Genomic DNA, 70,931 nt, shown 5'->3' with positions numbered 1-70,931 from the left:
TCATGTTAGTACAATAAGAGGAAAACTAAGGAGTCATCGCATCCGTACTTACGCAGTCTCGCCAGAAGAAGAAAGAAGTATACAGGTGTGTGCTGTGGAGGAAGGCGACACGTGGATGACCCCTTACAGGCGATACCTAGCGGATGGAATCCTCCCAGCGGAACCAGAAGAGGGCAAGAAGATTAAGAGGAACGCCACCAGGTACACCCTAGTAGATGGAATATTGTTCAGACATGGGTTTACGCACCCTATCTTGACGTGTGTAAGCGGCGATGAGTGCACCAGGATAATGGCTGAGCTCCACGAAGGCATTTGAGGGAGCCACGTGGAAGGAAGATCCTTGGCATCCAAGGTGATACGTGCAGGGTTTTTCTGGCCAACAGTAAGAGAGGATTGAGTGCGATACGCCCAGCATTGCAAGCAGTGTCAGATGCACGCTTGTACCGTCTCGTACCCGGGCGTTGACAAGTCAAGGTCAAAGTCAACATAAGGCGTCGCCAAGTGCAAGCGTCGCCATGGCGGGGCGTCGCCTAGGTAAGGCGTCGCCCAGGTAAAATGTCACAAAAGCAAGGCAACCACAGCATTGCTCCCCGATACCCGTGGGTAGGAAAGACCATGGAGGGAGTGACGCCGTGGGAAGGCCTCAAACCCCGATAACCCGGGGTAGCAATAAAGAGAAGAGAAATGTGGCTTCAAGGCCATAGTAATAGCGCCAGTGGAGAGCAATCTGACTCGTGAACTGCCCATGCCGCCCCAGAGACGCCCTTGGGATAGTTACGACATATGAGAAGGGTCACGCCCGGGGGCAGCCAGGTGCAGGGTACGAGAGGAAGGTAGATACGCTCTCAAAGTGAGTGACTAGAGGTTTGGGGGCATGAGTTGGCATCCAAAAAGTCACCCCTTGCGCAGATGCACTCCCAGATATGAGGACTCACATGAGGAAATACCCCCAAATGGGGTCACGGTGCTGTGAAGCCCTCCACGTGTAATAGCAGCCAAGTCAAAATAGAAACGTCAATTTGTCGGGTACAAGGTAATTAAAGCTATTTAATAAAGTTTACTTTTCGAGCGTTTAAGGTACTATAAATGCTCTAAGTCGTTTAAACGTCTTAAAGGCGCTGAACGTTTTATAATTAAATGCGCCTTAAGACGCTTTAAATGCTAGAGTAGTTTAAATAGCGCCTTGAATGTTGGAAATGGGGTTTGATCTTTTGGCAGATTTTCCCATAATACACTCTAGTTGTTTGCTCGAGCCCACAAGCTACGCACAAGGGACTAGAGACGGATTGTTTGCCGGAACGAGAAAACATACACTATACACAATTTCTTTTAACCACCTTCAGAGTGCCAGCCACGGTACTCCGATACGGAGGTGTAGAGTTTTGGTGTTTCTTGCTAGCTGACTTGAGCGTCGGAGTGCAAACGGTCGCTAGGGCGCCCTTTTGTCCTTCTTTGCAGGAATCCACAGGTAACCAGTGGGAAGGAGTCCCTAGCTGACGGGTTAGGTTGCGCACGACCGGCCGGAACATTTGGCGCCCACCGTGGGGCCGATTTAAAACATCAGTCCCATCACAAGCAACGAAGATCTATCAGAGCCACCATAACGTTGGCTGAAGTTGGAGGAAACAGTGAAGAATGAGGGCAACCACTAGACAAGGTACCGCACGCGCGGCGAGTGAGGAAATGTCCATGCAGCAGGTCATGGAAATGATGCGGGGGCTGTAGGATGAGATGGCGGAGTCGAGGATGGAACAAGAGCGCATACAGGCGGATCTCGCAGACTCGCGCGCGAGAAACGAAGAGCTCCATCGGGTGAATGAAGAGTTGCGCCGGGGTTTGAACAATAACCAAGGGCAACGTGAACAAGATGAGACCGAGCGTCTCACCCCACCAAGGGAGTTTTCCACACCCTTCTCGCAGGAGATCCTGGATGCAGTGATCCCCAACACATTCGTGGGACCCAAGGTGATTTTCACCGGGATGGAGGACCCCGAGGCGCATCTCACTGCATTCCACACGCAGATGGTGTTGGTAGGCGGCTCCGATGCCGCGAGATGCAATTTCTTTATGAGCACGTAGACGGGGATGGCGATGGATTGGTTCATCAGCCTTTCAAATGGCCATATCACCTCCTTTCGGCAGTTGTCGCAGCTGTTTAGGGAGCAATACTTGGCGAACAAGGCCCCACCGCCAGTTTCCTACGACCTGTTTGACGTAAAACAGTATCAAGGGGAGATCTTAAAGGAATACATCAACCGCTTCGGGGCCCAAGTAGTGAAGGTTGGTACTTCAGAGGAGCCCATGATCGTGTACGCATTCAGAAAAGGCATATGCCCCGGCCCTTTTTGCGAATCCATTATTCGCAACCGCCCTAGGACCTTCACTGAAATACGGCGTCGGGCGGTGGAACATATCGCCTCTGAAGGAGAGGTGTGCGAGAAGCGCACCAGCATCGTACCCTCACGCCCGAGAGCGCAGACGCGGGCTCAACCCTTCAGGATCAACGAGACCACGACGGGGAGAAAGAAGCCAGAGGGGAGACGCCCCTATGAGGCCAGAAAACCCCAGCCCTGGGGTCCAGCAGGAGGGGATCGCCCGGCCAGAGAGAGGGCAAGGCCGGCGAGGTACAACTTTGTGGTGGAGTTGAAGGACCTGATCGTCGTGCCCAATATAGCTGAAAGGTTGAGGCGACCGGCGAAGACTGCCAAGGTGTTAGGGCTTCGGAAGGACTCTTGGTGCGAGTTCCACGAGGCTTTCGGCCATCACATCGATAACTACCTGTCACTGGGTTACCAGCTAGATGAGTTGGTGAGAAATGGATTTCTGAAGGATTATGTCGCAGAGCCCGCCACGACCGCGGCCCTGCCAGCGCCGGCAGAGGAGCAAGCGCACGAGATGCCTGTCCTCGGCAAAGTCCATACCATTGCTGGTGGCTTTTCCGGTGGAGGGCCCACCGCCTCCCAGCGAAAGAAGTACGCTAGGGGGGTCAACTCAATTGAAGAAAGAATCTCAGGTGATCCGTGGGAGTCGGACCTCGTGTTCATGAGGGCGGATCTGCAGGATGTTGTGTCGCACGACAACGACCCCGTGGTCATTTCAGTCGTCACGGCGGGCAGAAAGGTGCACAGGGTTCTTGTCGACCAAGGAAGCTCTGCAGATGTCATGTTCTGGTCGACATTCAACAAGTTGCGGTTGTCTCCCGACCTTTTGAGACCCTACACAGGGTGCTTATATGGGTTTGCAGATAACTAGGTGGAAGTCCGAGGCTACTTGGAGTTGAGGACAACGTTCACGGATGGAGAGGCCTCGCGTACCGAAGGCATCCGGTACTTGATCGTAAACGCCAATTGCGCCTACAACATCTTGTTGGGCAGACCAGTGTTGAATAGGATGAACGCAATAGCCTCCACGCGCCATATGAAGATGAAGCTGCCATATCTCAGCGGCAAGGTGATTGTCATTAAATCGGATCAGGAGGAAGCACGGAAATGTTATGAGAATAGCCTGAAAACGAAGAGAGGCGTGTTTATGGTGTTCGAGCGTCCGCGAAGAGCAGATGCAATGATGGAGATAGAACCCCTGATTAAAGCGACGCCCACAGAGTCAACGCCTAGTCAGGCCACACTCGTTGTGACGACGCCCGAGGCAGATACGCACATGGAGGAGGGGCCCGACGACACATCACCCGTAGAAGAGGTGACGCCCAATAAGGTTGATCCTGCCGGTTGACCTGAGTGTAAGAGTCTTGCCACGTCAAAGGTCTCTCCTCTTGATCAGCTTCGCAGAACGTTAGCCTTTGCTCCTCACGCCCTAATTCCTCACAAGAACCTGAAGAAAACAAAGTGGCGCCGCTGCGGCCGATCGCGCTCCGACGCTCAAGTCAGTGACGGAATCACCAAAAACTCAGAGAGAATATCTCAACTCAAGGAACCGTGCGCAGTGAATCTCAGTGTACTAGAAAGTATTCTGAAAGCGTACCTCAAAACTCTGTTAAGTGTTCCTTATATACCTGAGCATTTTTTTTTCTCCTGACGGTTACACCTCTGGACACGTGGCTCACATCCAGCTGTACACGTGTCGCTATCTGGAGCCTCCTCCACTTGAGCGTCACTTCTACTCTTCAAGCCATTCGACTAAATTACCCATACAAGGAGTAACTTGGTGCACAGATTTCCTTGGAGCGCGACCCCCTTAAGTGGCGAGTACGGGGTGTCACCATGCACACCTTCTCTGTGGTCTCGCCTGCCGCTATCACAATCTGCTTCACTTGCACACCATGCATGTTCTGGGAAACTGTTCCCTTGCCCCGACCTCTGACTAGGGAATGATCATCTGATAACCTCATCCTCCACTGCTGCGTGACAAGCATATCACTAGTCCCCCGTACTTGTACCCCTTGGAAACCTTAAGCAAGCTTTCCTGATCTTTCGGCGATGTGCCCCTTTCGGCGGTCTCTAACCACCTGATCTCCTAGTACTCACATATGGCGACTATGACGCAACTCTGGTGACCGTCGGTTACACACACTAGAGATCGGAGAACGCCAAGTCAACGATCGGCGACTACACAGACTTCCCAATGTACTTCCCTTCTGTCAGCCAGGTGTCCCGTTCAACACGCCTATATTATCGCTTGCTGCCACGTCATCACTCCCAATTACCTGATCGGTACACAAGCCCCCTAGTCTTAAGCTGAGACTTGACCAGCGAAAAGACTAAGAAGTCAAATCATCGTCGATCTACGTGGCGCTTGTACGGACTTTCGTACGTTCGTACCCTTTGCTTCTCTGACGCTCCACCAACCCCCTCTTTAATCAAACGACACGTGGCTTCATCAACGGTCATTTTTAATCGTTGTTTGCGCTTCCTACAACGTTCGAAACCCTTAAACCCTTTGCGCTATTCACTGTTTCATCATCTTTCTTCATCCTCAAGCATTCCAAACGCTTTCTCTGCGAACCACGAAACTTCTCGTCTCTCTCAATTTTCAACTTTCTTCAGCGTTCATCCGATCATAAAAAGGTAAGCCTTTTACTCCTCCTATTGACATTTACTGCATTTTAATCGATTTGCATTATCCATTAACTGTCTGAAGCATACGTTGTGGGATGTTTCTCTTTTTCTTGTAACCTAAGGTTTCGTCCTTGATAACATCTATCCCAGCGAACCCTTATTCGTTCGTTCTATCCTCTTCGTCCTCAATCGAGTCATTCTCTGCTATCCTCATTTCATCCCTTTTCTTTCCTTTGCAGTTCCTGCGATGGCTCACACGAAGTCCACCGCTAATCCTCCTTCTTCATCGCGAAACCCTCCACCCAAAACTCGTAGGGTTGTCCCTGGGACAAATCCTCCACCAACACGCAACCCCTCACGAGCCTCTAGTGCTCCCTCCACACAGGCCGAGAGGCCTACCTCTTCTCACGCCATCCCTACCCAGGCAACTCCAACACTCGCCGGGGGAGCCTCCCTTCCTCCGCAAGACTACAAGGAGCTCTATCCTTGGGCCACCCCAGCTCTGCTGAAAGAGACCTCGTCAATAAATACTGAGTTGGGTGTGCTTCGACTGAAGAAAGGAGATAAACCCGACCTTTCATTTCACAAGGAGCATGATAACAAAGTGATCGTGCTGCCTTGCCTCCCGAGAGAACCGATTTGTGCAGACGATAAGGGGAACAACGGCGAGTTGTTCTGCTTCATCTACGCCACACTGTTCAAGAAAGTGAAACTTAGGTTTCCTTTTACTCGTTTCGAGAGAGAGCTACTGACCGAGCTCAACATCGCCCCTGCCCAGCTTCATCCCAACAGCTGAGCGTTCGTAAGGGCGTTCCAAATTCTTTGTGCGCACTTGGGGCTGCCGGCTTCAGTCGATGTCTTCCTCTTCCTATTTGAGGCAAAGAATCCCGGAGATCGGCCCTGGGTCAGCTTGAATGGGATTGTTGGGAGGTCAATCCTCTCAATCTTCCAGCAATCTTATAAAGACTGGAAGGGGAAGTTCGTCAAGGTGTGCCAGAACGATCAAGACCCCTCACTGCTTGACGGCTTCCCCCTGTATTGGGTAAACAAAGGGAACAAAGATTCCAAGGACAACTTCAGGAGACCAAGAAGTCCTGACAACATGGGGGAGTTAGACAAAGATCTTTGTCTCTTCTGGAAGAGTGTGGCTGCTGCCAACATCACCTTCCCCACTGCCTCAATAATTCCCTAAGAGTTCTTCGAGAGCCAACTCGAAATGCACATAGGTTAGCCCTTACCCCAGCACCAAGACTCTCGCTTCGTGTTAAAACTGACTTAGCATTTTTACCATTCTATTTTTGGCATTCCATTATTCTGTATTGGCCTTGATCATTCATCCATGTACTACTTGTGTTATCTATGTATGAATATACTTGCATGTTCTGCTTCTGCCTTGGTTGCTCATCTATCCTTTACCTTGTGCAGATAACATGTTGGGAAAAGGAAAACTGGCGGAATTGAGGGCGATCGCCCGATCCCACAAGCTTGCGGCGGGCTCCCAAACTGTGCCCAACTCGATGGTGGAGATCGCCGCTGCCCAAGGCAAGACTCCTCCTCGAGGTCCAACTTTTTCTGGGGCACTACCCGCCCCAGAAAGGAAAAAACTAGTTTTGAGGAAACCCAAAAGGAAGACTCCTCAGGTGGTGCAAGAGGAAGAAAATGACGACGAAGACACTGAGGATTGTCTTATCACTGAGAGGACAAGGGTGGCCACCTCTACACCACCTGCACTCCCAACACCAACACCGCCCTCACCTCCAGCTCCGCTAGGACCAGTCCAAGCAACACCCCTGGTCGCCGTGCCCCCAGTGGTTCAAAGCAGCGGCCCTAACTACGTAGAGAACCCTCCAAGCGCCTCAACACCGTTTGTATTTGTCGGAGAGGGTCCTCCTTCGACCACATCCATCGCTGGGGCCGCATTAGGAGAAGATGAGGGCGCTCAGGTTTCACCAATACTTATAACAGAATCTCCGACCTCACCGTTACACCTAGAAGCCCCCCTTGCTTTACAAGCTCAAGAGGGTGGTGGTGTAAGTCAACATCAGACCCCACCAGTGCCTCCAGCATCAGCCTCAAGCCTCCCAGCTTCCTTCGAAGAAACCTTGGGACCCTTCACAGCCCAACTGAAAACCATGGCGGAAGATCTTCCTTTGCTCGTATCAAGAGCTGTGAAGGATTCACTCAAGAAGCTCCAAGAAGAGAACTTCGCGCTCAAGGAGTCAAACCTTATGATAAGGGCTGAGGCTGAAAAACTCTCTTGCAATCTAATGATGGTGGAGATCGAACATTCAAGGCTGGAGGACGCAATGGATGTCGAGCTAAGGAACACACGCAAGGAAGCCTCTGATCTGCGCCAAAAACTGCACACCCAGCTTCAAGAGAAAATTGACCTGGAGAGTAAGTTGGTTCCATACAGGGTCAAGGTGGCAGATATGGAGGCCGCACGAAAGGCTGAAGTTTCCATGGTGGAGAAACTTGAGAAGAGATCAGCAGATAGGGAGATCCTCCTAGGGAAGGTCGAGAAGGAAAGGGACAAGGCTCTTGTTGAGCTCGCCAAAGCTCGTGAGGAGACCAAAAAGATTGCTGCAGAGCTGACCTAGACTCGGGACGAGAGCAAAAAAGCTGCTGAAGAACTCGCTTGAACTCATGAGGAGAAGGAAGAACTGAAGAAGCAAATACATGAGCTCGAGTAGAGCGCTGCTCAAGTCCTCTCCGCCGAGTTTGACGCTACTCTGGAGCAAATAGCATGCCAATACCCTGAGCTCGACCTCTCCATGTTGTCAATCTTTAACGACGTGGTGGACGGGAAGATCGTGCCCCCTGAAGACTAACTACCTTCCCCCATCACCTCTTCTTTGTAAACCTTTTATCTGTAATGACACTGCTTATGTAAGTGTTTATATCTGTGTACAAACTTGAATTGACGCTGCTTATGTAACTTCCATTGCTGGGATGTTATTTTTCTACTTTGCCTTATATGCCTCTATTCGCTGTGTGGTTAACCAACATAACTAGTGAAACTTACTCAAACGAATTAACTCAGCAATACTTGAACTCAACCCTTTACATATTGCTTTTAACTCGAGCAAACTGTTGATCTTATAACAAACTTAGCAAACTATTAACTCAAAGTAAATTTGAGCAATTACCAACTCTTCGGCGATGGTATTCAATAAAACTCGTGAACTTAAGGCAATATACCTTACCGCGAAGTCACTTGCTAGGCAGCAGGTTTTTAACTCAATTTAATATTCTAAACACTGCTTACCCGATCTGCCAAGTGAAGTTCACGTTTCGTCTATTGTCGCCATTGGGTTCTGGCGATGTCACCCTTCTTTGTATAACCTGATCATGGTTCCCTCATCTGGGGGCGGAGGCGCCTTTCAGACCCTTCTCCACCTCCCTGAGTTTTAGAACAATGATCTGCGTACTGAGGTGTTCTTTACGAACCTACCTCCGTTCTCTTTCAACCGCTTCCCCCCTTCACGCCGTACCTGAACCCGTTCAAGATGGCAAGGATTTTGTCCATCTTCACAGTGCAGGCGTAGAAGTTTTATCCGATCTTACTGGGTCAATATTGATGTTTCACTTAAAGGGGAAAAGGCGTTTTCCATCAACCTTCCCTTCCCGCCGTTTTGAGGTCATGAACACCCTTGGCCTTCCAGTTTCATCTTGCCTGAACTCACTCTGAGGTGAGAAGGCCTTTCTCTGGTGCCTCAACTTGCCCGGGGTGTACATCTCCTCCCCCCTGGATGCACTGAGGACTTTTAACCTGTTCTCGCCTACACTCACTCAAAGGCGAGGAGGACTTCTTCTGTTCTTGCCTGCACTCGCTTAAAGGCGAGGAGGAATTCTCCTCTTCTCGCCTGCACTCGCTCATAGGCGAGGAGGACTTCTTCTGTTCTCGCCTGCACTCGCTTAAAGGCGAGGAGGACTTCTTCTGTTCTTGATGTGATTCCAATAGCCACATAGAACAAGATTCTTGACACTTTGAGGAATCACCTTGAGCTGGAAAATGTAGAGGCACTTTCTTAGAAGTTGGATCATGGTTCTAAGATCAAGAACTCACCAAAACAAGTACCAAATCCCAAACTCATTTGGATGAACCAAATATTGTCAAATTGAATCAACAAAGGAGAAGGAAAAGAATAAACCGAACAGAATTGAACTTAAAACAAAAGAACCGAACAGAATTTAAAAACTAAACAGAATAAAGGTGCTGGAAAATTATAGGAACCGAAACAAAAACAACTCAAAACTCAAGGCAACAAGAACAAATTGAAGAAGAAGAAAGGAAGGAGAAGAGAATGCTCATGAAGATGGAGGAATGGTTGGATGATCACGCCACTAGAAGAATGGATGCTCCTAGATGAGTGTGGAAGCCGCCACTTGAGGAAACCATGGTCCTTCAAGATAAGACTAGAGAAGAAGCTCAAAGCTCTCCAAATGCTCACTCCAATTTTGAGTATAGTTTCTTTAGATAAAATTCAAATCTGAATTTTACAAAGGAAGCACCTCTATTTATAGCCTAAGGTGCTGAAAAATAGGTGGGAAATTTCAAATAAACTCATTTGAAATTCCCACCAAAAACAAGTCACATGGGAGGTGTGACCTTTTTCTACTATGACACCTCCCAAAAACTACACATACACCACTCTCCTAAGTCACATGGACAATGTGACTTTATTTTACATTTTCACACACCTTTATTTAATAACCACACCTCCTAAAACTATACAAGAGTATTTCAAAGCTTGGCCTTGCCCCTCATGGGATGGACTTGGGCTCTTTGGGCTTTGGCCTTCTTGGGCTTGGGCTTGGGCTTTGGGCTTGGGCCTCATCTTTATTTTATGTCTTCTTTTAATTTTGAGAAGACTAGAAGGAAGAACTTCAAATGTGAGGGTGGATGTCCTCTTCCTCCATTAATAAAAACCTCCTTTATTTGATTCTCATCATACTCCTCGAGTTGGAGAGAATTCGTCCACGAATTCTGAATCCCTGCATATAACAAAGTCAGTTTAGTTTTACAATTAAAAGTGGAAGAAAAATGTAAACATGACTTAGCATTTGTAAATAATGGGATTTCAGAAAAGGAGGTTCTATAAATCGACCAAGTTGGAAAAATTTGTTTGGGAATGATGTGATGTTTTGGAAAAAGACCTCTTAAATGGTGACAACCATTAGGAGGTATGAACAAATCATCCCTAACATTTTTTAACCAAGATGGTGGTGAAATAGGAACCTTGGGTAATGAAAAAGATAAGGAAGGAAAACACCTTGGAGGTGAAAGGATAAGACCCATGTCAACTTGGCCTTCTTTGTCTTTTTCTTGTTTACTTGTGGTAGGTGGGTGAGTTAGGTCTTGTTTTACCTTGTTGATCTTTAAGATTTGCTTTTGTGGACAATGAAGAGCTATGTGCCCAAAACCTAAACATTTAAAACATTTGATATTTGAAGTTTTGGTAGGTGACTTAGGAGTAGAAAGATTTGTAGTAGAAACTTTGTTTGGAAACATGGTTTGTTTGGAAAAATTGGAAGGAGAATTTTGAGTAAAAATTTTGTGGGCATCCTTCCTAGAAGAGTTGTAGAAATCATCATCATGAGTATTTTTGAAAGTTGATTTCAAAAGATAGGATTCCACCTTGATGGCTTGGCGAAACACTTTCTTTAAAGAAGAGTACTCATTTAATTCTATAAGTTCTCTAATATCTCTTCTCAAACCACGTACAAACCATTTTATCTTTGACTCTTCATTAGCATGCATATTCATTTTAGTCAAAGTTGTTTCAAAATCTTGAAAGTAGTCTTCTATCATCCTATGTCCTTGAGGAAGCCTTTGGAACTTCAACAAGTGTTCCTTCCTAGAAGGAGGAACAAACCTCGCGCGCATACACTCTTTCAAAGCATTCCAAGAAACCACGGGAGGTTTCTTGCGATATATAATGTCCATTACAATTTTATGCCACCATTCTTTGGCATAGCCCACTAAGGATGAAGAAACTATCCTAAGTTTATCGTCATCTTGGACCCTATACACATGAAAATAATGGTCAACCTTAGTCTCCCAATCTAAATACACATTAGGATCACTATCACCATTAAAACTAGGGACTTTTTTACAAGCAATGTTGAACACTTGGTGATATCTTTGGTCACGGTTATAGCTCTCTTCATGAGAATGATGGTGATGCCTCCTTCTTCTATGTTCTTCTTCACCAAGGACTGAAGCTTTGGAAGGAGAATGCTGTTTGTAAGATGCACCACTTGAATAGCCAGCCATTTTGCAAATAAAAAACAGCAAACACACAAAAACAGCAAACAAGTTAAGAAACAAAATTAGCAAAAACAGTGAGCTTGGCAATGAAACTGCCGAAGTGAAATGAGGCTGAAAAAAGAGATCACTCTCAAAGAAATAATGTTCTTGCACCAATCTGATCTTGAGGCCTTGGAATCCTCAAATGAAATATGTCAAAGCAAGCACACCAATCTTAAGAGCAAACCACCACAAAACCAAAGAAACAATAAAGACAAACAAGAAAAGGTATAAGCAAGGAAAGGTAATTGCAAAAGGAAAACTATATGTAAGACAAACTCAAAGAGTAAGAATGAAAGACAATCAAGAAAATAAAGAACTCAATGAGAAAAGTAGGCACACAAAAGAATACTTAAGGAAAAGTTCTAGAGTAGATGAAGAAAACAAAAAATTTAGCTACTGGAAATTTTATTTTTTTTTATGCAAACTGTGTTTGATATTCACTGATTTAACTGGAACGTTGTAGAGCGAACTGGATTATGAAATTTATACCACAGAAACTTCAAGATGTTAACTCAAAAATGTCACTGGAATCAATTAAAAACAGTAAGCCAATTGAGAGAAATAAATTTTTTAAAATCACTGCCAGATTACCGTATTTTTTTCGGCAGGAATGTACACTTTTTTTATTTTATTTATCATTTTTTGTGTACTTCATATTTTTGAATGATTCTTTTTTCTATTCTTTTCTAACACTTTGAATATCTCAAATCCAGAATTTCAGAATTTTAAAGTACGTAAATCAGTTGCAATAAGGAAAAACAGTAAGCACTCTTTTCAGAAACAGAGGAATCCTAATAGGAATAAAAAAACAGAATGATGAACTAGCAAAGACATAATATAAAATGATGTAGTGGAACTTGTATAGGTCTAGAATACAAGTATGAACTCAATTCTAAAAAGAAAATGCACAAAGGATCAACATCAATTCAGAAAATTATATGACACCAAAGCAAGAAACAATCAAAACAATAAAAGTACTACTAGAAGTAATGACATATATGGAATAACATGACTAAGACAAAACTTGACATGATTCAAAAATTAAAAGACACAACACAAATTGTAACAAGTGAAAGGAAGCTTAAGGTATACTCTAGGAAGGATAATGCCATTCCAAAAGAGCAACCATACTCATAAGAATTATGAGTGCCATAAACCTTTCCACAAACACTTGGAGCAAAAGAAAAACAGCAAGAAAACTCAATTAAAATTCTAAAACAGAAACTTAATATTGCAAGAAATTAAAAGAGCTCTTGAAAATAAAGTGCACACAACTCAACAATTAAACAAGAAGAACCTAAGACTCATGATACCACATGATGTGATTCCAATAGCCACATAGAACAAGATTCTTGACACTTTGAGGAATCACCTTGAGCTGGAAAATGTAGAGGCACTTTCTTAGAAGTTGGATCATGGTTCTAAGATCAAGAACTCACCAAAACAAGTACCAAATCCCAAACTCATTTGGATGAACCAAATATTGTCAAATTGAATCAACAAAGGAGAAGGAAAAGAATAAACCGAACAGAATTGAACTTAAAACAAAAGAACCGAACAGAATTTAAAAACTAAACAGAATAAAGGTGCTGGAAAATTATAGGAACCGAAACAAAAACAACTCAAAACTCAAGGCAACAAGAACAAATTGAAGAAGAAGAAAGGAAGGAGAAGAGAATGCTCATGAAGATGGAGGAATGGTTGGATGATCACGCCACTAGAAGAATGGATGCTCCTAGATGAGTGTGGAAGCCGCCACTTGAGGAAACCATGGTCCTTCAAGATAAGACTAGAGAAGAAGCTCAAAGCTCTCCAAATGCTCACTCCAATTTTGAGTATAGTTTCTTTAGATAAAATTCAAATCTGAATTTTACAAAGGAAGCACCTCTATTTATAGCCTAAGGTGCTGAAAAATAGGTGGGAAATTTCAAATAAACTCATTTGAAATTCCCACCAAAAACAAGTCACATGGGAGGTGTGACCTTTTTCTACTATGACACCTCCCAAAAACTACACATACACCACTCTCCTAAGTCACATGGACAATGTGACTTTATTTTACATTTTCACACACCTTTATTTAATAACCACACCTCCTAAAACTATACAAGAGTATTTCAAAGCTTGGCCTTGCCCCTCATGGGATGGACTTGGGCTCTTTGGGCTTTGGCCTTCTTGGGCTTGGGCTTGGGCTTTGGGCTTGGGCCTCATCTTTATTTTATGTCTTCTTTTAATTTTGAGAAGACTAGAAGGAAGAACTTCAAATGTGAGGGTGGATGTCCTCTTCCTCCATTAATAAAAACCTCCTTTATTTGATTCTCATCAGTTCTCGCCTGCACTCGCTCAAAGGTGAGGAGGACTTCTTCTCTTGCCTCAAGATGCACGAGAGCGTTGAGGTCTTTAATCATCACTGGTGCCTCCGATAGCCGAAAACGATGAGGTCTTTTAAACTTTTTAACTATTGCCGCCGATCGCCGAAAGACGATGGGGACTTTAAAACTTTCGACTATTGCCGCCAATCGTCGAAAGACGAGGGGGACTTTAAAACTTTTAACTATAAAACATGCAATCTCAGAAACTTCAAACTTGAAAACTCTTCTTTATTGGGTGGCCTCATTAAAAACCCTCCTTAGGGAAAAAAGAGCGCCCCCTCGAAACTGTTTTAACAGAAAGCATGTAAATCTCTTCATGTTCGTCTTTACTTACAAGGCTTTAACTGTAATACAATTTGAGATGTGTGGCGTTCGAAGTGCGAGGAATCGCCCTTCCTTCTAACGTCTCTAAGCGGTAGGCGTCGTTCCCGAACACCTCGGTTATTCTGAACGGTCCCGTCCACTTAGGCGATAACTTGTTCTCCATCTCGTACTAATGGGCCTTCCTCATCACCAGGTCGCCTCCTCTAAACTGCCTTGGCATTACCTTAGAGTTATACCTTCGCTCAATCCTCCTCTTTACTGCTTCGGTCTTCACTGTCACCTCCTCCCTGACCTCATCTAGTAAATCCAGATTCTTTCTTCTTTCTTCGTTCGAGTCTTCCGCCACAAAGTTCTGGAATCTCGGCGAGCTTTCCTGGATTTCAACTGGAATCATCGCATCACATCCATAAACCAAGCTAAACGGGGTCTCGTGGGTTCCTGACTGTTCAGTGGTATGGTACGCCCAAACTATGCAGGCGTTTAGGCACACCAAACCGGCACACGATGTTCTTCCATACAAAGCTTTCGATCTGATGTGCAGTGATCTAGGCTACTGGCTCCGCTTCGATCCACTTGGTGAAGTATTCAATCGCCACTACCAAGTACTTCATCTGCCTGACCGCCAATGGGAAAGGTCCCAGAATGTCAATTCCCCAAGTATGAAACGACCAAGGGCTGTAAATTCACTTCAGCTCTTCTGGAGGTGCCTTGTGCCAATCGGCGTGCTGCTGACATTGCTTGCAACATTGAGCATACTTCTTGCAGTCCTCCCTCATCGTTGGCCAGTAATAACCTGCACGGAGAGCTCTTGCAGCCAGAGCTCGACCCCCGATGTGACTCCCACATATACCTTCATGGAGCTCGGTCATAATTCTTGTGCATTTCTCTCCGTGCACACATACTAGGAGTGGGTGTGTAAACCCAAACCTGAACAGCTAGTCGTCGATCAGGGTGAACTTGTTAGAGTTCTTATTTATCTTCCTATCCTCCGTCGGATCCAGCGGGAGAACGCCATCTGCTAGGCAGCGCTGGTATTGTGTTATCCACATGTCTGGCCTATGCGTAGTGCAGACTTGTGCTATGTTCCCCCTTTCCCCTGGGCACGCTCTTATCCTCAGCGTTCTCTAGGTCTCCTGGGTCAAGGACCTGTGACTCCTCGCCGCTTTCTCCGTCGACTTACTTATCTGAAGAACCTGGTGGTCTGCCACAAACGCTCTAGGCGTCTTCAGAGTTTTTTGGATAACTGTCCTCTGCCTACCCCCCTTGCCCGAACTGGCGAGCTTGGCCAGCAAGTCAGCTCGGGCATTTTGCTCTCTGGGTACATGCCCTACCTCAAACGAGACAAAGGAACCCTTCAACTCCTGCACATACTCCAAGTAAGCCGCCATTTGTGGGTCCTTGGCCTGGAACTCGCCTGTTACCTGCCCTGTGACCAACAATGAGTCACTCTTGGTGATCCTGCCGACAACTCGAGCGTGGAGGAATCGCTTCGTAGCTCTCTCTGCCCCGTCTACGCGACTGTGTTATCTGCAAAATCACCCTCAGAACCTTCTCTAGGATCTCCAAACGCGACCTGCAAAACACACAGACGGCGCCTCTAGCTGCTGTTTGCACTCCGACGATCAAGTTAGATCACAGAACCACCAATGAGAAAAACTAGTAGTGTGTGTGTGTGAACTCTTGCTCTCTTTTTTTCTATCTGCCCTCAATCTCTCCCTGATTCTCTTTTATGCCTCCCCTTGTATCTGGGCCTAACAGAATTCTGTTATGCCTCTCTGGCATGTGCCAGAACCCTGTTATGCTTTTCTGCGACAACGTACCTCCAGAATTAGTAGAGTGTGGGTGTCTGTGCGTGTCTGCGCGTCTCTGCGCTTGGCTGCGCTTGTCTGTACCCTTAGCGGTACGGAGTGCACCTTTATCTGGACCGCGCCCTTCTCAGATGATGACACGTGGAGGCATGCAACTCACATCTAACCATACACGTGTCACTACTTGAAGGGCTCTAGCGCTTCTCTTTGTGCGCCTAAGTTATTCCCTTGCGGAGTAACTTAGCACGTTTCTTCCATCTGGGTAAATCGCATACTCTCAGGGGAACGCCAGGTGTGGCTGGTCTAGGCACACTCACAAAGCGTTGCTCTCTGCGTAAACGACTTACCCTTCACGGTGTCACGCACGTAATGGGTTGAGGGAATAACCAATCACTGACCGGTTTACTAGCTCCCTCAGGCCACTCTCGTGCACGATTCCCTGAGATGTTCTCATGCGAGGTCCATGCGTAACGCTCTCGCTGGGAACCTCAGTCCCAATTTAACTGCGTGTAACACGAGACCCCGATGACCATGCACCCGATGACTGATCAGTGCTCTATTGCTTCTCGCGTTCTGACCCCAGGCGTTCATCTGGGAACTGGTCTGTTGGTGGCCACTTGGTTACTGGCCACCGATCACCGTTCTGGGTGATCTGTCCCCTGACTTCTCTGCCGCCTGATCTGTCGGTGGTCACTTGGTTACTGAGAACCGATCACGTTCACCCTGATCTATCTGTCACCTGGTCCACGTGTCACGCTGCGAGTGGTCCACGTGGTTATCTTCTACTGACGTCATCGACTACCGATGACCGACCGGATCACTTGGCCATCAACACTTTAGCTCCCATCTCCTTGGCCAGCAAGATACCTGCAATCAACGCCTCATATTCTGCTTGATTGTTGCTGGCTTTGAAGGCGAATCTCAGGGACTGTTCTATCAGCACGCCGTTGGGCCCTTCTAGAATGACTCCAGCACCGCTGCCCTGTTGGTTGGACGACCCATCTACCGAAACAACCCAACGAAAGTCGTTCCCCTCAACCTGAGTTGCTTCCGAAGAGAGTTCGACCATAAAATCAGCGAAAATCTGCCCCTTGATCGGTCCTCGGGGTTCGTATCTGATGTCGAACTCCGACAGTTCCACTGCCCACTTCACCATCCTCCCAGCTACATCAGGCTTCTTTAAGACTTTCTGGATAGGCAAGTCGGTCATCACCAACACCATAAAGCTTTGAAAATAGTGACGCAACCTCCTCGCCGAGAATACTACTGCCAAGGCGGCTTTCTCCAAAGCCTGATACCTTACTTCCGGGCCTTGTAACAACTTGCTGACGAAATAAATAGGTTTCTGGGTGTGATCTTGATCTTGGGCGAGTACCGCACTCACCGCCTTCTCAGTTACGGCAAAATACAACCTGAGAGGCGTTCCCACCAAAGGTTTGCACAGAACCGGCGGGCTCGCCAGATACTCCTTAAGCTTTACGAAAGCTTCTTCACATTCCTTCGTCCAGACAAACCTATTGTTTCGCTTCAAGCATTGGAAATACGGATGGCCTTTCTCTCCACTAGCTGATACGAAACGAGATAGGGCCGCCATCCGACCTGTAAGCTGCAGCACCTCCTTCACGGTAGCCGGGCTTCTCATCGCCAATATGGCAGCACACTTATCAGGATTTGCCTCAATTCCTCTCTCAGTCAAGAGGAAACCCAGGAACTTCCCCGCCTCCACGCCAAAAATGCACTTCTCGGGATTTAGCTTCAATTTATACTTGGCGATTGTGACCTTGCTTTTTTCTAGCAAGGTCACAACCATATCATCTACGTACGCCTGCACATTCCTTCCCAGCATCGGTGCGAGTACTTTATCCATCAACCTTTGGTACGTGACCCCCACATTCTTCAACCCGAAGGGCATCACTTTGTAGCAGTAGCACGATCTCTCAGTCATGAAGGCGGTCCTTTCTTCATCCATGGGATGCATCTTTATCTGGTTGTACCCTGAGAAGGCGTCCAGAAAGCTCAACAACTTCCATCCTGCTGCGCTGTCGACCAAGGCATCTATACTTGGCAATGGGTATGAATCCTTCGGACAAGCCTTGTTTAGATTCGTGAAGTCAACGCACATGCGCCACTTCCCGTTGCTCTTCTTTACCAGCATGACATTAGCTAACCACTCAGGGTACTGGACCTCCCTGATATGGCTTGCGGCGAGGAGCTTTTGTGTTTCATCCCTAATCGCCTATCTCCTCTTCTCATTGAACTTTCTTCTTCTCTACCGCACTGGTCTGACCTGAGGGTCCATCGTTAGGTGATGACACAAGAAATTGGGATCGATTTCCGGCATGTATGAGGCAGACCATGCAAAAGCGTTCAGATGCCTCTCTATCACCCTGGCGATCTGGTCTTGTGTCTCACCTTCCAAAGATCTTCCCAACTTGAAGACCTTGCCCCCGATCTCCCTCTCGAGCAACTCCTCGACGAGTTTGGGCCGGGTTTCACTAGCGATCACCGCCCTGGCGATTCCCGACTCCCTAGCCTCTTCTGGGCGGTTTCTTGCTTCTTCCTCCCGACCGACGTTCATTCCCTCCACCTCGGCGTCTATCATGACCTCGTCGCCTTCGGTGATCATCAACTCGCCGGTCGCCGTGTCAACAACTCGCCCCTTTGTTGGCCTGGGCTCCACACCGGGAGGCGGCGTTGTGGTGATGTAACTCACCGACCTCTTAGTCTTGAGGTTATTTTCGTATCATTTCTTTGCCTCCTTTTGGTCCAATTTTATGGTGATCACCACTCCTTCCATTGATGGCAACTTAACTTTCATGTGCCTTGTTGAGGGTACAGTTCCTATTCTGTTGAGGGTCGGCCTTCCCAACAGAATGTTATACGCCGAGGGGGCATTCACGACGAGGTACTTGATCTTCTCCGTCCTCGAGGCCGCCTCGTCCGTGAACGTAGTTCTCAATTCAATGTACCCCCTGACCTCCACCTGGTCGCCAGAAAACCCATACAAGCATCCTCCATAGGGCCTTAACTGGTCAAGGGGTAATTGCAGCTTGTTGAAAGTCGGCCAGAACATGACATCTGCCGAGCTTCCTTGATGCATCAGCACCCGGTGGACCTTCCTTCCCGCCGTGACCAACGAGATAACTATGGGATGATTGTCATGAGGCACAACGTCCCTGAGGTCCCCCTTGGTGAACGTGATGTCCACATCCGGCGAGTGATCTTCAAACGTTTCCAATGCCGTCACAGACCTTGCATATTTCTTCCTCTGTGATGCAGTGCATCCACCCCCTAAGAAACCTCCAGCTATGGTATGGATCTCGCCGTGAGTGGGCACCTCATGCTGTTGGCCCTCACTGCTCGCCGGCTGGGAGGTCGACGCTTGCCCCTTTCTCTTGTCCAGCAGGTAGTCCTTCAAGAAGCCTCTCTTGACCAAATCGTCGAGTTGGTAACCCAGGGCCAAGCACGAATCAAGGGAGTGACCAAAACTTTGGTGGAATTCACACCACGCGTCCGGTTTTGGTCCGAACACCTTGTCTGAGACTTTCTCAGGCACCTTAAGCCTGGCAGCTATGTTGGGAATGGCGATCAGGTCCGCCAACCCCATGACGAACTTGTACCTCGGGGGGCGATTGAACTCCCTAGGGCGCCCTGGACCCTTCCCCTTGTTTTTCTTTGGATCGTAAGGATGGTGAGTCCTTTACCAACATCTCCTCGTCCTTGGCAGGCGAGCGGACCATCTGTGCTCCCAAACGATTCAGATAGTCCCTGAGGGACTCTCCCTGATATTGCCTTACGTCGAACAAGTCGTAGGACACCCTAGGTGGCGCCTTGTTCACGATGTACTGGTCGATGAAAAGCTTTGAGAATTGCTGGAAACTGGTTATGTGACCTGTAGGTAGGCTAACGAACCATTCCAGCGTTGTTCCCTGGAGTATGCTCATAAACATCTTGCAATAAACTGCGTCTGAGCCTCCTGACAGCATCATCTGCATGTGGAACGCAGTGAGATGTGCTTCAGGATCCTCCACGCCGGTGAAAGAAGCTTTCCCAGCTACCACGCTCGCAGGGATCACCATGTCCGTGATCGCCTGAGCAAACGGCATCGGAAAGACGCGCGGCGGCGATGACAGTGTAACTTCTTCATCGGTTGCGCGTCCTCTCTACTCGTGAAGAGCTTGACGCAATTCCTTAGTGACCTTGCTGAGTTCCTCGTTTCTGGCCTGAGAGGCGACCAGGTCTTCGTGGATCTTCGCTTGCTCGACGCGCGACGCCTCCACATTCTCTTGCAACACGCGCATGATCTCCATCATTTGCGCCATGGTCATGGCGCTTTCTTCAGGAGTTGGCACAACGGGACTTGGACGCGTACTTCTCATCTTTCTCATGAAATACCAACAGATCAAACTCCAACGACCAGAACCTTCACCAGCGGAACGATCGATCCAGCAACCAATCGGTCAAAACTTCTTTAACTCCGAAGAACTTCCAAGAACGCAACCGCAACAGCACGGGATTGATTCGGATGTCCAAACCTCCACAGAAACTCGCAATCTCAACACGAACCTCCTGCTTCTCCACTAAAACTCACGATTCACCGATCGAAGACTCGAACGAATGGTAAAAGCGTCGATTTACCGATTGAAAACTCGCACAAACGGTGAAAAACTTCAATTTACCAATCGGAAACTCAAACAAACGGTGAAAAACTTCGAAAATGGTTGCACCAGCACACAACCACACAAGAACTGCAGAAACTTCAAGAAACTCACGCTGTGGATGGGAAACACGTTTTACACGGCCCCACGATGGGCGCCTGATGATCCTGCCGGTTGACCTGAGTGCAAGAGTCTTGCCACGTCAAAGGTCTCTCCTCTTGATCAGCTTCGCACCACGTTAGCCTTTGCACCTCATGCCCTAATTCCTCGCAAGAACCTGAAGAAAACAAAGTGGCGCCGCTGCGGCCGATCGCGCTCTGACGCTCAAGTCAATGGCGGAATCACCAAAAACTCAGAGAGAATATCTCAACTCAAGGAACCGTGCGCAGTGAATCTTAGTGCACTAGAAAGTATTCTGAAAGCGTACCTCAAAAGTCTATTAAGTGTTCCTTATATACCTGAGCATTTTCTCTCTCTTGACGGTTACACCTCTGGACACGTGGCTCACATCCAGCTGTACACGTGTCGCTATCTGGAGCCTCCTCCACTTGAGCGTCACTTCTACTCTTCAAGCAATTCGACTAAGTTACCCATACAAGGGGTAACTTGGTGCACAGCTTTCCTTAGAGCGCGACCCCCTTAAGTGGCGAGTACGGGGTGTCACCATGCACACCTTCTATGTGGTCTCGCCTGCCGCTATCACGATCTGCTTCACTTGCACACCATGCATGTTCTGGGAAACTGTTCCCTTGCCCCGACCTCTGGCTAGGGAATGATCTTCTGATAACCTCATCCTCCACTGTTGCGTGACAAGCATATCACTAGTCCCCCGTACTTGTACCCCTTGGAAACCTTAAGCAAGCTTTCCTGATCTTTCGGCGATGTGCCCCTTTCGGCGGTCTCTAACCACCTGATCTCCTAGTACTCACATATGGCGACTATGACGCAACTCTGGTGACCGTCGGTTACACACACTAGAGATCGGAGAACGCCAAGTCAACGATCGACGACTACACAGACTTTCCGATGTACTTCCCTTCTGTCAGCCAGGTGTCCCGTTCAACACGCCTATATTATCGTTTGCTGCCATGTCATCACTCCCGATTACCTGATCGGTACAAAGGTAAATAGCAGGGATTTGCAGGCGGATAACGTGATGGAGAGGGAAATTGGCGGCAAAACATTTAAGTTGGGGCATTTGCTGAGCCAAGAAGAGCAAGATGAGGTGGCGGGGGTGATTTCACGCCATCTAGATGCTTTCGCATTGTCTGCCTCGGATATGCCCGGCATCGACCCTGATTTCCTATGCCATCACCTTAGCATGGACGCCACGGTCCACCCCGTGCGTCAAAGAAGGAGAAAGTTTAATGAAGAGAGGCAGCTTGTGGTAAGGGAAGAGAGGCAGAAGCTGTTGAGTGCTGGTCACATCAGGGAGATTCAATACCCTGAATGGCTGGCCAACGTCGTCCTGGTGAAGAAGGCGAATGGGAAGTGGAGGATGTGCGTGGACTTCACCGACTTGAATAAAGCGTGCCCAAAGGACTCGTACCCACTACCCAGCATCGACGCGCTTGTGGACAGTGCCTTCGGTTGCAAGGTACTTAGCTTTTTGGATGCATTCTCGGGATACAACCAGATCAAAATGCACCCGAGAGATGAGAGTAAAACTGCGTTCATGATGGAGACTAGCTGTTATTGTTACAAGGTGATGCCTTTTGGGGTAAAAAACGCAGGCGTCACCTACCAAAGGATGATGGACAAGGTCCTAGCGCCCATGTTAGGGAGGAATGTATACGCCTACGTGGATGATATGGTAGTGGCGTCGAAGGATAGGATGCAGCACGTGGCGGACCTAGAGGAGTTGTTTGTCACCATATCCAAGTATCGCCTCAAGCTAAACCCCGAGAAGTGTGTCTTCGGGGTGGAGGCCGGAATGTTCCTAGGCTTCATGCTCACAGAGAGGGGAATAGAGGCGAACCCCGATAAATGCGCAGCAATCATCGCCATGCGAAGCCCGACATCAGTGAAGGAAATGCAGCAGCTGACGGGGCGAATGGCGGCACTATCAAGGTTTGTCTCTGCTGGAGGAAAGAAGGGGCACCCGTACTTCCAGTGCCTTAAAAGAAATAGTCGTTTTGCATGGACTGACGAATGCGAAGCGGCTTTCATCAAGTTGAAAGAATATTTGGCGACGCCACCGGTCCTTTGCAAACCAGTAGCGGGCGTGCCCCTCCGGCTATACTTCACGGTAACAGAACGAGCAATCAGTTCTGTGTTGGTCCAGGAACAGGACCAAGTTCAAAAGCTCATATATTTCGTCAGCAAGGCTTTACAAGACCCGGAGACAAGATACCGGGCGCTGGAGAAGGCAGCGTTGGCCGTGGTATTTTCGGCCAGGAGGCTCCGCCATTACTTCCACAGCTTTACAGTGGTGATGATGACGAACCTCCCTATACAAAAGGTGTTGCAGAAACCTGACGTAGCGGGAAGGATGGTGCGCTGGGCGGTGGAGTTGTCAGAGTTTGATATCCAGTATGAGCCCAGAGGATCCATCAAAGGGCAGGTATATGCAGATTTTGTGGCAGAACTCTCGGCCGGGGGCGAACAGGAGGTGGAGGCGGGCTCGCAGTGGTTGCTCTCGATCGACGGCTATTCCAACCAGCAAGGAAGTGGTACGGGGATAGTCTTGGAGGGACCCAATGGTGTATTGATTGAGTAAGCTCTGCGCTTCGCCTTTAAGGCAAGTAATAATCAGGCTGAGTACGAAGCTCTGATTGCAGGGATGCTCCTGGCTAAGGAGATGGGCGCGCAGAACCTCTTGTTGAAAAGCGATTCCCAGCTGATTACGGGACAAGTATCGGGTGAGTTCCAAGCAAAAGACCCACAGATGGCGGCGTATTTGAAATACGTCCAATTGCTGAAGGGAGCGTTTAGCGCTCTTGAGCTAATACATGTCCCACGAGAACAAAATGCCAGTGCTGACTTGCTGGCCAAGCTGGCCAGCTCAGACAAGGGGGGCAGGCAGAGGACAGTAATCCAAGAGACGCTCAAAGCCTCGAGGAAATTCGTGGAGGATAACAGGGTGAATGTCCTCCATGTTCTTTGACTCAAGATACGGTGAAGACGCTCCATATTAGCACATACGCGGACACGCCCGAACGAGGAAGGCACGCGCAGATATGTGCTTTAGCCGAAGGAGATACCTGGATGATGCCATACAGGCGGTATTTGGCAGATGGGGTTCTCCCAGCGGAACCTGAAGAGGGCAAGAAGGTTAAGAGGAATGCCGCAAGATACACCCTGGTGGATGGAGTATTGTTCAGGCACGGGTTCACCCACCCTATCCTAACGTGCGTAAGCGGCGACGAGTGCACCAGAATAATGGCGGAGCTCCATGAAGGCATTTGTGGGAGTCACGTAGGGGGAAGGTCCTTAGCCTCTAAGGTGGTACGCACAGGTTTCTACTGGCAAACAGTAAAAGAGGATTGCGTGCGGCACGCCCAGCGTTGCAAGCAATGTCAAAAACACGCTGACTGGCACAAGGCGCCGCCAGAAGAGCTGCGATCCATATACAGCCCGTGGCCTTTCCATACGTGGGGGATCGACATCCTAGGTCCATTCCCATTGGCGATAAGGCAGATGAAGTATTTGATTGTTGCCATTGAATACTTCACCAAGTGGATAGAGGCGAAGCCCGTGGCCTAGATTACTGCGCACAAGGTGCAACACTTTGTTTGGAAGAACATTGTGTGTAGCTTTGGCGTACCTAGGCGGCTAGTATCCGAAAACGGAACCCAGTTCGCCAGCCAGCAATTGAGAAACCTGTGCGCAGAGGTGGGCATCAAGCAAGTGTTCGCATCAGTCGAACACCCCCAGACTAACGGGCAGGTAGAGTCAGCGAATAGAGTTTTGCTGAGAGGGCTAAAGAGAAGGCTAGAAAAGGCTAAAGGAGCGTGGGCGGAGGAAGTGCCAAGGATCGTATAGGCATACCACACCACGCCCCAATCTTCCACCATGGAGACGCCTTTCAGCTTAGTATATGGGTCAGATGCGATGATCCCGGTTGAGATTCACGAAAGTTCGCCACGCTTCCAAAATTTCGTGGCTGAGGAATCCAACGAAGAAAGGCAAGTGAATCCGGACCTACTGGACGAGGCCAGGGACGAAGCAAGAATAAAGGCCGAAGCAGTAAAGAGAAGAGTAGAGCGACAATATAGCTCTTAGGTGAAGCCACGGCAGTTTCAGATTGGCGACTTAGTTATGAGGAAGGCTCACCCGTATGAGCTGGAAAATAAATTGTCTCCCAAGTGGACTGGACCCTTCAGAATCACCGAAGCTAAGGGGAACGGTTCATACAACTTAGAGACTCTGGAGGGGGGTCCCATTCCGCGCAGCTGGAATGCGGCCAATTTGAAGTTTTATTTTAGTTGAACTATGTAAGTAAACAGCCATGTAACAATTTTATTGTAGGGGACACTCTTTTTCCCTCTCGGGAGTTTTTTAACGAGGTCACCCAAATAAAAAGAAAGAGAAGTTTGAGAAAAGCTTTGCCTCAGTTTTTATCTTCTTTCCACTCAAAGAGCAAGGCCAAGGGGTAAAAAGATAAAAGACAAAGATTCGAAATAGGCGACAGGCGTCGCCAAGCATATGCTTCGCCAAGAGCAGGCGTCGCCAGGAAAGGGGCGTTGCCAGATGCAGGCGTCGCCGAGAAACATAACGAAGGAAACGTGCACAGTGTGTTAAAAGAAGCAAATATAGGCGAAGGTGTGCAAAAATGAGGCGGCGTTACAGAAAGCAAAAACATGACACCAGAGTTAATATTACAAATAGAGTTCGAGATAAAGGTCAATAAGACAAATGAGGCGAACAGGTACATGCCCTATGCTCAAACAAAAAGCACAAACAGACCACTTTTCAGTGGCCTCCGGAGTCGGGATGGGAGGAGGACGAAGCTCCACTCTCAGCCCTCAGTGCCCGGGTAAGCTGTGACCTCCGTTGCTGGTTTATCTTCGAACCTGCACCAAGGGAAACAGACATGGTAAAGACACTGCAAGACAGAACATGCAAAGATTTAGAAAGGATCAAGAACGGAAGTTTCCAAGGTAGTCACTCGTACATATATACTTCTCCAAGGTTTCGACGTTGAACTCCAAACTAACCAGAGTGGCGGAGTCAAAACCCCCCGCCTCAGCCAGGATCCGGCAAACCACCTGGTTGTTCGGGGTTAGTTTCTTGAAGGGTTTGAACTTCAGGACTCTCGTCTCCCTCACCCAGTACAGTGGAAAACCATCTAGGGCGCAAGGCACGAGATCGGAGCAACAGACTTTGAAAAACCTACCCTTCCACCCTGTGAAGGAGTTTTGGAAAGGAGTTAGGAGAACCCTGCCGGGAACGTTACTGAAGGTCACCCAGAGGTTGTTCCTTTGCCTCTTCACCTCAAAGAAGTGAAGAAAGATATCAACCGAGGGCGCACACCCCAGAAAGCCAAAGAGTATGTCAAAGGCCTTGACGAAAGCCCAGCTATTAGGATACAACTGGGCCGGTGCAGCGTTAATTTCCGTCAGTAGTTCCCTCTCAAACCTGGAGAAGGGCAGGCGCACGCCGATGCTCTTAAATACCACCTGGTAGAAGTAGAAGAAGGGGACCCCGTCGTTGGCCCGTTCGTCCCCGCACACCGGCTCCCCCAACGTGCAAGGGAATACGGCAATGTCGTCATCATGCCTCCTAGCGAAGGAACGATGATCATAGGAACACGAATCCCCTTTGTGTTCCCTTATTGCCCTTGTAGAAAGCAAGCATGAACACTCGTCAAGGAGCTCGCGCGAGGCCCATGCATACAGGTCCTTGGGGCTAACCCTAGGGGGAGGAACATGGGAAGACATGTCGCTACAAGAGGTGAGCAAAGAGCTGGGGAGTTCAAAGGAGAATGGCGCGTTAGGTATACGGGAGGTAAAGCGCCAACTAGGAGGAATGCAGAAGGAACTCTTTGTGTAACGGTGCAAAGAGGGTGCGAAATACAGGGATGATAAACGCAGGTACAAGATTTTGAAGATCTAAATATTGCAGTTAGAGTGCCAAGCGACGCAAATGGGAGCACCGTGCGATCGAGCCACGTGTCAGACGATGGGAGGATGATCCTGGCGCCACTGGTTAACATTCAGAAAACGTCGCGTCGACAGAATGGCCAAGGGTACGATGCGCCGCCGAGAATGGGAGCATCTTGTCAGAAGCTCAGAAAATGTCAGGATCAAGTCAAGTGAGGGAACGTCCCATCAACCATGCGGGAAATGCCACGTGGATGGCGCGGGCGAGACCCTGAGCTCTACGCTACCCCCAGGCGTTGACCAAAATCGAAGTCAAAGTCGACGCCAAGGTCAAAGTCAATAGGTTGATCGCACCAGGCATCCCCAAGAAACTGAAGGCGTCGCTGGTAGGAGACGCCGAGGGCGTCGCCCGTATAAGTTATTAGCGGCGTCGCCTCCCCGATACCCACTAGTAGGAAAGACTGTGGAGGGAGACGAAATCGAAGAAGTCAAAACCAGTCGCTAACGGTGTCGCCTCCCCGATACCCACAGGTAGGAAAGACTGTGGAGGGAGACGAGATCGCCAGAGGCCGAGTGAACAACCGGCAGGGTTGCTCCCCGATACCCATGGGAAGAAAAGACCATGGAGGGAACGACCCCAAGGGGGGCTTCGAGCGTTCCCTGTGCTTAGGTTTCTAGAGACCCTGAGGACGATATGGCGCTGCTGCAGCAGTCCTCTCCTCCGGCGTGGGCGCCAAGCACTAAGAATTAAGGGACAGATCGCCTTGATGCTTAAGACACTCCATGGACGATACGACACTGATTAGACAGGCCTCTCCATGGGCGTGGGCATTGAAGCGCGACCTTGTCCCAAGTGTTTAGGACACAGAGCAGGTCTCAACCTTTGCGCTCGCAGCGATGGCAAGCGGCCAGCGCCTTCACGAGGCAGAGGCCTCATAGATACGAAGGCTGAGCAGGTTTGAGGTGCACGTTAGAAGTGAGGTACCAGGTGCACAGGACCGCCCAACACAGCGAAAGAAATGGGTAAAAATACAGGCAAAGCAGTTGAAGTACACAAAAATGAAGAACGAAGGTAAGAATATCATGCAAACGGAACCCGATACCTCAGAAGTATAAAATTGTCATACAAAACCCATGGCTCCGACAAAGGTGCAAATAGTTCAAAGGGTTTACAAATTTATCGAAGATTGGCAAGAACAAGCATAAAGCGCAAAAAGTAAAGGTGGCAGTTCAGAGTCAGATTTTCAATCATCCAACTCAAGGTGGCAGGTCCTATGTCTTGGCCTGGGTAGCCATCTCCTCCTCCATCCACTCCCGTTTTTCAGCCTGCCCATAGCATTGATCCTCCAAGTCTTTCTGAAGCTCTTCGGAGGCTTCGGCCATGTCCTGGAGGTCCATTATTTGAACCTGGAGAGAGACTTCCCGAACGTAGAAGTCAGCCTGAAACTCCATTGCCTCACCCAGCTGCCTTTCAGCCTCCTCTTTGGCCTCTTGCGCCAACTTCAGAGAGGCTTGGTAGGCCTCATTTTGGCGTCCCAGAGCTTTCTTCTCCTCCTCCAGAGCGGCCACTCTTGCTTCGAGGGCCTGAAGGGCTTGTGTGTTTAAGTTTGCGTTTCTAGCTTGGGCGCGCCAATCAAGGGCCACGGCCAAGAAGGCTCCCAAATAGAAGGGCATTCCTTCTTTCCTGTCGAAGCCTTCTGGCATTAATCCCCCGTTGAAGCCTCTCATCAGATGCATGATTGGAGGAGGAATAGCAATAAGATTGGGGGCGGCAGAAATGGAGGCAGGATCAGCGGGAACCTTTGTTGGTGGGGGAGGCGGAGCTGACTCGGCCCCTTCACCTTTCTCCTCTTGGACTATTGTGGGATGGGGAGAGGTAGCACTAGGGGGGTTGTCCCTGAAGGAATCCCCTCCCTGGGGTGATGCTACTGGTAGGATGGGAACCCTCGCAGCCTTCCTCCTCTTGAAGGATACCACGCCATCAGAGTCCTCATCATCGGAGAGGATCTCCAACACCCTCTTCCCTTTGTCCCGGGGGGCTGGGGCAGGCGATGAGGCCACAACCAGTGGGACTGCGGCGATGGGTGGAGGTGAGCTGGGTTTTTGAAGTGTTTGGGGGCTACGTGGGGGTGGTGAAGATGGGCCTAGTGGAGTTTCGGTGGTGGTTGGTGTTGGTGAGGGCAAGGATAGTGAGAGGTTTGGGTCAGCAGCAGGGGCGGAGGAGGCGCCAGCCTTGGTGGCACGAACAGCCTTCAGTGCTTTCGCCAAGACCATCCTCTTGGAAGAATCCATCACTGATCCTACATTCAGACAAACCAAAGAACAGAAGTTAACGCCAATGCAGTTATATAAACCCACAAAGCACGCAGATGAACGAAACATAAGGACACTTAGCAACGAGGGAAACAGGTGGAGGAGGCCAACAGAACAAGCATGATGCAGTAAGAAAGGGCAACAAGAAACGAGCCTCCCTACCAAAATAGGTGAACAGGGTGTGTGCGTTGTATTCGCACGCTATGATCTTCAGCGTGTCGAAAACGATCCCTAGGCCAGCCAAGGCCTTGCATACCCCCCTATCAGCAGAGGACAGCTCATCCAGGGCCTTAGCCTTGACCAGCTTGGGATGCTCTGTGCAGTATAGTGGGAAGTCGTCCAAGGCTGTGGGGTCCTGTTTGGCGCAGCACACCCTGAAGAATTTTCCCTTCCAGCCTTTATATGAGTTCTGGAAGAGGGAAAGGAAGATCCTGCCAGCGATCCCGGAAAAGCTCACCCAGAGGCTTTTCCCTTGCTTCTTCACCTCGAAGAAGTGTAGAAAGACGTCCACAGAAGGGAGGACGCCTAGATATCCACAAAGAATCTGAAAGGCCCGAACAAAGGCCCAGCTATTGGGATGTAGCTGGGCAGGGGCCGTATTAATCTCTGTGAGGAGTTCCCTCTCGAAGGGTGTGAACGGAAGGCGTACACCAACGCGTTTGAATACAGTTTGATACATGAAAAAAATGGGGTCCCACTCCTGGGTCTGTCATCCACACAAACAGGTTCCCCTGGTGATGTGATTCCACTAGCCACATAGAGAAAGGTTCTTGACCTTCTTAGGAATCACCTTGAGTTGGACATTATAGAGGCACTTTTCTTAGAGTTGGATCATTTGTTCTAAGACAAGAACTCACCAAAAACTAGTACCAAATCCCAAACTCATTTGGATGAACCAATTTTAGTCAAATTGAACCAAAAAAGAAGAGAAACTAAAAGGAACCGAACAGAATTGAAATTAAAAGGCGAGAACAGAACATAGGTGCTGGAAAAACAGAAAAACTGAACCAAAAAAACTCAAGAACACAAGACAACATGAACAATTGAAAGAGAAGAAAGGAAGGAGAAGAGAGTGCTCATGAAGATGGAAGGATGTGGATGATCTCGCCACTAGAAGTGTGGAATGCTCCTAGATAAGAGTGATGCCGCCACTTGAGGACTCCATTGATCCATCAAGATAAGACTAGAGAAGAAGGCTCCAAAAGCTCTCCAAAGGTCACTCAAAATTTGAGTAGAGTTTTCTTAGATTAATTCCAATCTGAAAAATACAAAGAGAGCACCTCTATTTATAGCCTAAGGTGCTGAAATATAAGCTACACAAATTCAAAAAACTCCCTCCCAAAAAGCTTCTAGAATTTGCGCCTAAAACAAAGCATGAGGAAGGTGTGACCTCTTCCTTCACTTTGGCACCTCCTTTTCTACTCCTACACCTATCTACTAACACACCCCCCTAAGACTCCTAACTAAAGACTAAAAGATGCTTTAACAATAGAGGTTTCTAATGTTTCCCTCTAAACACCTTTCTAAACAATATTTATTTAATACTTGGCCTTGCCCTTCATGGGATGGACTTTGGGCTTTTGTGGGCTTTGGCCTTCTTGGGCTTGGGCTTGGGCTTTATCTTTTGCAAAGATTAACAAGTAAAACTTTAAATATGAAGGCGAATGATCTTGTTCTTCATTATAAAAAGCCACCTTTAGTTGATTCTCATCACCTAGCCTGCCGGGACGGACGGAAATGTGGGCATCGTGGGTGCGACAGAAGGCATTGAAGTTGTACAAATGGGGGTCACCACGATGGTTCTCGAAGTCAGGGTGGTGCATTTGTTTAGAAGATCGTCAGGGGCCCATTTATAGAGGGCCTTATAGTCGGTCTTGGGGGGAGAACTGGTCCTTGGTTTCAGGCGCACCATGATGCGGATAAATAGCTGGAGAAAGAAGAAAGGAAAAGGGTTTTAACAAGCGATGCCAAGGCAGAAAGGGGAACAAAACCCTAGAAAATGCCACCCACGCGAAAAAACCCAAAAAGGGGGAGAAGAGAGCGGAGAAGAACGGAGAAGCGAAAGAATATAGAAATGCAGAAACATAAACAGTCCCAGGCAGTTCAATACACAACGATGCAACGCGATGAAGAAGAAGAGTCATGGAGGTAGAAAAATCATACCTTTGAGTGTCGAAGTAGGGAAGGAATGGAAGCGCGAAGGAGAGAGCGGGGATTGCAGAGAAAGAGCTCGAAGGAGATGAACAGTGCGGAAATGCAGAGAAAGTGGATGAAACAGTGGTTTTGAGCGCGGGGTTTTGGGTAACTTAAACGTTACATTTGCAACCTGTACCGTCCCGTATCCGGGGGTTGACAAAGTCAAGGTCAAAGTCAACATCTGGACTCAAAGTCAACATAAGGCGTCGTCTAGGTGAAGAGACGCCGAGTGCCAGCGTCGCCAAGAGGAAGCGTCGCCAAGGCAAGGCGTCGCCTAGGTGAAGGCGTCGCCCAACCAGGACGTCGCCAAGATCAAATATCACTAAGGCAAGGCAATCACTGTGTGGTTCCCCGATACCTATGGGTAGGAAAGACCATGGAGGGAGCGACGCCGTGGGAAGGTCTCAGGTCCCGATAATCCGGGGTAGTGATAAAGAGAAGAGAAAGGTGGCTTCAAGGATAGCACCAGTGTAGGGCAGCCTAACTCGTGAAGTACCCCTGCCGCCCCAGAGACGCCTTTGGGACAGATACGAGAGGAAGGCAGATACGCTCTCAAAGTGAGTGACTAGATGATCGGGGGCATGAGTTGGCACCCAAAAAGTCACCCCTTGCGCAGTGGCACTCCCAAGCAAGAGGACTCACACGAAGAAACGCCCCCAGATGGGGTCATGGCGCTGTGAGACCCTCCACGTGTACAGCAGCCAGGTCAGAATAGGAACACCATTTAGCCAGGTACCAGGTAATTAAAGTCATTGAATAAAGTTTCCGTTTCGAGCGTTTAAGGTACTATAAAGGCTCCCAAGCGTTTTTAACGTCTTAAATGCGCTACGTTTTCTAATTAAATGCGCTACGTTTTATGATTAAAGGCGCTTTAAGGCGCTTTAAATGCTAGGGTAGTTTAAATAGCGCCTTGAATGTTGGGAACGGGGTTCGAACTTTTGGCAAATTTTCCAAAAACTCTCTAGTTGCTTGCTCGAGCCTTAAGGTTACGTACAAGGGACTGGGGAAAGATCTTTGCCAGAACGAGAAAATATACACTAGACACAGTTCCTTTTTTACCACCTTCAGAGTGCCATACACGGTGCTCCGATACGGAGGTGCATAGTTTTTGGTGTTTCTTGCTGGCTAACTTGAGTGTCGGAGTGCAAACGGCCGCTAAGGCGCTCTTTTGTCCTTCTTTGCAGGAATCCACAGGTAACCAGTGGGAAGGAGTCCCTAGCTGACGGTTGAGGTCGCGCACGAAGACGTCCCAGGTCAACCGGACGGAACATTTGGCGCCCACCGTGGGGCCCGATATAAAACATTGGTCCCATCGCAAGTTTGAAAAGATCTATCAGGTCACGACAACGATCGAGAAAACAGTGAAGAATGGCCACCACTAGACGAGCTACCGCACACACTGCGCCAGAAGAACTGTCCATGCAGCAGGTCCTGGAGATAATGCGGGGGTTGCAAGATGATATGGCGGAGTCGAAGTTGGAACAGAAACGTATGCAAGCGGATCTCGAAGCCTCGCATGTGAGGAACGAAGAGCTCCATCGTATAAATGAGGAGTTGCGCCGGGGTTTGCGGAATAATCGGGGGCAACGTGAACATGACGAGATGGAGAACCTCTCCCCGCCAAGGGAGTTTTCCACTCCCTTCTCGCAGGAGATTCTGGATGCAGTGATCCCCAACACATTCGCAGGGCCCAAGGTGATATTCACCGGGAGGGAGGATCCTGAGGCGCATCTCTCTGCATTTCACACACAGATGGTCCTGGTAGGCGGCTCCGACGCTGCCAAGTGCAAGCTCTTTATGAGCACCCTGACGGGGATGGCTATGGATTGGTTCATCAGTCTCCCGGACAGCCATATCAACTCCTTCCGACAATTGTCGCGGTTGTTCAGGGAACAATACCTAGCAAACAAGGCCCCGCCTTTGATGTGAAACAGTATCAAGGGGAGACCCTAAAGGAATACATCAACCGCTTCGGGGCCCAGGTAGTAAAGGTTGGTACATCAGAGGAGCCCATGATTGTGTACGCGTTCGTGAAAGGTGTATGCCCCGGCCCTTTTGGCGAATCCATAATTCGCAACCGCCCTAGGACTTTCGCTGAAATACGCCGTCGGGCGGTGGAACATATCGCTTATGAGGGAGAGGTGTGTGAGAAGCGCACCAGCGTCGTGCCCTCACGCCCGAGAGGACCGATGCGAACTCAGCCCGTCAGGGTCAATGAGACCACGACGGGAAGGAAGAAACCAGAGGGGAGATGCCCCTACGAGGCCAGAAAGCCCCAATCCCAGGGTCGAGCAGGAGGCGATCGCCCGGCCAGAGAGAGGACGAGGCCGGCGAGATACAATTTTGTGGTGGAATTGAAGGACCTGATCGCCGTGCCTAATATAGCTGAAAGGTTGAGGCGACCGGTGAAGTCTGATAAGGTGTTAGGGCCTTGGAAAGACTCTTGGTGTAAAGAGAAGGTTAGAGAAGGCAAAAGGGGCGTGGGCGGAGGAAGTACCAAGGATCGTATGGGCATACCACACCACGCCCCAATCTTCTACCATGAAGACGCCTTTCAGTTTGGTGTATAGGTCGGACGCGATGATCCCGGTAGAAATACACGAAAGCTCGCCACGCTTTCAAAACTTTGTGGTTGAAGAATCCAACGAAGAAAGGCGGGTAAACCTGGATTTACTCGACGAAGCCAGGGAGGAAGCCAGAATAAAAGCCCAAGCGGTAAAGAGAAGAGTAGAGCGGCAATATAGCTCTAAGGTAAAGCCGCGACAGTTTCAGATTGGCGACCTAGTTATGAGGTGATCCGATCGGACATCGGTAGTCGATGACGTCAGCATCAGAGAACCACGTGGACCACTCGCAGGGTGACACGTGGACCAGGTGGCAAAGAGGTCAGGGGGACGATCGCCAAGAAAGGTGATCGGTGGTCAGTAACCAAGTGACCACCAACAGATCAGGCGGCAGAGAGGTCGGGGGACAGATCATCCAGAATGGTGATCGGTGGTCAGTAGCCAAGTGGCCACCAACAGACCAGTTCTCAGACTAACGCCTGAAGGCAGAACGCGAGAAACAGATAAACACTGATCAGTCATCGGGGTAGTGTCATCGGGGTCTCGTGTTACACGCAGTTAAACTGGGAATGAGGTTCCCAGCGAGAGCGTTACGCATGGATCTCGCATGAGCACACCTCTGGGAATCATGCACGAGAGTGGCCTGAGGGAACTAGTAAACCAGTCAATGGTTGATGGTTCCCTCAACCCATTACGTGCATGGCATCGTGAAGGGTAGGCTGTATACGCAGGGAGCAACGTTTGGTGAGTGTGCCTAGACCAGCCACACCCGACGTTCTCCCAAGAGTATGCGATCTGCCCAGATAAGAGAAACATCCTAAGTTACTCTGCAAGGGCGTAACTTAGGCACACAAAGAGAAGCGCTAGAGCCCTTCCAGTAAGTGACACGTGTGTGGTTAGATGTGAGTTGCAGGCCTCCACGTGTCATCATCTGAGAGGGGTGCGGTCCAGACAAAAGAGCACTCCGTACCACTAAAGGTACAGACAGGCGCAGCCAAGCGCAGAGACGCGCAGACATGCACAGACTCTCACGCTCCCCACTGCTGATTCTGAGGGTACGCTTTCTCTGAAAAGCATAACAGGGTTCTGACACATGCCAGAAAAGCATAACAGAATCCTGCTATGCCCAGAAGCAGGGAAAGAGAGATAAAAGAGAGAATCAGGGTGAGAGTGAGGAGAGACGAAAAACAGAGTGCAAGAGTTCTCACACACACGCTACTAGTTTTCTAGTCTTTGGTGGTTCTGTGGACTAACTTGATCGTCGGAGTGCAAACGGCCGCTAGAGGCGCCGTCTGTGTGTTTTGCAGGTCACGTTTGGAGAAGCAAGAGAAGGTTTTGAGGGTGATTCTGCAGAAGACGCAGTCGCGTAGACAGGGCAGAGAGTGCTACGAAGCGATTCCTCCACGTTCGAGTTGCCGGCAGGATCATTTGGCGCCCACCGTGGGGCACGAGTGAATCGTTGTGCCATATGTACCACAGTTTTAAAGACTTACCAGAGTTTTTATCAGTTTCCTTGATAGAGAAGGATGCCTAGAAACAGACAACCATCGCCTGCGCCATCCGCTGACGAAGGAGTTGTGACAATGGCGCAGGTCCTGGAAATGGTGCGCACGCTGCAGGATAATGCCGCAGCGTCGAAGGTTGAACAAGAGAGGATGCAGACGGAGTTAGCTGCGTCGCAAAGCAGGAACGACGAGCTGAATCGCGTCAATGAGGAGTTGAGAAGGACGCTGCAAGCGCAGAGGGAACACGTGGTTGACGAAAGGGTGTCTAGGATGCCCTCACCTCCAAGAGCGTTCCCCATGCCATTCTCCCCTGAGATCATGGGAACCATGGTGCCACCCAACCTGGTGGGGGTCAAGGCATCGTTCAAGGGGGTAGAAGACCCGGAGGCGCATCTGACGGCGTTCCACACCCAGATGATGTTGTCTGGGGGTTCAGACGCTGTCTACTGCAAAATGTTTATGAGTACGCTTAGCGGAATCGCCATGGAGTGGTTCGTAAGCCTACCAGAAGGACATATCACGTCTTTCTCTCAGTTCTCGAAGCTCTTCACCGAGCAATACATCGTCAACAAGGCACCTGCAGTGGTGTCCTACGATCTGTTTGATGTGCGCCAATACCAGGGGGAGTCGCTGAAGGACTACCTCAACCGTTTTGGGGCACAAGTGGTGAGATTGCCCAGCAAAGATCAAGATATGCTGGTCCACGCGTTTAAGAAGGGAGTGCTGCCTGGCCCTTTCAGCGAATCTCTCATCAGGAGCCATCCCAGCACCTTTGCAGAGATCCGACGACGTGCGGTGGCACACATAGTGGCAGAAACAGAGGTTTCTGAGAAGAGAGGAAGTGTTGCACCACCAAGACCGCGTGGAGGGCAAGGAAAGCCACAGCAAGCAAGGGTGCATGAGGCCAAGGAGGGGAAGAAGGTGCGGGAAAAACCTCGTCCCTATGCACCAGGCAAAGACCAGAACAGGGGGCGTGCAAGGGAGAATAATGCACCCCCGAGGTACAACTTCATGGTAGGATTGGCGGATCTCATCGCCCTTCCTGCTGTAGCAGCAGGACTACGAGTACCAGAGAAGACAGATAAGGTGCTTGGAAGAAAGAAGAATGAGTGGTGTGAGTTTCATCAGGCCTTTGGCCATACACTTCATTCTTGTTTGGCCCTGGGACACCAATTGGCAGAGTTGGTGAAGTCTGGTTTCCTAGCAGATTACCTGCGTGAGCCGCAGGGTGACCGCGCGTCAGGATCCCAGACTGGAGAACAGCAGCATGAAGTCCCTGTGCATGGGGAAGTGCAGACGATCGCGGGAGGCTTCTCGGGTGGGGGATGCACAGCTTCACAGAGAAGGAGATACGCTCGATCTGGCAGAGGCAAAAAGAATAAAGAGGGGTTGAAGTAAGTTTACTCTTATAGATGGAAGCCTATTTAGATTTGGATTTTCTCACCCTGTGCAGATCTGTGTACACGGCGAGCAATGCACCAGACTCATGTCTGAGCTGCACGAGGGGGTGCGCGGAAGCCACGTAGGTGGTCGCGCTTTGGCAAGTAGAGTACTCCGCGCGGGGTACTACTGGCCAAAGCTGAAGGAAGATTGCATAAGGTTTGCTCAGCGATGCAAACAGTGTCAACTGCATGCAGACTGGCACAAGGCACCCCCTGAGGAGTTGAGGTCCATCCATAGCCCGTGGCCATTCCATACATGGGGGATTGACATCTTGGGACCCTTTCCCCTAGCGACAAGGCAGATGAAGTTCCTCATCGTGGCCATCGAGTATTTCACCAAGTGGGTGGAGGCAGAGCCAGTCGCACACATCACCGCACAGAAAGTTGAACACTTCGTCTGGAAGAACATTGTCTGCCGCTTCGGAATACCCAAGAGGCTGGTTTCCGACAATGGCACCCAGTTCACAAGTCATCAGCTGAGGAGGATGTGTGAAGAGTTAAAGATACAACAGGTCTTCGCATCAGTGGAGCACCCGCAAACCAATGGGCAGGTGGAGTCAGCAAACCGAGTGCTGCTCAGGGGGCTGAAGCGAAGACTAGACAAGGCCAAAGGAGGTCCCCAGAATTGTATGGTCTTATCACACCACCCCACAGTCCAGCACCCATGAGACACCCTTCAGCCTTGTCTATGGGACAGACGCCATGATTCCTGTGGAGATACAGGAGAGCTCCCCCAGATTCCTAAACTTCGTTGTTGAAGAGTCCAACGAAGAGCGTAAGGTAAATCTGGATTTGCTAGACGAAGTGCGAGAAGAGGCCAGAGTCAGTGCTGAAGCTGTGAAGAGAAGAGTAGAGCGGAGGCACAACTCTAAAGTGAGGCCCAGGCGCTTCCAGGAAGGTGATCTGGTGATGAGAAAGGCGCATCAGAATGACATGCAAAACAAGCTATCCCCAAAAGTGGACAGGCCCGTACAGAGCGGTGAAGACATTGGAGAACGGAGCCTATCGCCTAGAGACTTTGGAAGGAGGAGCAATCCCCAGAACGTGGAACGCCACCCATTTAAAATTTTATTTCAGTTAAAGTTGTACAGTAATGGCGTTCTCGCGCTAAAAGATACATGCTTTGTATGTGGTGGAAACAGTTGAACAGGCAAGGGGGCACTCTTTTCCCTAAGGAGGGTTTTTAACGAGGCTACCCAATTAAAAAAAAAATTTCCAGCATATCAAGTGTGCTCAAGTATTAAAGTTAAAATCCTCCTTGCCCCAGGTGCAAGTGCAGGTGATTGGTTGGGCCCTACTTGCCCGAGGCGCAAGTACTGGCACCGATCTAAGTCTTCCTCACCCCAGGTGTGAGCGCAAGCAGTTAAAGGTTGGAAAAGCCAGGGGTGCTAGTAAGACCAAGGGAGGGAAAGGAAAGGTTTTGACAAAACGTCCTTACCCACTTGGCATACACCAATATTGGCCCAGTAAGACTCTTAGTCCGAAACCCTTCTCACCCTAGGAGTGAGGCAGGGAATGAGCGACTCAACCCGCCAAAGGGTGATGACCTTGGGGAAAGTAAGAGGGGTTAGCGAGAAACACTTTTTTTTCCCCAAGACGAGGCATCACCTTGAGCGATCGATGTCAAAGTCCTTTATGCACTTAGCGCTAGAGCGACAGAGAAAGCTAAGTAAAGACTAAAGAACGATCACTGATGAGTCGTCAGTAATTGGCTAGTGGTGCAAAGCAGCGCACGAGGACTGTTAAACACCAAGCTGAGGGAATAGCCAGTCGTGATCAAGTTGAAACGAAAGAATAAGAGAAGCAGATCGCGCTAAGCCTAAGCTGGTTAAAACTTAGTCGTGCGCAAAGTGAAAGACGAAGCTCAAGATCGCGCTGAACCTAAGCTAGCTAGTCGTGCACATAAAGGTAAGTGAAGTTCAAAGAAAATGCAAAAGAAGAAACTTACGCAAGAAAGAAGCATTGAGATATTACATTCATAGCCAAGTCTTATACAATTCCAAAGTGCAAAGAAAAACTGTGCAGAAGCTAAATTTACAGAGAAAAGAAGGGTTTAAGGGGCAGGGGGAATGAGCTTTCCATCCACCACTTCATGGTAGATGCTGAACTGCGAGAGGTCCAGGTCTGGGAGAACGCATTTGATTTGCTCGAGTGCTAGCTCGAATCCGTCTGTAAGGGCATCAGCACCCACATTCATCAAATCAGCCTTCTCCCCCTCCAGTTCTTGCTTTGAAGCCTCCGCAGCATCTCTCTCAGTGGTGACGGCAGCAAGGGAGGAGGCAGCTTCAGACAGTTTGCCCACCACCTCCTCAAGTCTTTTCTCCCCAGCAGCAGCTGCCTCTTTGGCGGACTCGAGCTCCCCCAATAGCTGAGTGTTCTGTTGGCGCAGGGAGGAAGTCTCGGCCTTAAGCTCCACCACCTCGCAGTCCAAAGAGCTCACCATCTGCCCCATCAAGATCTCCGTCTTGATGGTCTCTTGGACCTGCGCTAGGTATTCCCTCCTAGCCTTCTCCACCATGCCTCGCATCAGTTCGACGGACCCTTGAGCAGCTTCGAAGTCACTTTGCAGTGACTCCTTGTCGTGCTCAAGCTCCTTCACCCTCTTCTCCAGGGCTATTTGTTTACGATGCTGGGTGGAGAATTCTAGAGAGAGCACCACCTGCCTTGCCAGGTGCATGTCAACCTCATCACCATTCCACTCGACGAGCTCCCGGTTACTTATGAGCTGCCGAACCAGGGTGATGACCCTGCTGAAATTCTCGTGGGTGGCCCCAGAAGCGCTTGGGCGCGAGCTAGACCCACCACATTCAGCAGCGGTGTTAGGGATTGGCAGCAGTGGTGGTGGTGCACCCCCAGCTTGGGCAGAAGCGCCCCCAGCAGGATGAGCGGATGGACCAGGTGATTGGCCTGCTGGGGGGGAAGATGGCAGTTTGGTAGTTGGAGGCAACTGGTGGCCTGGAGAAGGAAGGTTGGTGGGCTCTGGGGCAGTTTGAGCGCAGGGGGGAGGGGAAGACCCTTCCTCTACTTCCACCACCTCAATCTCTCCAGGCTGGAGAGATGAGGCCCCCTCAACCGCTGCTCTCTTCCTTTGGCGGTGAACAAGAGGAGAGCCTGAGCTCTCCTCTTCAGTTGAAGCAGCAGCAGCAGCAGCAGCAGAAGAAGCGGAAGCCTTCACTAGCCTTTTCCTTTTCTTCCCTTGCTCGGGGCCTTCAGCTGGCGCGACCGAGAGTGGAGGGGCCGCAATGGGCTCAGTTGTAGAAGAAGAGGAACCAGTGCCCTTGGCTCCCCTACGTTTGGCAAGCTCCAGCAGGGCCAGCTTTCTGTCTTTCCCCGTCATTGAGTCTGCATAGACGAGAAAGGGAGGGGTTAGTTGACCAAGGTATGCAAGTAAGGTAAAAAACACATAAAACATGCATGAAAAGGTGCAGGCATCCTAAGAGAGGAAAAAAGAGCTACCTATATACTTTTTTAAGGCCACCACATCGAACTCGTCTTTGATGAGACGAGCAGAATTGTATTTGGCCCCCAGGAGCAGCTCGCACAGCTCGCGCTCATAGGGGGCCATAGCTTCGAGGTCCCTGGATTTCTTGAACTCAACTCCAGGAACCCAGTAGAGGGGGTACCCCTCGAGCAGACTTGGACTTTGAGGGGTAGCAGATATCATGTAGAATCTGCCCTTCCAATCTTTGAAGGATTGCTGGTACAGGCCCAGGAGCACCTGTCCAGCAACCCCGTTCAGGCTGACCCAGGACCTGTCCCCAGGGTTCTTCGCTTCGAAGAAGTAGAGGAACACGTCCACAGAGGCGTTGAGCCCGAAATAGCTGCAGAGGATTTGAAATGCCCGGATGAAGGCCCAGGCATTTGGATGGAGTTGGCAGGGCGCGACGTTTAGCTCCATCATCAGCTCCTTTTCGAAGAAGGTGAAAGGGAGACGCAGCTTCAACCTCTTGAAGATAGCGGAGTAGACAAAGACGAAGGGCACCCCATTGGTGGCCCTGTCATCCGCGCAGATAGGCATCCCTCGAGGAGGGATGCGAATTTGAATGTTGAAGTCATTCTCCCTGTTGACGGAGCAGGAAGGCTCATCAGGATTGCGACTTAGCAGGGACTTGAGATGGCCCTCAGGCAGTAGAGTGGAGGTTTCAGCGAGCAATGCCAGGGGAGCCCATTCGTAGACCCTGGCATTGTCGTGGTAGGAGGTAGCCACAGGCGGTGGTGGAGCTGGCGCACTCGCGGAAGGCTGTGCACCAGAAGAAGAGGCAATGATGCGCGCAGTTTGTTTCAAGCGAGCCATCGTGAGATAGCTGCAAATGGAGGAAAAACGAAAAGGTCAGAATGAATGGGAGAAGAAGGAATGATGAATGTTTCGGTGAAAACAGAAAAGGGAAAGGAGAAGGAGATGCCCAGATGAAAAGAAGAAGAAGAAGAAGCAGAAGCCAGAGTAAGAGCATGAAAAAACCCTAGCGCGGGTTCGAGAGAGGGAAATAGAGGAGATGAATGCATGATAACTAGAATGATAAATGCAATCGGTAAAGATGACCGAAAGGGGGCCAGGAAGAAGAAAAACCATACCTTTGGATGATCGCAAGAGATTGGGAAGCAGAGAATTTGAAGAAAGATGGGTGCGCAGAGGAGAAGTTCGCAGAGAGTCTGGGAGTCGAATGAAGAAGATGAAGGAACAGTGAAAGGGCGCGCCAATTTGAATAAGAGAAGCGCTAGCGACGCACAACGCTGGCCGTTGATGGGGCCACGTGTCGCGAGATTAAGAGAGGGAGTCCAAACGTTAAAGAAGCAGCACGTGAGGTGGCACGTGAGGCGGCCCCACTTGCCACGTGGACTGAGGGCACGACCACTTAGTCTCTTCGCTGAGAACGAGTTCTCGACTCGAGACTGGGGGGCTTGTGATCCGATCGGTCATCGGTAGTCGATGACGTCAGCATCAGAGAACCACGTGGACCACTCGCAGGGTGACACGTGGACCAGGTGGCAAAGAGGTCAGGGGGACGATCGCCAAGAAAGGTGATCGGTGGTCAGTAACCAAGTGACCACCAACAGATCAGGCGGCAGAGAGGTCGGGGGACAGATCATCCAGAATGGTGATCGGTGGTCAGTAGCCAAGTGGCCACCAACAGACCAGTTCTCAGACTAATGCCTGAAGGCAGAACGCGAGAAACAGATAAACACTGATCAGTCATCGGGGTAGTGTCATCGGGGTCTCGTGTTACACGCAGTTAAACTGGGGGAATGAGGTTCCCAGCGAGAGCGTTACGCATGGATCTCGCATGAGCACACCTCAGGGAATCATGCACGAGAGTGGCCTGAGGGAACTAGTAAACCAGTCAGTGGTTGATGGTTCCCTCAACCCATTACGTGCATGGCATTGTGAAGGGTAAGCTGTATACGCAGGGAGCAACGTTTGGTGAGTGTGCCTAGACCAGCCACACCCGACGTTCTCCCAAGAGTATGCGATCTGCCCAGATAAAAGAAACATCCTAAGTTACTCCGCAAGGGCGTAACTTAGGCACACAAAGAGAAGCGCTAGAGCCCTTCCAGTAAGTGACACGTGTGTGGTTAGATGTGAGTTGCAGGCCTCCACGTGTCATCATCTGAGAGGGGTGCGGTCCAGACAAAAGAGCACTCCGTACCACTAAAGGTACAAACAGGCGCAGCCAAGCGCAGAGACGCGCAGACATGCACAGACTCTCACGCTCCCCACTGCTGATTCTGAGGGTACGCTTTCTCTGAAAAGCATAACAGGGTTCTGACACATGCCAGAAAAGCATAACAGAATCCTGCTATGCCCAGAAGCAGGGAAAGAGAGATAAAAGAGAGAATCAGGGTGAGTGTGAGGAGAGACGAAAAACAGAGTGTAAGAGTTCTCACACACACGCTACTAGTTTTCTAGTCTTTGGTGGTTCTGTGGACTAACTTGATCGTCGGAGTGCAAACGGCCGCTAGAGGCGCCGTCTGTGTGTTTTGCAGGTCACGTTTGGAGAAACAAGAGAAGGTTCTGAGGGTGATTCTGCAGAAGACGCAGTCGCGTAGACAGGGCAGAGAGTGCTACGAAGCGATTCCTCCACGTTCGAGTTGCCGGCAGGATCATGAGGAAAATCCACCCATACGAGCTGGAGAATAAGTTACAAGCCCTGTGCCCATGCAAAAAACACAAACGAACCATTCTTCAGTGGCCGCCGGAGGCAGCACGGGAGGAAGACGAAGCCCCGCTTTCAGTCCGCAGAGCCCGGGTAAGTCGGGACCTCCGCTCTTGGTTTATCTTCGAACCTGCACCAAGGGAGATGAATGTCAGAGACACCATGAAGCGAAACACACACAGATAGAAAGCAACAAAGGCGGAAGTTTCTAGGGCAGTGACTCATACATATATACTTCTCAAGGGTTCCGACGTTGAACTCCAAACTGATCAGGGTGGCGGAGTCAAAACCTCCCGCCTCAGCAAGAATCCGGCAAACCACCTGGGCATTCGGGGCTAGCTTCTTGAAGGGTTTGGATTTGAGGGCCCTCGTTCCCCTCACCCAGTATAGTGGAAAACCATCTAGGGCGGAGGGAACGAGATCAGAGCAACAGATTTTGAAGAACCTGCCCTTCCATCCAGTGAATGAGTTTTGGAAAGGGGTCAGGAGAACCCTGTCGGCAACGTTACTGAGGGTCACCCAGAGGTTATTCCTTTGCCTCTTCACCTCAAAGAAGTGAAGAAAGATATCAACCGAGGGTGCATAACCCAGAAACTCGAAAAGGATGTCAAAGGCCTTGACGAAAGCCCAGCTATTGCGATATAACTGTGCCGGAGCAACACTGATCTCCGTTAGCAGTTCTTTCTCGAACCTGGAGAAGGGCAGGCGCACGCCGATGGTCTTGAAAACCACCTGATAGAAATAAAAGAAGGGGACTCCGTCGTTGGCCCGTTCGTCTCCACATACTGGCTCCCCTAGAGTGCAAGGGAGCACAACAATATCGTCGTCATGCCTCTTCGCGAAGGCACGGCGATCATAGGAGCATGAATCCCCTTTGTGTTCCCTTATGGCCCTGGTGGAGAGTAAGCATGAACATTCGTCAAGCAGGATACGAGAGGAAGGCAGATACGCTCTCAAAGTGAGTGACTAGATGATCGGGGGCATGAGTTGGCACCCAAAAAGTCACCCCTTGCGCAGTGGCACTCCCAAGCAGGAGGACTCACACGAAGAAACGCCCCCAGATGGGGTCATGGCGCTGTGAGGCCCTCCACGTGTACAGCAGCCAGGTCAGAATAGGAACACCATTCAGCCAGGTACCAGGTAATTAAAGTCATTTAATACAGTTTCCGTTTCGAGCGTTTAAGGTACTATAAAGGCTCCCAAGCGTTTTTAACGTCTTAAATGCGCTACGTTTTCTAATTAAATGTGCTAATTAAATGTGCTACGTTTTATGATTAAAGGCGCTTTAAGGCGCTGTAAATGCTAGTGTAGTTTAAATAGCGCCTTGAATGTTGGGAACGGGGTTCGAACTTTTGGCAAATTTTCCAAAAACTCTTTAGTTGCTTGCTCGAGCCTTGAGGTTACTGATCCTGCCGACAACTCGAACGTGGAGGAATCGCTTTGTATCACTCTTCGTCCCGTCTACGCGACTGCGTTCTCTGCAGAATCACCCTTAGAACCTTCTCTTGGATCTCCAAACGTGACCTGCAAAACACACAGACGGCGCCTCTAGCGGCCGTTTGCACTCCGACGATCAAGTTAGTCCACAAAACCACCAAAGATCAGAAAAACTAGTAGTGTGTGTGAAAAACTCTTGTTCTCTTTTTTTCTTGTCTCCCCCCTCAATCTCTCCCTGATTCTCTTTTATGTCTCTCTCTCTGCTTCTGGGCCTAACAGAATTCTGTTATGCTTTTCTGGCATGTGTCAGAACCCTGTTATGCTTTTCTGAGACAATGTACCTCCAGAATCAGTAGAGTGTGGGTGTTTGTGCGTGTCCGCGCATCTCTACGCTTGGCTGCGCTTGTCTGTACCTTTAGCGGTACGGAGTGCACCTTTATCTGGACTGCACCCCTCTCAGATGATGACGCGTGGAGGCATGCGACTCACATCTACCCACACACGTGTCACCTACTGGGAACTGGTCTGTTGGTGGCCACTTGGCTACTGACGACCGATCACCGTTCTGGGTGATCTGTCCCCTGACCTTTCTGCCGCTGTCAGTGGTCACTTGATTACTTACCCCCGATCACCGCTTTTGGCGATCGCCTCCCTGATCTCTCTGTCACCCGGTCCACGGGTTACCCTGTGAGTGGTCCACGTGGTTCCCTGCTGCTGACGTCATCGACTACCGATGACCGATCGGATCACAAGCCCCCCAGTCTCGAGCTGTGAACTCGTTCTCGGCGAAGAGACTAAGTGGTCGTGCCCTCAGTCCACGTGGCAAGTGGGACCGCATCACGTGCCACCTCATGTGTTGCTTCTTTAACGTTTGGACTTCCTTCCTTAATCTTGCGACACGTGGCCCCATCGACGGCCAGCGTGGTGTGCCGCTAGCGCTTCTCTTATTCAAATTAGCGCGCGCCTTCACTGTTCCTTCATCTTCTTCAATCGACTCTCAGACTTCCTGCGAACTCTCTCTCTGCACACCCATCTTTCTTCAAGTTTTCTGCTTCCAAACCTCTCGTGATCACCCAAAGGTATGGTTTTTCTTCTTCCTGGGCCCATTTAGGTCATTTTTACTGATTGCACTTATCTTCCTCGTTATCATGCATTCATCTTCTCTATTTTCCTTCATCTTCGCGTTCTCGCTCTGACTTCTGCTTCTTCTTCTTCCTCTTTTCACCTTGGCATCTCTTTCTCCTTCCCCCTCTCTGTTTTCACCGAACCATTCATCATTCCCTCTTCCTCCATTCATTCTGACTTTTCGTTTTTCCTCCATTTGCAGTTATCTCGCGATGGCTCGCTTGAAACAAACCGCGCGCATTATTGCCTCATCTTCTGGTGCACAGCCTTCCGCGAGTGCGCCAGCTCCACCTCCGCCTGTTGCCACCTCCTACCACGACAACGCCAGGGTCTACGACTGGGCCCCCCTGGCGTTGCTGGCCGAAACATCCACCCTGCTACCACAGGGTCATCTCACCTCCCTTCTGAGCCATGACCCGGATGAGCCTTCGTGCGCCATAGACAGGGAAAACGATTTCAACATCCAAGTCCGCATTCCTCCTTGAGGGATGCCCATCTGCGCGGACGATAGGGCCACCAATGGGGTGCCCTTCGTCTTCATCTACTCCGCCATCTTCAAAAGGTTGAAGCTACGCCTGCCATTCACCTTTTTCGAGAAGGAGCTGATGATGGAGTTGAACGTTGCGCCCTGCCAACTCCATCCAAATGCCTGGGCTTTCATCCGGGCATTCCAGATTCTCTGTAACTACTTCGGGCACAACGCCTCCGTGGATGTGTTCCTCTATTTCTTCGAGGCGAAGAATCCTGGGGACAGGTCCTGGGTTAGCCTGAACGGGGTTGCTGGACGGGTGCTCCTGGGCCTATACCAGCAATCCTTCAAAGACTGGAAAGGCAGGTTCTACATGATATCTGCCACCCCACAAAGTCCAAACCTGCTCGAAGGGTACCCCCTCTACTGGGTTCCTGGGGTTGAATTCAAGAAACCCAGGGACCTTGAAGTCATGGCCCCGTACGAGCGCGAGCTATGTGGGCTGTTCCTGGGGGCCAAGTACAACTCTGCTCGCCTCATCAAAGATGAGTTTGATGTGGTGGCTCTGAAAAAATACATAGGTAGCTCTTTTTCTTCCACCTCTTAGGATACTTGCACCTTCTCATGCATGCTTTTATATATTTTGACTTACTTGCGTAACTTGGCCATCTAACTCTTCCTTTTCTCATCTATGTAGATTCAATATCGGGGAAAGACAGGAGGCAAGCCTTGCTGGAGCTTGCCAAGCTTCGGGGGACCAAGGGAACTGGCTCCTCTTCTTCTACCACCGAGCCCATTGCAGCCCCTCCTCTCTCGGTCGCGCCAGCTGAAGGCCCCGAGCAAGGAAGGAAGAGAAAAAGACTGGTGAAGGCTTCTACTTCACTTGCTGCTGCTGCTGCTGCCTCAACCGAAGAGGAAAGCTCTGGCTCTCCTCTTATACACCGCCAGAGGAAATTGCCAGCGGTTGATGGGGCCTCGTCTCTCCAGCCTGGGGAGATCGAGGTGGTGGAGGTAGAGGAAGGTTCACCCCCTCATCCCTCTACTCAACCTGCCTCAGAGCCCACATGCCTTCCTTCTCCTTGCCAACAGCCGCCTCCAGCTTCTCGACCGTCATCCGGGGGGTCTCCCGCCACCACTGCCAACCTCCACTGCAACTGCTGAATGTGGTGGCTCCAGCTCGCGACCAAGCGCCTCTGGAGCTAGCCACGAGAACTTTAGCAGGGTCATCACCTTGGTTTGACAGCTTATCAGCAACCGAGAGCTCGTCGAATGAAGCGGTGATGAGGTGGACATGCACCTGGCCAGGCAGATGGTGCTCTCTTTGGAGTTTTCCACCCAGCACCGCAAGCAAATAGCCCTGGAGAAGAGGGTGAAGGAGCTTGAGCACGACAAGGAGTCACTGCGAAGTGACTTCGAAGCTGCCCAAGGGTCTGTAGAGCTGATGCGGGGCATGGTGGAAAAAGCTAGGAGGGAGTACCTAGCGCAGGTCCAAGAGACCATCAAGACGGAGATCTAGATGGGGCAAACTGTTAGCTCTCTGGACTGCGCGGTGGTGGAGCTACGGGCCGAGACCTCCTGCCTACGCCAACTGAACTCTCAACTAGTGGGGGAGCTCGAGTCCACCAAAGAAGCGGCCGCTGCTGGAGAGAAAAGGCTTGAGGAGGTGGTGGGCAAACTGTCTGAAGCCAAGGGACAACTGGAAGAAGCTGCCTCCTCCCTTGCTGCCCTTACCACTGAGAGAAAAGCTGCGGAGGCCTCGAAGCAAAAACTGGAGGCGGAGAAAGCTGATCTGATGAACGTGGGTGCTGATGCCCTTACTGGCGGATTCGAGCTGGCACTCGAGCAAATCCGATGCGTTCTCCCAGACTTGGACCTCTCGCAATTCAGCATTTATCACGAAGTGGTAGATGGAAAGCTCACCCCTCCTGCCCCTTGATCTCTTCTCTTTCTTGTAAATTTTTACTTCTGCACAACTTTTCTTAGTACTCAGAATTTGTATAAGACTTGGTTGTGAATATATACTCCCAATTTGTATAAGCTTCTTCTCTTGTATTCTTCTTGAGCTTCACCTTTCTTTATGCACACGACTAACTGTTAGCTAGCTTAGGTTCAGCGCGATCTTAAGCTTTGTCTTTCCCTTTGCACACGACTAAGTGTTAACCAGCTTAAGCCTAGCGCGATCTGCCTCCTTTGATCTTGGCCTCTACTTGATCACGACTAGCTACTCCCTTAGCATTGTGTTTAATAGTTCTTGTGCGCTGCTTTGCACCACTAACCAATCACTGACTACTCATCAGTGATCGTTCTTTGGTCTTCACTTAGCTTCTCTGTCGTTCTAGCGCTAAGTGCATAGAAGACTTTGACATCGATCGCTCGAGGTGATGCCTCGTTTTGGGGAAAGAAAAGTGTTTCTCGCTAACCCCTCTTACTTTCCCCAAGGTCATCACCCTTCGGCGGATTGAGTCGTTCATTCCCTGCCTCACTCCTGGGGTGAAGAGGGTTTCGGACTAAGATCCTTACTGGGCCAATATTGGTGTATGCCAAGTGGGTAAGGACATTTGTCAAAATATTGGTCTTACTAGCACCCCTAGCTTTTCAAACCCTTAGCTGCTTGCGCTCACACCTGGGGTGAGGAATAGATCAGTGCCAGTACTTGCGCCTAGGGCAAGTAAGGCCTAACCGATCACCTGCACTTGCACCTGGGGCAAGGAGGATGTTAACTTTAATACTTGCGCACACTTGACATGCTGGAAATTTTTTTTTTTTTAATTGGGTGGCCTCGTTAAAAACCCTCCTTAGGGAAAAGAGTGCCCCCTTGTCTGTTCAACTGTTTCCACCACATACAAAGCATGTATCTTTTAGCGCGAGAACGCAACTACTTTACAACTTAACTGAAGTAAAATTTTAAATGGGTGGCGTTCCACGTTCTGGGGATTGCTCCTCCCTCCAGAGTTTCTAGCCGATAAGCTCCGTTCTCCAACGTCTCAACCACTTTGTACGGGCCTGTCCACTTTGGAGACAACTTGTTCTGCATCTCATTCTGATGCGCCTTTCTCATCACCAGATCACCTTCCTGGAAGAGCCTGGGCCTCACCTTAGAGTTGTGCCTCCGCTCTACTCTTCTCTTTACGGCTTCAGCACTGACTCTGGCTTCCTCTCGCACTTCGTCCAGCAGGTCGAGATTCACCTTTCGTTCTTCATTGGACTCTTCAGCAATGAAATTCAAGAATCTGGGGGAGCTCTCCTGTATTTCCACGGGAATCATGGCGTCTGTCCCATAGACAAGGCTGAAGGGTGTCTCATGGGTGCCGGACTGTGGGGTGGTATGATAAGACCATACAATTCTGGGGACCTCCTCTGCCCAGCCTCCTTTGGCCTTGTCTAGTCTTCGCTTCAGCCCCCTTAGCAGTACTCGATTGGCCGACTCCACCTGCCCATTGGTTTGTGGGTGTTCCACTGAAGCGAAAACCTGCTGTATCTTTAACTCTTCACACATCTTCCTCAGCTGATGACTCGTGAACTGGGTGCCATTGTCGGAGACCAACCTCTTGGGTATTCCGAAGCGGCAGACGATGTTCTTCCAGACGAAGTGCTCGACTTTCTGTGCGGTGATGTGTGCGACTGGTTCTGCCTCCACCCATTTGGTGAATTACTCGATGGCCACGATGAGAAACTTCATCTGCCTCATCGCCAGGGGAAAAGGTCCTAGGATGTCGATCCCCCATGTGTGGAATGGCCACGGGCTATGGATGGACCTCAACTCCTCAGGGGGTGCCTTGTGCCAGTCTGCGTGCAGTTGACACTGTTTGCAGCGCTGAGCAAACCTTACGCAGTCCTCCTTCAGCTTTGGCCAGTAGTACCCCGCGCGAAGTATCCTACTTGCCAAAGCGCGACCACCTACGTGGCTCCCGCACACCCCCTCGTGCAGCTCAGACATGAGTCTGGTACATTGCTCGCCGTGCACGCAGATCTGCACAGGGTGAGAAAATCCAAATCTAAAGAGGTTTCCATCAATTAGAGTAAACTTACTTGAGCTCCTCTTTATCCTTTTTGCCTCTGCCACGTTGAGTGGGAGTACACCATCTTCTAAGTATAACTGGTATGGCGTTATCCAGGTGTCGGGTTCCTTCACCGCGCGGACCTCCATCGACTCATCGATCTTCGATGGTCGCGCTCTCACCCTCGGTGCTTTCAACGTTTCTTGAGTCAACGACCGATGACCGATCGTTAGACGCTCCATTGATTTGCACACATGGAGTACCTGGTTGTCCGACACGAACGCTCGCGGTACCTTCAAGGTCTCCTGAATGACGGTCCTCTGCTTCCCCCCTTTGCCTGAGATGGCCAGCTTGGCAAGCAGGTCTGCTCTGGCATTTTGCTCTCTTGGCACGTGTACCAATTCGAACTCGGTGAAGGACGTCTTCAGGAGCTGTACATACTCCAGGTAGGCTGCCATCTGGGGATCCTTTGCCTGAACTCCCCTATGACCTGCCCGGTGACTAGCAAAGAGTCGCTTTTGGCCAGCAGGTTTCTTGCTCCCATTTCTCTTGCTAGCAACATTCCTGCGATCAGGGCTTCATACTCCGCCTGATTGTTGCTAGCCTTGAAGGCAAAGCGGAGGGACTGCTCGATCAGTACCCCGTTTGGGCCTTCCAGGATGACTCCAGCGCCGCTCCCCTGCTGATTAGAGGAGCCATCCACCGATAACACCCATCGGAAATCTAAACCTCCTGCAGGTGTCGCGATCGACGACAGCTCGACTACAAAGTCCGCGAACACCTGCCCCTTGATCGGTCCTCGGGGCTCGTACTGAATGTCAAATTCTGACAATTCCACCGCCCACTTGACCATCCTACCTGCTACGTCAGGTTTTTTCAGCACGTTTTGGATGGGCAGATCTGTCATTACCACCACTGTGAAGCTGTGGAAGTAATGCCTAAGTCTCCTTGCTGAAAAAACCACCGCCAGGGCAGCCTTCTCGAGGGCCTGGTACCTTGTTTCAGGGCCTTGCAGCACCTTACTCACGAAGTACACAGGCCTCTGGGCCTGATCTTGCTCTTGCACCAGGACTGAGCTGACTGCTCTCTCCGTCACAGCGAAATATAGACGAAGAGGGATGCCTACCTGAGGTTTTCGCAAGACTGGTGGGCTCGCCAGATACTCCTTCAGTTTGATGAAGGCCTCCTCGCACTCCTGTGTCCAAAGGAATCTGCTGTTGCGTTTAAGACACTGGAAGTACGGATGACCTTTCTCCCCTCCAGCAGACATAAACCGGGATAAGGCTGCCAAGCGGTCGGTGAGCTGCTGCACCTCCTTCACCGTCGTCGGGCTCCTCATTGCCATGATTGCTGCGCACTTCTCTGGGTTAGCTTCGATTCCCCGCTCTGTTAAGAGGAAACCCAAAAACTTCCCAACCTCCACGCCAAAAATACACTTCTCAGGGTTGAGCTTCAGCCTGTACTTGGCGATGGTGGTGAATAGTTCTTCCAGATCAGCTGCATGATGCTTCTTCTCTTGGGACGTAACCACCATGTCATCTACATATGCATGTACGTTCCTTCCCAGCATGGGCGAGAGTACCCTATCCATGAGCCGCTGGTAGGTGGCCCCCGCGTTCTTTAGCCCGAATGGCATGACCTTGTAGCAATAGCAAGACCGTTCCGTCATGAACGCGGTCTTGCACTCATCCATGGGGTGCATCCTGATCTGGTTATACCCTGAAAAAGCATCCAAGAAGCTGAGTAGCTTTCCCCCTGATGCGCTATCAACTAGGGCATCTATACTGGGTAAAGGGTAAGAATCCTTGGGGCACGCCTTGTTGAGGTCAGTGAAGTCCACGCACATCCTCCACTTGCCGCTTGCCTTCTGAACCAGTACCACGTTCGCTAGCCACTCGGGGTACTGGATCTCTCTGATATGCCCTGCAGCAAGGAGCTTCTGCGCTTCGTCGTGGATCACCTTTCTCTTTTCCTCGTTGAATTTCCTTCGCCTTTGTCGCACAGATCGAACCTTCGGATCCATCGACAGACGATGGCAAAGGAAATCGGGGTCGATTCCTGGCATGTCGGACGCTGACCATGCAAAGGCACCCATGTGCTTTTCGATCACACCAGCGATCAGCTTTCGCTCTTCGTCAACGAGGGATCCCCCCAATTTGAACTTTTTTCCCCCGATGTCCACTTCGACCCATCCTTCAGCTGGGTGGGGCCTTCTCTCACTGGCGATGACCGCCCTCGCGATCCCTGACTCGCGAGGAGCGATCGCGCCTTCCTCTTCTTCTTCAACTTGGGCTACCTGGGAGCCCCCCGCCGCAGCGTTCTCCATCCTCTGAGCGCCCTGTGTCTCCCTAACCACCAATCGCTCTTCGCGCACACCTGGTGGTGGTGTCGTGGTGACGTGGCATACACTTCTCTTCTGCTTCAGGCTGTTCTCATAACAGCGTCTTGCCTCAGCCTGATCCGACTTGATGGTTATTACGGTCCCCTCCATCGATGGCAGCTTCAGCTTCATGTGCCTCGTTGATGGTATTGCGCCCAACCTATTAAGTGTTGGCCTCCCCAACAAGACGTTGTACGCAGAAGGGGCGTTCACCACCAAGTACTTTATCCTTTCGGTGCGGGCTGTCGTCCCATCAGTGGACGTTGTCCTCAGCTCAATGTATCCCCGCACTTCTACCTGATCTCCTGCAAAGCCGTAAAGACACCCGGTATACGGCCTCAGTTGATCAGGGGACAACTGCAACTTGTTAAACGTCGGCCAGAACATGACGTCTGCCGAGCTTCCTTGATCTACGAGCACTCGGTGCACTCGTCTTCCTGCCGTGATGAGGGAGATGACCACAGGGTCGTTGTCGTGCGGGACAACGTCCCGTAGATAAGCTTTCCTGAAGACAATATCTACTTCAGGGTAATGGCTCTCATTTACCGCATCTACCGCCATAACCGACCGAGCGTACCTCCTTCTCTGTGACGCTGTGCATCCCCCACAAGAGAAGCCTCCCGCGATTGTTTGCACTTCCCCGTGCACAGGGACTTCATGCTGCTATTCTCCAGCCTGGGATCCCGACGCGCGATCACCCTGCGGCTCACGCAGGTAATCTGCTAGGAACCCAGACTTCACCAACTCTGCCAGTTGGTGTCCCAACGCCAAACAGGAGTGAAGTGTGTGGCCAAAGGCCTGGTGAAACTCACCACTCATTCTTCTTTCTACCAAGTACCTTATCAGTCTTCTCCGGTACGCGTAGTCTTGCTGCCACAGCAGGAAGGGCGATGAGATCCGCCAATCCCACCATGAAATTGTATCTTGGGGGTGCGTTATTCTCCCTTGCACGCCCCCTGCTCTGATCTTTGCCTGGTGCATAGGGACGAGGTTTTTCCCGCACCTTTTTCCCCTCCTTGGCCTCATGCACCCTTGCTTGCTACGGTTTTCCTTGCCCTCCACGCGTTCTTGGTGGTGCAGCACTTCCTCTTTTCTCAGAAACCTCTGTTTCTGCCACTACTGACCACCGATCACCGTTCTGGGTGATCTGTCCCCTGACCTTTTTGCCGCTGTCGGTGGTCAGTTGATTACTTACCCCCGATCACCGCTTTTGGCGATCGCCTCCCTGATCTCTCTGTCACCCGATCCACGGGTTACCCTGTGAGTGGTCCACGTGGTTCCCTGCTGCTGATGTCATCGACTACCGATGATCGATCGGATCAGTTACGTACAAGGGACTGGGGAAAGATCTTTGCCAGAACGAGAAAATATACACTAGACACAGTTCCTTTTTACCACCTTCAGAGTGCCATACACGGTGCTCCGATACGGAGGTGCATAGTTTTTGGTGTTTCTTGCTGGCTGACTTGAGTGTCGGAGTGCAAACGGCCGCTAGGGTGCCCTTTTGTCCTTCTTTGCAGGAATCCACAGGTAACCAGTGGGAAGGAGTCCCTAGCTGACGGTTGAGGTCGCGCACGAAGACGTCCCAGGTCAACCGGACGGAACACAACCGAAGAGGCGCTAAATGGGGACCGTGCGATTGAGCCGCGTGTCAAATGATTAGGCGCTCAATGGGAGCGCAAGAGACTTTTGAGGCTGACCGCGTGATGAACCACGTGGCACGCGATTAAGTGTGGCCCCAGAAGGTGTTACCTTCCCCGCTTCAGAGGATGTCCAATCAGCCATTAAGAGCACCCCAATGGTTCAGATAATGTCGCGTCAATAGTTTCGGAAGTGTCACGTTAGCAAGAATGACACGTCACCAAGGTGCCACGTGGATGGCGTGGGCGAGGCCTTAGTCTTTTCGCTGAAGACAAGTCATCAGCTTAAGACTGGGGGGCTTGTGTACCGTCCCGAACCCGGGCGTTGACAAGTCAAGGTCAAAGCCAACGTCGGGGTCAAAGTCAACATAAGGCGTCGCCTAGGTAAGGCGACGCCAAGTGCAAGCGTCGCCATGGCGGGGCATCACCCAGAGTAGGCGTCGCCTAGGTAGGGCGTTGCCCAGGTAAAATATCACAAAAGCAAGGCAACCACAGCGTTGCTCCCCGATACCCGTGGGTAGGAAAGACCATGGAGGGAGTGACGCCGTGGGAAGGCCTCAAACCCCGATAACCCGGGGTAGCAATAAAGAGAAGAGAAAGGTGGCTTAAAGGCCATAGTAATAGCGCCAGTGGAGAGCAATCTGACTCGTGAAGTGCCCATGCCGCCCCAGAGACGCCCTTAGGATAGTTATGACTCATAAGAAGGGTCCCGCCCGGGGGCAGCCAGGTGCAGGGTACGAGAGGAAGGTAGATACGCTCTCAAAGTGACTGACTAGAGGTTTGGGGGCATGAGTTGGCATCCAAAAAGTCATCCCTTGCGCAGATGCACTCCCAGATATGAGGACTCACATGAGGAAATACCCCCAAGTGGGGTCACGGTGTTCTGAGGTCCTCCACGTGTAATAGCAGCCATGTCAGAATAGAAACGTCAATTTGTCGGGTACAAGGTAATTAAAGCTATTTAATAAAGTTTACGTTTCGAGCGTTTAAGGTACTATAAATGCTCCAAGCGGTTTAAACGTCTTAAAGGCGCTGAACGTGTTATAATTAAATGCGCTTTAAGACGCTTTAAATGCTAGAGTAGTTTAAATAGCGCCTTGAATGTTGGAATGGGGGTTCGAACTTTTGGCAAATTTTCCCAGAATACACTCTAGTTGTTTGCTCGAGCCCACAAGCTACGCACAAGGGACTAGAGACGGATTGTTTGCCAGAACGAGAAAACACTATACACAGTTTCTTTTAACCACCTTCAGAGTGCCAGCCACGTACTCCGATACAGAGGTGTAGAGTTTTGGTGTTTCTTGCTAGCTGACTTGAGCATCGGAGTGCAAACGGCTGCTAGGGCGCCCTTTTGTCCTTCTTTGCAGGAATCCACAGTTAACCAGTGGGAAGGAGTCCCTAGCTGACGGGTTAGGTTGCGCACGAAGACGTCCCAGGTCAACCGGCCGGAACAACGCTGATTGGCACAAGGCGCCGCCTGAGGAGCTGAGATCCATATACAGCCCGTGGCCGTTCCATACGTGGGGTATTGACATCCTAGGTCAATTCCCATTAGCGATAAGACAGATGAAGTATTTGATCGTTGCCATCGATTACTTCACCAAGTGGATGGAGGCCGAGCCAATAGCACAGATCACCGCGCACAAGGTACAACACTTTGTTTGGAAGAATATTGTGTGTCAGTTTGGGGTACCAAGGCGTCTCATTTCAGACAATGGCACCCAGTTCGCGAGCCAGCAGTTGGGAAAGTTGTGTACAGAAGAAGGAATCAAGCAGGTGTTCGCGTCAGTAGAACATCCCCAGACAAACAGGTAGGTCGAATCAGCAAACAGAGTTTTGTTTAGAGGATTGGAGCGCAGACTAGAGAAAGCTAAAGGGGCATGGGCAAAGGAGGTGCCAAGGATTGTATGGGCTTACCACACCACGCCTCAATCCTCCACTATGGAGACACCTTTTAGTCTAGTATACGGATCGGACGCCATGATCCCTGTGGAGATACACGAGAGCTCGCCCCGTTTCCTAGGTTTCGTGGCGGAAGAATCCAACGAAGAAAGAAGGGTGAACCTGGACTTGATAGACGAGGCTAGGGAAGAAGTGAAAATTAAGGCCGAGGCCGTGAAGAGAAGAGTGGAGCGTCAGTACAGCTCCAAAGTGAAGTTGCGACAATCCCTACGAATTAGAGAACAAGTTGTGATGTGATTCCAATAGCATAGAAGAGAATGATTCTTGACATTCTTAGGAATCAACTTGAGTTGAACAATTGTTAGGCACTTTTTCTTAGAATTGGATCAATGTTCTAAGTCAAGAACTCACCAAAACTAGCACCAAATTCAAACTCACATGGAAGTTCCTCATATTGTCAAATTGAACCAACAAAAAGAGGTAAAACTTAAAAACACCGAACATAATTGGATAAGAATCAAATTGAACCGAACAAAATGAAATTAAAAGGCAAAGAACAGAAAATGATTGCTGGAAAATAAGAACAACCAAACCATAAACTCAAGAACACAAGACAGAATTTCAAGGAAACAAGCTTAAACATGAACAATTGAAAGAGAAGGAAGGAAGGAGAAAAGAATGCTCATGAAGATGGATGTAAGGTTGGATGATCACGCCACTAGAAGGATGGTTGCTCCTAGATGAGTGTGCTGCCGCCACTTGAGGACACCATGGATCCTTCAAGATAAGACTAGAGAAGAAGGCTCAAAAGCTCTCCAATGCTCACTCAAAATTTGAGTATAGTTTCTTTACTCTAAATTCCAATCTGAAAAATACAAAGAGAGCACCTCTATTTATAGCCTAAGGTGCTGAAATGCAAGCTACACAAATTCAAAAACTCCCTCCTAGAAAGCTTCTAGAATCGGCGCCCAAAACAATGCATGAGGAAGGTGTGACCTCTTCCTTCACTTTGGCACCTCCTATTCTACTCCTACACCTATCTACTAACGCACCCCCCCCCCCCTCCTAAAGCTCCTAACTAAAGCCTAAAAGATGTTATAACAATAGAGGTTTCTAATGTTTCCCTCTAAGCACCTTCAACCAAAGAAATTACAAAAAGAGAAAATAATTGTCCCCTAGCTCCTAAAGCTTTGAACATGCTTCTTGTAAGCCTTTGAGGTGGGCTTTGACCTCCATGGGCGTCCTCCATTTGCGCCTCTACCTCTTCTTGATCTTGTTGATTGGCCTCCATGTCTCCTAAGTGGACGGGATCGTTCAGAGTAACCAAAGCCAAAGGGAATGGGCCGTATAAGTTAGAAACCCTAGAAGGAGGCCCTATCCCACACAGTTGGAATGTGGCGAATTTATAGTTTTATTTTAGTTGAAATTTTGTAAAGGGGACACTCTTTTTCCCACCCGGGGGTTTTTTAACGAGGTCACCCAAATAAAGAAAAGAAAAGTTTAAAGATATTCCTATTCTAGTTTTTTTCCTTTTCATATGATCTAAGATCAAAGATCAAAGAAACAAAGACAAAGATGAGGCGTCGCCAAGGAAAGGCGTTGCCAAGATAAGGCATCTCCAGAAACAGGCGTCGCCACCAAACAGTCAAGCAGAAGTCAAGTCCAGGGTAAGATAACAGGTATGCCAGTATAAGTTAAAATCTGGGTGCCTAGTCCTTGAATAGGGGTTAAGGGATTCCTTCGGGACGCCCCCTCCTCAAGTAGGAATAGCTAGCCCCGGTACCAGATAAATTAAAATCCGGGCGCCTAGTCCTTGAATAGGGGCTAAGGGATTCCTTCGAGACGCCCCCTCCTCAAGTAGGAATAACTACCCCCGGTGTCAGATGATAAATACAAGTTAGATCTGGGTGCCTAGTCCTTGATCAGGGGTGAAGGGATTCCTTCGGGACACCCCCTCCTCAAGTATGAACAGCTAGCTTCAGCGTCTGATGTTCAGAACAGTTTAAAGTCCTCAGTGCATTCGGGGAAAGGGGAGTACCCCTAGGCAATGTGGAGGCACCAAAGAAAGCCCTCCTCGCCCTCGAGTGAGTTCAGACGAGAACAGATTAGAAGACCTCTTTGCTTAAGCAAATGGAGGCAAGATTGAAAGTCCTCAGTGCAGAACCAGGCCAACGAAGTTTTAGGCGTTAGCATAGAAATGTGCATGACACTTAGCAGTTCAGGCGAACGACATTTCAGATATTGAGATTGACCCAAGCCACTGCCAGTAAGTGATCTTGCATTAAGTGTTATTGCTACGAACTAATAGTTTGTTCAGTTAAGTTGATTTTCACAGGGTTAAGCACCGATGGGTGCTAAGTTGATTTCTTTAAGGCAAGAGTTAGTCAGCTGTAACAGATGATTACACAATAGAGTGAAGGCGAAACAACCGAGAAATGCATTGAAGGCAAGTACGAGTTGAGCCTTTGTTATAGAAAAGAAAGCAGAAACGGATAAGAGTGCAAAAGAAGTTAGAAGCAGACAAGAATGTAAAGAAAAAGTTTAAAATAGGCAAAGATCAAGAGTAATAATTACAGACAAAGTTCGCAAGAGTTGTAAATTAAACAAGAATCAATCATATACACGCCAGACATTAAGTCGAAATGCAAGATGAGGCATTCTTCAGGGGCCTCCAAAGGCACAAGGTTGCCATCGACCACTTCGTTCAGAGGGCTGCACCCAGTGACGTCGATGTCGAGGTTCACACATGCCGCTTGGACGAGAGCCTCGGCAAACCCATCAGCAAAACTAGTAGCGGACTCCCTAAGCAGTTTTTCCTCCTCAGCCTTGAAATTGGCAGCTTGGGTAGTCATTTCCTGGTTCTTGGAGGCCAAGGCAGCCGACAACTCTTGAACTTTGGCCTGGAGGGTGGCATTTGCAGTGGTTAACCGAGCACATTCGACAGTTTTGGATTCGAGCACAGCCTCAGTTTTTCCCAGTTTTTGCTCCCGATCCACGCACTGGTCCTGGAGTTTCTTCTGGTAGGCTTTCGAAGTTTCTGCAACCGCTTTAAGATCAACAATTTTTGTGCGAAGAGGGACCACTTCAGTAAGAAGCTCTGCTTGGGTTTGGGCCACCTCGTGTAGCCGTTTGTTGGCCTCCTCCCTGCCTTTTGTGACACCCTCAGGGACTCTTTGTAGGCACCCTCTTGACGCCCCTAGTGGGCGGCCAACCTCTCTTTCTCCTCTTTGAGCTTCTCCTGCCCCTCTTTCAGAGAAGCAACTTCCTTCTCCAGAGCTTGGAAGGCAGAAGCTTAGGCTGCCCTGGCCCTGAACTGTTTGTGCCAAGTGTAGGCACAAGACATGAAGAGGCCCATGTAATAGTACATGCTCTCCCTCTGAGGCTCTTCAGCTTGGCTACTAGCAGATCCCAGGCTCAGAAATCCCCTTAATGACTCCTGCATGGGAAGAGGGAGTTCTGGGGCAGGGGGAAGAACGTCCACGGGTTCAGCTTCAAGCCCCCTCTCCTGATGCACCGAGTGGGGAGGGGAAGTGGCGCTCGGTGGATCCTCCCTCAAGGACTCCGCCTCACGAGAAGAGGAAGTAGCAGAGGCGACCATCTGAGGGGCATGCTGGGTTCTTTGTCGTTTGAAGACTTGCCCCTCAGTAAAGTCCTCATCATCAGAAACAACCTCCACCACCTACTTACCCTTGTTAGGGGGGGCTGAGGAAGCACCCGCCTCAACCTGCGCGAGGGGCACGGCTGCGATGGGAGGTGGAGAACTTGGAAGTGGACGGGGAGAAGTTGGGGTCGTTCGATTCGTTGGTATTGTTGCAAGTGGAGGATGGGGGTTAGCAGAAGATAGGGGTGCGAAAGAGGCAGAGGGAGGAGACGCCAAAGCTCCATCTTTGGGCCTCAATAGCTGGGTTAAACGCAACCAGCGTTGCCTATCCATTTTTGAACCTACACCAATGAAGCAAACATAGCAAAAGTTAGGCATCGGGCGAAAGTAAAACACAAAGAAGCAGGAAAATCGCGCATTAAACAGAGATCCAACAAGAGCAAAGCCCAGAAAGTCGTAGGAAAAGACGTTCATACTTATGTATTTTTCTAAAGCATCGGCGTTGAACTCCAGGCTTATCAGGGTGGCGGTATCGAAGCCTCCCACACTGGTCAAGATCTTGCAAGCCTCTCGATCGTTCGAGGGCAATTCATCCAGAGACTTGGACTTCATGGTTTTGACCTCATCTGATGGAAGAGGGCCAAGCACAACCTTCCATGAAAGGCAAGAGCCAAGTCAAGAGCGTCTAGACCCCAAGCCAAGCATCTAAGACCAAGCTAGGAGCATCTAAGATCAAGCTAGGAGCGTCTAAGACCAAGCTAGAAGCATCTAATATCAAGCTAGGAGTGTCTAAGACCAAGCCAAGAGCGTCTAGAACAAGAAGACTTGGATCAAGTGTAGTTTAGCTTTAAATGAGGTGTAAATAGCATAACCATGTGGACAATTGTTTAATTTTCTGCACATTAGAATTAAGGAAGCATTTACCTTGATTAGCTAAAGGTTTCTAGAAGCCTTTACTAATAAAGGACCATGTGCACCCATGTGCTTCACATTTACATTACATTTAGCTAGCATTTCATTTGCACTTAGCTTAAGAATTACAGCTTCCTTAGCCTATAAAAGGAGATGCCTATCACTTGTAATTGGAAGATTAATGAGAGTAAAGTTATGCTGCCAACATTGTGCCATGCTTTGCTTCTACCTAGTTTCTAGGCTCTAATCTTCATCTTCCTCACTTACCATAGGGCTGGCCGAACCTCCCTACTTCCATACATATCATGCACCTTCAAGATCACCATAGCTCCTAGGAGGATCTTGCACATATACATCCATGGCTTCCGCAGCATTTTTCACATGATTACAAGAAGAGCTTCATGAATTTGCCATCATTTGGTATCATGAGCATAGGTTCTTCAAAGATGAGTTATTCTTGGTCTTTTCATTTTGAGTTCTTCTTTATTTCATGTTGTTCATCTTGTTTCCATAATTGTCTTGCTGTTTTTTAAATTTTAATTTGTTTTGGTGTGCTATTTGGAAGATCCAACGGGTGCACTTTGTTCAATTGATCTTGAACAATCCTTGTGCAATTTGTGATAGGATTCCATACACCTTTGAGTTGCTGTTTTTCTTTTAGGTTTTTGAGTCTTTATTGCACTTTTTATTTGGTTCATATTATGCTCTTTGAGTCTTTTAATTTCTGAATCCATATATGTTTTGTCAAGTCATGTTCATCCACAATGTCATCAATTCATAGTACTCCTTTGTTTGGCTTGATTGTTTCTTGATTTTGGGTATTTTTGCTTACTTTGAAACTTCTGTGATATTGATCTTTTGGTGCCTTTTTATTTTTAGTTTGAGTTCATATTTGTGTTTAGATCTTACACAAATTCCTTTTTCATCAATTCCATTGTGTTTATATTTTGGTCTCTTACTGTTTTTGTTTCCAATTTTTTTTCCAGAATCCCCTGTTTTACATTCTCTGTGCTGGCTGTTCTATTCCAGAAAATTATTTTCACTCATAGGAAATTTTTTATTCTCTGGAATATGCAAGATTAGGCTGTAACAGAAAAGACAAAAAAAAGAATCAGCTCAAAAGAGTCAATAGAAAAAAAATGATAAATATTTTTAAAACAGTGTGCAAATCTAGGCGCTACAGTTGGCGTAACTGAACACTGAAATTGAAAAATTTATTAAAAAACAATGGCGCATGCGTTTGGAGTGATTCCAAATCCATATTTTAGTTAAGATCTTGAATATTTTGCATATCAATTTAAGAGGCAAATTCCAAAAGGGTAGCTCAGCATAAATTGGGGAAAAACACGTTCTCTGGCCCACAACAATTTTCCAGTGGTGCTGTTTTTCATTTTGTAATCTAATTCTAGTGCTATTCTTAGGATTCTTTTTGTGTGCCTACCTTTATTTGAGTACCTTTATTTGCTTGTCTAATATTCTTGGAACTCTTTCTAGTTGTCACAATCTAACTCCATTGGTGTGGTGTTTTCTTCAATTAATTTGTTTCTTGCTTTTATTCTTTGACCTCTAAATTTGGTGTTGGAATTTAGTCTCTTTTGGTGCTTATTTGAGTGGAAATTTGACTTGGGTAGGGTCTAGTCTTCTTGATAGGTGCTGGAATTGGAGAATTAAAGTCCTTAATTCTAAGGGGAAACAAAGGCAAAGGCAGAATCAAAACACTTCTCAAAACACCACAAACACTTGGAGGGCCAACAAGAAAAGACAACCAAGGAAGTGCCAATATCAACAAAGGGAGTTTTCTTAATTTCTTTGCAACTTAATTTGTGTTAATTAATTTTTTTAATTACGTGATTAGACGGTGAGTGTGTCTTCAAGGGCTCCAAGTGTCCAAGAAGTCTCACCTAGGGCCGACTAGTGTAGAGTTTTAATTAGCAATTGTTAATTGTTTTTAATTACATTACTTGCTTAATTAGTTACGCTTTGCATGTGTGGTTGCCTTGTGTAAGCTTTGTTAATTTCGTCTAGCTTGGTTAATTAGTTAGCTTGCATTGTTTTCTTGCATTAAAAATCTGATTTCTCAACTTCATTGTGTTCTAAGTAGTTTACTAAGAGAAAGCTTTGTGTGAAGATATTGAGGGATAGTTTTTGGCTAAGGCAAAGGCTTGGTACTTAAGTAGTCCTTTGTGACTCACCTCCCTTACCTGGAAAACTACCTTCTTTGACTTTCCTAAATTTTCTCAAGGTAAAATACTTGTATACACAAAGCTCTAGTCATGTCTTATTCTTCTCACTCTCCAAAGTCTATTAAAAGTGAAATAAAATCTATGAAAACTCTTTTGAAAGAAGTTTCACAAGCTGTGCAATTGATTTCATTTAGACAATTGGAGAATGAGGCTAAAATCAATGAGTTGACTAAAGCACAAGAAGAGAAATCACAAAAATAAAAAAAAAACTCCTACTCATGCATATAAAAGTAATGAGTCTTGATCCTGCCTGTTGACCAGAACGCTGGAAACTGCCTCGTCAAAGGATCGATGTGTGCACCGCTTCGAACCTCCGTTCCTCTTCGAGATCCACCTCAAGAACCTGCAAAGAAACAGAGCGGCGCCGCTGCGGCCGATCGCACTCCAACGCCCAAGTCAGTGACAGTATCACCAAATACTAAGAGAACAAGAACCGTGCAAATCCTCTCTCACAGTCAGCTCTAACTCGCAAGCGTAAAGAGCATAATCTGAACGTGCGTACCTCAGAAAGTTGGTTGAGAACTCTTATATACCTAGTTGTTTTTTCTCTCCTGGCAGTTACAGATCTGGACACGTGGCTCGCATCCAGTCGTACACGTGCCATCATCTGGAGCCTCCTTGACTTGGCGCTGCTTCTACTCTTATTTTGGCTAAGTTACTTATGCATGGTACTGCCCAGTGCATAGCTAACTTGGGAGTGCGATCTCTACTGGAACTGGTGAGTTAGGGGCCTTCATACACCTTCCCTGTGGTCTCGCCGGCCGCCTTCATAATCTGCTTCTCCTTCATCTTCGGCGATGTGCTTGCTCTGGTGATCTCCAATGACTAGGTCGCCTGAATCTACATCTGGCGACTTCATCTTTAACCTGGTGATCGCCGATTCTGGTAAGCTGGAAATCGGAACACGCCAATATAACAACTGGCGACTACACGAGCCTCCCGACTTCCTTCCCTTTTGCCAACCTGGCGTCTTGCCAACACGCCTATACTGTAGCAGGATGCCACGTCATCACACCCGACCACCCGGGCGGTACACAAGCCCCCCAGTCTTAAGCGAAGACTTGTCTAGCGAAAAGACTGAAAGAGCCTACGTCAACACCGATCTACGTGGCACTGACGCAGAATTCCAAGCGGTTGTACCTTCTGCTGCTCTGACGCTCCACCAAACCCCTCACTCATCGCTCGACACGTGGCTTCATCAACGGCTCTCTTCATTTGCCGTTTGCGCTTCCTAAACCCATTTCGAAAAAACCCTTAAACCCATTTACACCCAACACTGTTCCATCACTTTCCCTCGCATTCACGAACGCTCTAACTTCCTTCTGCGAAAAACTCTTAGCGCTCTCCAGCATTCTGAATCACCATCAACCTTCATCGTCTTCCTGATCATCAAAAGGTACCTACTTTCCTTCTTCTGCTGGTTTTCCTTGCATTTTAACCGATTCGCATCATCCTGTAACTGCCTGGTGCATACGCTGTGGGTTGTTTTTCCATTTATCCTTCTGCGTAACTTAGGGCTTCGTCAATCGTCGCAACGAACCTTCATTCGTTCGTTTTTCACCTTCCTTCTATGATCGAGTCAGCCTCTGTAACCCCCTGATCATTTTTCCTTTCTTCTTCCTTTGCAGCTGCTACCATGACTCGCACAAAGATTACCCCGAACCCTCCTCCTTCAGCACGAAACCTTCCTTCACAAGCACACGATCCACCACAAGTTCGGGGCGCTTCACCTTCCCAGGCTGAGAGGCCTGCGTCTTCCCGTCCTGTCCTGGCCAAAGCGACTCCACCTATCGCCGGAGGAGCCCCCGTTCCCCTGCCAGACTTCAAAACTTTGTATCCCTGGGCCAACTCGACCCTTCTGAGGGAGACATCCTCTGTGAATACTGCGGGAGCAGTTTTGCGGCTAACTAAGGGGGATGAAATTCATCAATCATTTCACAAGGAGCACGACGAGAAGATGATGGTGCTGCCTTGCCCCGCCGATCTGCCTGTGTGTGCCGATGACAAAGTGAGCGCCGACGGGCCCTTCTGCTTTGTCTACACGACTTTATTCAAGAAGGTGAAGCTCAGGTTCCCTTTCACCCGATTCGAGAGGGAACTCCTAACCGAGCTCAACATTGCCGCCGCCCAGCTTCACCCCAACAGCTGGGCGTTTGTTTGAGCTTTTCAAGTGATGTGCGACCACCTGGGGTTGCCCGCATCGGTGGACGTGTTCTTATTCCTCTTCGAAGCCAAGCACCCAGGAGACCGCCTGTGGGTCAGCTTGAGCGCGATTGCTGGGAGGTCCATCTTTGCTATCTTCCAGCAATCTTACAAGGACTGGAAGGGGAAGTTCGTCCAAGTGCGTGTGAACGACAGGGACGCCTCCCTTCTCGATGGCTTCCCCTTGTACTGGGTGGACAAGGGGAAGAAAGAGTCCAAGAGCTGCTTCAGGAGGCCCAGAAGTCCTGACAGCATGGGAACATTGGACAGAGACCTCTGTCTCTTCTGGAAAAGGGTGGCGGACGCCAATATAACTTTCCTTACCACCACCTTGATATGCTTCGAATTCTATGAAGATCAGCTAGAAATTCGAATAGGTTAGGACATTAAACTATTGCTTTGATATTGCTTCTGTTTAGCTGTTTCTGGGCGTCTTGTGCGTTATGCGCAAGACTTTGGTTTTACCTTTCCTGCACATATCATCTGCTTTGCTGTTTATTACCTTATGCACTTATTTTTTTTCTTTGAGTTAACCCATGCACTTTCGTTCCATGCAGACAACATGTTGGGCAAAAGCATGCTCGCCGAACTGAAGGCGCTCGCCCGAAACCACGGGTTGGCGACAGGTTCCCAAACGGTGCCCAACTCGGTGGTGGAGACAGCCATCGTCCAAGGGCGATCACCACCCAAGGAACCTGCCCAACGCAAGAAAATGGTCCTCAAGAGACCTAAAAGGAAAGCTCCTCAGGTGATCCCTGAGGAAGAGGAAGAAGATGACGAGGCCATCGAGGACGGTTTGGTCTCAAAGAGGAAGAGGGTGGCACCTTCCTCACCGCCTGCTCCACCCCCTCTTCCAACCTCAACACCTCCATCGACGCCTGCTCCTCCTCCATCATCGCCACCCCCACAGGCTCCTGCCTCCCCAGTCCAAGCGGTCCCACTGGCCACTGCGCCACCAGCAGCTGAGGCCCAAGAACCAAACTTCCTGGAGGACCCCCCAAGCGCCTCTACGCCATATGTGTCAGCTGGAGGGGGTCCCCCTTCAAACGCCTCAGCTGCAGAAGATTCTCCAATCGGGGATGAGGTTGCTCATACCTCTCCGATTCTAATCACCGAATCCCCGATTCCGTCGCCACGCCAAGAAGCAACTACTGAAGAACCTGCTAAGGAAGGTGGCGACGAGAACCCACAACAGGCCCACCCGGTTCCTCTCCAAGCAGCAAACCTTCCCCTTGAGGTCACAAGGATGTGGGAGCCTCTAACTGCCAAGCTGAAAACCATAGCAGAGGATATCCCGGCGATCATAACCAGGGCTGTGGAGGGCTAAACCAGGAGGCTCCAAGACGACCTCTTCAACCTCAAAACCGAAACCAGCACCATGAGGGTCGAGGTGGAGAAGTTGTCTTTCAGCCTGACGCTCGCAGAAATCGAACACTCCCGAGTGGAGGATGCAATGAACACCGAGCTCAGGCTGGCGCACAAGGAGGCCACTGACCTTCGCCACAAAGTGCATCAACTTGCCCAAGAGAAGGTCGAGCTGGAGAGCAAGATCGTGCCTCTTCGCGTCAAGGTGGTCGACCTGGAGGCTCTCATGAAAGCTGACGCCGCTAAGGTGCAAAAATTGGAGCAGAGGTCGATCGACCGAGAGAAATTCCTTGGGCAAGTGGAAAAGGCGAGGGACGACGCCATGGCTGATCTCGTCGAGGTCAACAAAGAGAAGGGAAAGGTGGCTGCTGAGTTGGCCCAAGCACAAGCGGAATCCAAGAAGGTTACTGAAGACCTTCTCCAGGCTCAAGAGACCAACGAACAACTTAAAAAACAGGTTGAAGAGCTGGAGCAACAAAATAAAGAGCTGAAAGAGCAAACTGAAGACCTCAAGAAGCGGATTGAGGAACTTCAGGGGCAAATTGAAGAACTCAAGCTAAACTCTGCTCAGATTCTGGCTGCTGGATTCGAGGCTGCGCGGGAACAATTTGCTTGCCTATTCCCCGACCTGGATCTCAGCATGGTGTCGCTGAACAATGAAGTAGTAGATGGAAAAGTCGTTCCTGCTGAAGGCTAATCAACTCTTCTTCATCTGCTACTTTTGTGATTTCCCTTGTATTATTCTGTAATAAACTCGTGTATATGTGCCTTTAACAGATACTTATCTTAATGACAAAGTTTGGGTATTCCCTCTCCTGACTTCTTTAAGCGCTTTAACCTTCTTTGCATGTTTAACTTTGTCGGATTTAACTTAATGATTTTGCAAACACGACTTTTGACTTAACTGCTTCGAACCACTTCAAACTTGAGCAATAATCACTTTAACCAACTTGTACTCTTAAGGCAACTAACCTTATCGTAAGAATATCCCTCAAGCAACGAACTGTAACTCAGTCACTGGCTTAAACACCGCTCCACTCGACCTGCCTTATCAAACAGGTCTTTCAACCTTCTCGCCGCTGTTTGAACTCTTCCTGATCGCCAAAGACTCTGGGTGATATCAGCTTCTTTCCAGCCTCCCGCTTTGGCCATTGTTTCTTTATCTGGGGTAGAAACGCCTTTTGGGATCCTTCTTTACCTCCCTGAACTTCAGGACGAAAGATCGGGTGACTAGGCATTCTCTTCGAACCTACCTTAGCCACCTTCCAAACTTCTTCCACCCCCTGCACCATACCTGAACTCGTTCGAGACGAAAAGGATTTTATCTTGCCTAAGCTCGCATGTAGGCGAGAAGGTCTTTGTACTCGCCTGAACTCGCTCATCGGCGAGAAGGTCTTTAACTCGCCTGAACTCGCTCATCGGCGAGAAGGTCTTTAACTCGCCTGAACTCGCTCATCGGCGAGAAGGTCTTTAACTTGCCTGAACTCGCTCATCGGCGAGAAGGTCTTTAACTTGCCTGACATTGCCCCAGGGGTTACATCTTCTCGCCCCCAGAAACACGGAGGACTTTTTACTGGTGCCTCTACATTGCCCCAGGGGTTACATCTTCTCGCCCCCAAAAACACGGAGGACTTTTTCTCTTTCTCGCCTGCACTCGCTCGACGACGAGGAGGTCTTTAACTTGCCTCAGGACGCGCGAGGGCGTTGAGGTCTTTTAACTGGTGCCTCCGATCGCCGAAAGACGATGAGGACTTTAAAACTTTAACTGGTGCCTCCAATCGCCGAAAGACGATGAGGACTTAAAAACTTTAACTGATGCCTCCAATCGTCGAAAAACGATGAGGACTTAAAAACTTTAACTGATGCCTCCAATCGCCGAAAAACGATGAGGACTTAAAAACTTTAACTGGTGCCTCCGATCGCCGAAAGACGATGAGGACTTTAAAACTTTAACTGATGCCTCCAATCGCCGAAAAACGATGAGGACTTAAAAACTTTAACTGATGCCTCCAATCGTCGAAAAACGATGAGGACTTAAAAACCTTTTAGAACACACGCGATATATCTTTACTTGCCTTAAATCACATATAAGTGACAAGGTCTTTCTTCAAAACTTTTGGAAAATAGCACACATGCAATCTGAAAACGCCTTATACTTCGAAAACTCTTCTTTTATTGGGTGGCCTCGTTAAAAACCCTCCTTAGGGAAAAAAGAGTGCCCCCTTCAAACTGTTTCATCAGAGACATTGTAATATGACTTTGTGTTTGTCTTTACTTACAAAGCTCTTAACTATAGTACAACTTCAGGTGTGTGGCGTTCCAGGTGCGAGGAATCGCCCCTCCTTCCAGCGTCTCTAAGCGGTAGGCGCCGTTCCCGAGCGCCTCGGTTATTCTGAACGGGCCAGTCCACTTGGGTGACAGTTTATTCTCCATCTCGTACTGGTGGGCCTTCCTCATCACCAAGTCGCCTTCTCTAAACTGCCTTGGCATCACCTTCGAGTTGTATCTTCGCTCAATCCTTCTCTTCACGGCTTCAGCCTTCAACCTCGCCTCTTCTCTGACCTCATCCAGTAGATCCAGGTTCAGCCTTCTCTCTTCATTCGAGTCTTCCTCTACGAAGTTCTGGAATCTCGGCAAGCTCTCTTGGATCTCCACTGGAATCATGGCATCACACCCATAGACCAAGCTGAACGGGGTCTCATGGGTTCCTGACTGCTCGGTGGTGTGGTACGCCCAGACTATACGGGGCACCTCCTCAGCCCAACTTCCCTTGGCTTTCTCAAGCCTTCTCTTCAACCCTCTCAACAACACCCGATTAGCTGACTCCACCTGGCCATTTGTCTGAGGGTGCTCGACGGATGCAAACACTTGTTGAATTCCCACCCCTTCACAAAGCTTCTTCAACAGGTGGCTTGCAAACTGCGTCCCATTAAGGCACTCCAAACCGGCACACGATGTTCTTCCACACGAAACCTTCGATCTTGTGTGCGGTGATCTGGGCCACTGGTTCTGCTTCAATCCACTTGGTGAAATACTCAATCGCCACCACCAAGTACTTCATCTGCCTGATCGCCAGCGGGAAAGGTCCCAGGATGTCGATTCCCCAAGTATGAAACGGCCAAGGGCTATAGATCGACTTCAACTCCTCGGGAGGTGCCTTGTGCCAATCGGCGTGCTGTTGGCATTGTTTGCAACACTGGGCATATTTCTTGCAATCTTCTCTCATTGATGGCCAGTAGTAGCCTGCACGGAGGGTCCTCGCGGCCAGAGCTCGACCCCCAACGTGGCTTCTGCATATACCCTCGTGGAGCTCTGCCATGATCCTCGTGCACTTCTCGCCGTGTACGCATTCCAGGAGTGGGTGAGTGAACCCAAACCTGTACAGATCGCCATCAATCAATGTGTACTTGCTGGAATTTTTCTTTACCTTCCTAGCTTCTGTCGGATCCAGTGGGAGGAGGCCATCTGCCAGGCACCGCTTGTACTGTGTTATCCAAGTGTCTGGCTCATGGGTGGCGCAGACCTGCATCACATTCACCTTCTCTCCTCGACATGCTCTAATTCTCGGCGATCTCAGAGTTTCTTGTGTCAAGGACTTATGGCTTCTCGCTGCTTTCTCCGTCGACTTGCTTATCTGAAGGACCAGGTGATCTGCTACAAATGCCCTTGGCGTCTTCAGAGTTTCTTGAATCACCGTCCTCTGCCTACCCCCCTTGCCTGAGCTGGCGAGCTTAGCAAGCAAGTCAGCTCGGGCATTCTGCTCTCTGGGCACATGTACTACTTCAAAGGAGGCAAAGGAACTCTTCAATTCTTGCACATACGCCAAGTAAGCCGCCATTTGTGGATCTTTAGCCTGGAACTCGCCTGTTACTTGCCCCGTGACCAGCAGCGAGTCACTCTTAGCCATCAGCACCCTAGCTCCCATCTCCTTGGCCAGCAAAATTCCGGCGATCAGCGCCTCATACTCTGCTTGATTGTTACTGGCTTTGAAGGCAAATCTCAACGATTGTTCGATCAGCACGCCGTTGGGTCCCTCCAATATGACTCCAGCATCGCTGCCCTGCTGGTTCGACGATCCATCCACTGAAAGTACCCAACGGAAATCGTCCCCTTCAACTCGCGTTGCCTCAGATGAGAGCTCGACCACGAAATCTGCAAAGATTTGCCCCTTAATCGGGCCTCGGGGCTCATATTTGATATCAAACTCTGACAACTCTACGACCCACTTCACCATCCTTCCCGCAACGTCAGGTTTCTTTAAGACCTTCTGGATGGGCAGGTCAGTCATCACCAGTATTGTGAAGCTATGGAAGTAGTGGCGCAACCTCCTCGCCGAAAATACCACAGCCAGGGCAGCCTTCTCCAGGGCCTGATATCTCGTTTCTGGGCCCTGCAACACCTTGCTCACAAAATAAATAGGCTTCTGAGCCTGATCTTGATCCTGGGCGAGCACCGCACTCACCGCCCTCTCAGTTACAGCAAAATACAACCTGAGAGGGGTTCCCACCAGCGGTTTGCACAGAACCGGCGGGCTCGCCAGATACTCCTTCAGTTTGACGAAAGCTTCCTCGCACTCTTTCGTCCAAACGAACTTATTATTGCGCCGCAGACACTGAAAATAGGGATGCCCCTTTTCTCCGCTAGCTGATACGAAGCGAGATAGGGCTGCCATCCGACCTGTTAGCTGCTGGACTTCTTTCACCGTAGCTGGGCTCCTCATCGCCAAGATGGCGGCACACTTGTCTGGATTGGCTTCTATTCCCCTTTCAGTCAAGAGGAAACCCAAAAACTTTCCAGCCTCCACGCCGAAAATGCATTTCTCCGGATTGAGCTTTAACTTGAACTTGGCGATCGTCGTGAACAATTCTTCCAAGTCTGCAACGTGCTTGCTTTTTTCCGGCGAGGTCACGACCATGTCATCGACGTAAGCTTGCACGTTCCTTCCCAGCAT

General features: G+C 49.4%; 3 protein-coding genes across 3 annotated transcripts in view; 2 read left to right on the top strand and 1 right to left on the bottom strand.

Annotated features, from left to right (window-relative positions):
- LOC137834170 (uncharacterized) overlaps positions 1–316 on the top strand; it is a 627-nt gene extending 311 nt beyond the window's left edge. Inside the window, exon 1 of the mRNA XM_068642233.1 lies at positions 1–316. This exon is cut by the window's left edge and continues 311 nt beyond it. Coding sequence (XP_068498334.1) covers positions 1–316 — 316 coding nt within the window.
- Positions 317–27,806: 27,490 nt separating this feature from the next.
- LOC137834169 (flocculation protein FLO11-like) lies at positions 27,807–39,891 on the bottom strand. Its single transcript, XM_068642232.1, has 2 exons — positions 39,075–39,891; positions 27,807–28,834 (listed from the first exon to the last, which is right to left on the bottom strand). The coding sequence occupies exons 1-2, from the start codon at positions 39,889–39,891 to the stop codon at positions 27,807–27,809; spliced, it is 1,845 nt and encodes a 614-aa protein (XP_068498333.1).
- Positions 39,892–47,253: 7,362 nt separating this feature from the next.
- Positions 47,254–49,942, top strand: LOC137834168 (interactor of constitutive active ROPs 4-like). Its single transcript, XM_068642231.1, has 2 exons — positions 47,254–47,571; positions 49,853–49,942. The coding sequence occupies exons 1-2, from the start codon at positions 47,254–47,256 to the stop codon at positions 49,940–49,942; spliced, it is 408 nt and encodes a 135-aa protein (XP_068498332.1).
- The last annotated feature ends 20,989 nt before the right edge of the window (positions 49,943–70,931 follow it).

Source organism: Phaseolus vulgaris, chromosome 5 (genome assembly GCF_000499845.2).
Source record: "Phaseolus vulgaris cultivar G19833 chromosome 5, P. vulgaris v2.0, whole genome shotgun sequence".
Classification (NCBI taxonomy): Eukaryota; Viridiplantae; Streptophyta; class Magnoliopsida; order Fabales; family Fabaceae; genus Phaseolus; species Phaseolus vulgaris.
The sequence above is the reverse complement of the archived record's forward strand: the minus strand, read 5'-3'. Positions and strand labels throughout refer to the sequence as shown.

Excerpts from the sequence above, each read along its gene's own strand:
- LOC137834168 (XM_068642231.1), top strand. The coding sequence starts at position 47,254 with ATGGGGCAAACTGTTAGCTCTCTGGACTGCGCGGTGGTGGAGCTACGG. Across the intron at positions 47,572-49,852 it reads TTACTGGCGGATTCGAGCTG|GTGTCGGGTTCCTTCACCGC; the intron begins GCACTCGAGCAA and ends GGCGTTATCCAG.
- LOC137834169 (XM_068642232.1), bottom strand. The coding sequence starts at position 39,891 with ATGACGGGGAAAGACAGAAAGCTGGCCCTGCTGGAGCTTGCCAAACGT. Across the intron at positions 28,835-39,074 it reads GTCCGTCGAACTGATGCGAG|GATCAGTGATGGATTCTTCC; the intron begins GCATGGTGGAGA and ends GTCTGAATGTAG.